This window comes from Vicia villosa, linkage group LG7, assembly GCF_029867415.1.
Source record: "Vicia villosa cultivar HV-30 ecotype Madison, WI linkage group LG7, Vvil1.0, whole genome shotgun sequence".
In the NCBI taxonomy this organism is placed as follows: Eukaryota; Viridiplantae; Streptophyta; class Magnoliopsida; order Fabales; family Fabaceae; genus Vicia; species Vicia villosa.
In genome coordinates this window covers 77,366,886-77,438,974 of record NC_081186.1, presented here as the reverse complement: position 1 = coordinate 77,438,974, position 72,089 = coordinate 77,366,886, and the positions used below count along the sequence as shown (strand labels likewise).

At 34.6% G+C, this 72,089-nt stretch overlaps 5 protein-coding genes, 1 long non-coding RNA gene, 2 other non-coding genes and 2 pseudogenes across 8 annotated transcripts in view; 5 read left to right on the top strand and 5 right to left on the bottom strand.

The window, feature by feature from the left end:
* LOC131619394 (uncharacterized) overlaps positions 1-2,600 on the bottom strand; it is a 3,870-nt pseudogene extending 1,270 nt beyond the window's left edge.
* A 1,786-nt stretch (positions 2,601-4,386) lies between these two features.
* LOC131617528 (helicase required for RNAi-mediated heterochromatin assembly 1-like) lies at positions 4,387-7,960 on the bottom strand. The gene is made up of 7 exons (XM_058888806.1): positions 7,832-7,960; positions 7,199-7,738; positions 5,742-6,977; positions 5,320-5,644; positions 4,964-5,222; positions 4,655-4,888; positions 4,387-4,477 (listed from the first exon to the last, which is right to left on the bottom strand). Exons 1-7 carry the CDS (start codon positions 7,958-7,960, stop codon positions 4,387-4,389), a joined length of 2,814 nt encoding a protein of 937 aa, XP_058744789.1.
* A 5,131-nt stretch (positions 7,961-13,091) lies between these two features.
* Positions 13,092-14,446, top strand: LOC131620915 (uncharacterized). Its single transcript, XM_058892101.1, has 4 exons — positions 13,092-13,292; positions 13,380-13,455; positions 13,874-14,046; positions 14,136-14,446. Exons 1-4 carry the CDS (start codon positions 13,177-13,179, stop codon positions 14,221-14,223), a joined length of 453 nt encoding a protein of 150 aa, XP_058748084.1. The 5' UTR covers positions 13,092-13,176; the 3' UTR covers positions 14,224-14,446.
* A 489-nt stretch (positions 14,447-14,935) lies between these two features.
* LOC131620914 (CASP-like protein 2A2) lies at positions 14,936-16,583 on the bottom strand. Its single transcript, XM_058892100.1, has 3 exons — positions 16,162-16,583; positions 15,467-15,584; positions 14,936-15,364 (listed from the first exon to the last, which is right to left on the bottom strand). Exons 1-3 carry the CDS (start codon positions 16,395-16,397, stop codon positions 15,092-15,094), a joined length of 627 nt encoding a protein of 208 aa, XP_058748083.1. The 5' UTR covers positions 16,398-16,583; the 3' UTR covers positions 14,936-15,091.
* A 23,927-nt stretch (positions 16,584-40,510) lies between these two features.
* On the top strand, positions 40,511-44,605 carry LOC131620913 (ras-related protein RHN1-like; annotated as a pseudogene).
* Positions 44,606-50,623: 6,018 nt separating this feature from the next.
* Positions 50,624-51,804, top strand: LOC131619393 (protein MAIN-LIKE 2-like). Its single transcript, XM_058890496.1, has 3 exons — positions 50,624-50,668; positions 50,753-51,384; positions 51,723-51,804. The coding sequence occupies exons 1-3, from the start codon at positions 50,624-50,626 to the stop codon at positions 51,802-51,804; spliced, it is 759 nt and encodes a 252-aa protein (XP_058746479.1).
* A 2,305-nt stretch (positions 51,805-54,109) lies between these two features.
* LOC131617527 (uncharacterized) lies at positions 54,110-54,790 on the top strand. The gene is made up of 2 exons (XR_009288603.1): positions 54,110-54,419; positions 54,526-54,790. It is a non-coding gene; the product is annotated as an uncharacterized LOC131617527 (long non-coding RNA).
* Positions 54,791-58,677: 3,887 nt separating this feature from the next.
* On the bottom strand, positions 58,678-58,751 carry TRNAI-AAU (transfer RNA isoleucine (anticodon AAU)). The gene has a single exon. It is a non-coding gene; the product is annotated as a tRNA-Ile (tRNA).
* Positions 58,752-62,891: 4,140 nt separating this feature from the next.
* On the top strand, positions 62,892-62,965 carry TRNAI-AAU (transfer RNA isoleucine (anticodon AAU)). The gene has a single exon. It is a non-coding gene; the product is annotated as a tRNA-Ile (tRNA).
* A 6,566-nt stretch (positions 62,966-69,531) lies between these two features.
* The window catches only part of LOC131620912 (phytoene synthase 2, chloroplastic), a 3,682-nt gene continuing 1,124 nt past the window's right edge, over positions 69,532-72,089 (bottom strand). The window contains exons 2-7 of the mRNA XM_058892099.1: positions 71,648-72,089; positions 71,484-71,534; positions 71,030-71,202; positions 70,476-70,711; positions 70,063-70,255; positions 69,532-69,859 (exon numbers count right to left, since the gene is read on the bottom strand). The exon at positions 71,648-72,089 is cut by the window's right edge and continues 247 nt beyond it. Coding sequence (XP_058748082.1) covers positions 69,680-69,859; positions 70,063-70,255; positions 70,476-70,711; positions 71,030-71,202; positions 71,484-71,534; positions 71,648-72,089 — 1,275 coding nt within the window. The 3' untranslated portion in view covers positions 69,532-69,679. The remainder of the gene's footprint in view (positions 69,860-70,062; positions 70,256-70,475; positions 70,712-71,029; positions 71,203-71,483; positions 71,535-71,647) is intronic.

Sequence of the window (72,089 nt, the reverse complement as noted above, 5' to 3'; positions counted from 1 at the left end):
ATAAAATTAGACATGCATTTGACAAACAAAAATTTTCTATATCACGTCTCTTATAAATACAAGGTAAAGAAATCGAGGTAGATAGCAAACTTAGAATGCTTAGTATCTCATCCCTTTTGTCGCTTAACGGTCCAAAGCAATCAGACACAAAATTTTCTTCAAAGTCAAAAATAGTTGGCTTTAATATGGCCTGACTCAGGGAATTTTCAAAAGACTCGAACAGATTAGGAGCTTGTAACATGGCTTTGAGAGTTTCAAGGGAAACAAAAGATTTTGGTAAATGAGTGTATAAGGCGCGATTGAAGACCTCAAGGATATCTCTTAAATTCTCAAATACCATCTTTACAAATTTTTCCAGTGACATCACACATGCATTCTTGTCGTCTTCATCCAATTCATATATCTGTGCAATCTCTTTCCATGCCTTCTGCACATATCTCTGGAATGTCATAGGATAAGCATCCCTATTTTTTCCCTTTGCCAATTCATCTAAGGATAAATCATCTTTCTCTGAGAAAAGCTGTTCTTTATAGCCCTCAAGAATCTTGGTAAGCTGTGTATATAACGTTCGCGAGCAAAACCTGAGTTCCTCTCTTATTTCCATGACTCTTTTCTTTTCAACTGACGAATCCATGTATTTCTGCTGAACAAATTCCTCCATTGTCACGATGCTTTTCTTTTTATCTTGCTCAACCATTTGGTTTATCCCTGCAATACCTTTCCATGCCTCATTCCCCATATTTTTCTTGTATGCACGATAAGCACGGTATGCACATATCTCTAATAAATACTGCTCTTGAGGATCCCTAAGCAACCGTTTCATTAATTCCAAGATTTGCCTCCATCCAGTACTGGGATTGAAGCATTTCATTAGACTATTAACCCGGTTATCAAGAAAAACAATTTCAAGACCCGGGTAAGAATCCAATTTCATTCTCTTACTATTGCCAAAAAGCAAAATTTCACCAAAACCATAGGTATCATACTCAAGTGAATCCATTACTAAACTATGCAACCGAATTGCCACCTGCAAAACTGCAGTATTAGTTGGAGCACAAGTCAATGTTCTGGTTTTCAATTTGAGCAGTGAAAACAATAAGCATGCAACCGTTTTTGTTTTCCCCGTTCCCGGTGGTCCCCATATTATTTTGACATCAGAATGATGACAGTTTGTCATATCAATACTGCTCAAAACAGCATCTTGTTGAGATTCATTAAGATTTTGAGAACTTATTATCACGTCTTCCTTGATGAATGGAGCATGACTATCTGTTTCTGATAGACATTTTTGACAGTTCTGTCCACTCTGAAATACAAAGCAAGCATTTAACAGGTTACATTCATAATCTTATTTTGAATTCAAAAGTCAAAGTGGAATTGACCAAATGTGAAAATTGCACTGCACAGAAATATATTACACAGAGAAACTCATTCATAATAAACAGTAGTGATTCTTACATTTGGATCAGGCTGCAATACTTTTTCAATAATACTTCCATGCGTCTCAGAGTTCAAGGCTTTCCAAATCCGAACATTTGTCGTCATGTTCATAAGGTAAACTGCATACAACTTCTGCGTTTGATTATCCCTCGTGTCAAATTCAAAATCTGTGTTAATGCATTTGGATGAAATTACTAGGATTTCCTCGTCAGATTCCAATTTTGGGTCAGATTCCAATTTTGGACCAAGAACAAAAGCAATATGATAGGGACTCTTAGGAGTGTTCAACTTCAAGTCATCTACACTCTTAGGCCTAATGTCTGTGAACAAAATGAGATCCCCATACTCAGGTTCATACTTTCCAACATCTTTTTCAAACTTTATGTTATATACCAACGGTTTGGGAAGATTGAATAGCTTGCTGTCTCTTTTCAGTTTCAAGATTTCACAGAAAGGCGCTCGACCAACACCTGACAGACTTGAAGATAAATCACTGTGTGTTTCCTCTAGCAATAGAGGAATAAAGGCTTTCTTGTACTCTGTGGGTGAATCAAATGTCTCTGGAATTTTATTCACCTGAGAGAAAACCAGTATTCATTTCAATATAACATGATACTAACAATTAACAAAAAACTCAGCATATGCAATTAAATAACTTTATACTATTAATTCTGAATTATGCAACGACATAAGATAGTAAAGAAAACGTTTTGGATTTAAAACTATATTACCTTGTACTTGTAAAGATTTTCGTTGAAAACGTCTTGTAGAGTCCATGAGAATACGTTATTTAAAAGCCCGACAATTTCATTTGTTTCTTTTTCAGTTGCATTATTAGAGCATCTCCAATGGTAGTATTTTCCTTTGAGTTCTCCAGCTGGACATCAATATAATAATTAAATATTGAAATAATTTTCCATGTCATAGTAGAGTTGCATTGCAATGCAACTATTAAAAAATTGTGGTACCCAATCAAATTAATTTATGAGGTAAAGTTGTGGGACCCTTTAGAATTACACCAATAAAATAAAAATTAAATAAATTATTTTAAGATGATATGGCTGGTGGGACCCATAAAGAACTCAAAAATGGGTTGCACCATTGGAGATGGTCTTAGTCTTCTCCATCATTTGCTCCTTAAATACTCCTAAAGCAACCATTAAGAAAAGCAAAATCAGTATCAAAACACAAAGACATAGACCTAGACAGAATGAACTAGTTTAAGTTGTTGTTGAAGTAGCTGAGCTTAATGTGAAATAAGTGAAAAAACAACTTCATGTAGAAATAATGTGGAACATAAATAAAACAAGAAAAATGACTAAAAGAAAAAGTACTTACTTTATTATTATTATCAGTCTTAAACAATGGTGAGAAGTTAGCTTCATGCAATGTTGGATAGTTTTAGTGATAAGTGAATGAGAGTGAAATTTATTTGTATAGCTGATGAAAGTGGTGTTTTCCATTCAATTAGAGGGATGGCAATTGAAACGGCACATAATTAGTGTGCTTCCATAGGAAATTACATTATGCATGATTCGCATGGTTTTCTCGAGTTCTGTAACAGCTTTTCGTTTCCATATGTATGAATTGACTTAATGTAGTACTTGTTTTCAAGGTTTGTAGTAGTGGATAATAATAAAATTAATATAATCCTTTCAAATGCTAACAAGTATACATGATAATGAATTTAATATAAAAATGTTTCTTTAAAGTTTAAATCATGAATTCAATTTTCTAAAATTTTAAAAGTTAGGTTTTGCAAATCGAAATATCTACTTTTATATCAGTATTATTAAAAATCAAAGTGATATTAGATCTTGATGATTATTATCAATAAAAGAATCATTTATAAATAATTTAATACTAGTAATGTTAATATATTCTTAAATTAACTCAATATTTAACTTATGTTTGGTAAGACATGTTTTCGAGCTTATAGCTTATGTCTTATATTTTATAGTTCATATTATAATTTAGACTCGTTTGGTAACGGTCTTTTCATCACGAGCTTATAGCTTATTTTACTAACTTATAGCTTATTTTCCAGACGCTATTTCAAATAGCGTTTTAGCTTATGTCTTATAGCTTATTATTTTTTCTTCCTTTTTTATCCTTATTATTTTAATTGATATCCATTTTTAACCTTTATAATTTATTTTAATTTAAAATAAAATAATTATACATTAAATATCTTTTATGTCATTTTACATTTATAAGTTAATTGAACCGCTAATTTTACCAAACAGTTCAATTAGCTTATAAGCTATCAGTCTCAACGATCCGCTATAACCTATAAGTCATCAGTTATCAGCCATCAGTTATAAGCTATAAGGTATCAGCTAGCTTATCTGTCAACCGTCATTTTTACCAATCAGACCTTAATGTATTAACTTAGGTCATCTGGTATGTCTTAGTTGAGTTAAATGAGGGCAAATTATTGGTTAAATTATTGATATTTATAAATTAATATCTAATTTTTATTAATAGATTTAATTTGTATTTTAAATGAAATCTACGAAATTAATTTGCATTTAGTTATATTTCTTAATTAATGTTAAATTCGTTTTTCTAATAATTAAAATTGATTCTTTGTCCTACTCCAAGGTGTTTGTTACCACTTAAAAATAGTTCAGAATCGGGAATGAAAATCATTCAAAAAGATGTATTAATCATATGATCTTTTACATTTTATAGATCAGTGTTTGTGTGTTTCTGAAAATGTTCACAAAGTTTGAATTGTATTGGAGAAATATCTAAAATATGAAAACATTTGGAATTATAAAAAAACATTCATTCTTCTACTTGTCAAATGTTTTCATAGTAAACATCAAGAAAAGGACTTATGTTTCAAATATGTTACATAATTGCCAAAACTAAATAGCAACACAAATGTCTGTTCCTTGTGCACGTGATTGAAACTTAGAAAACAGTCCATGATATTGTTATTCATAACAATGATTCAATGTCTTCTCTTAGGGACCGAACACCTCGCAATTGATTCGCCAGCGTAATACTTGGCACCCTAGGTTTCCTTACCCTGCCAAACAAAAAAATTGCAAATTACATTAATGATTGTTGATCTTAATTGAATATTTGAAGTAGCAGCAATTTGTACTAACAGCAATTTCAGTATTTTCATGAATATTTGAAGAGATTTGGTTCAATTGAGTAATTATTTTACATGAATATCTGAAGAGATATCAATTCTAATTACCTAGAGGAAGTAGAATCTGTCTCTGGGTTTTCACACAGACTGAGTTTCTTAAATTTCGACTCAGATTCTCCAACTATTTCAAGCTCAAAAACGATATCCTCAATAACACGAGCCAATTTCGGGTCTTCTCCAGCTTCATGATAACAATTTCTTCTCTTAGCAACAATTAACTTGCTCCAAATAGAGTCACTATTGGCTAAAGTAGAAGCATTTCCTAATATCCAAAGACAATATCTGCGCATACAAAAAAACTTAGTTTGGTCTGCACTCTGCACAACAACATGAAAACTTGTGAAATAAGTTACATACCTGGCTCTTGTCATAGCCACATTTGTTCTTTGTCTATTAGAAAGAAAACCTACTTTTCCACTCCCATTCGATCTCACCGTAGACATTATAATAATATCTTCCTCACCCCCTTGAAAACCGTCGATCGAGCGAACACTCACAGAAAAATCGGTATCAGAAACAGAAGTGTACTGCTTAATTTTGTCCTGGATTGCATAGACTTGAGCGTTATATGGAGAGATAACTCCAATGCTAACTTTGTTTAGTGTCCTCTTAAACTCTGTAAAACCAAAAACATGCACATATTAATTATTGCATATTAAAGTTTCGTGTTACACATGTTAGACAAAATAAACAAAAATCGTAAAGAGAATAACCTTTTTTAAGGTTTTTAATCATCTCAGAAATGACAGCAACCTCAACCATGTTCATCAAGCTGTGGCCACGGCCAGATTTCTCCTTACCCTTAGCGATATTAATAAAAGAATACGATGAATATAATTCTCCTTCAAGGAAACTCTTATTGTAGCTTTCTTCCATGACAAAAGGGGCATCAGAAATCTTTTGATCATAGAACTCTTTGCATGGAAATAAGCTTATGTTTGGATGCATTCGATACTGAATATTAAGCATATGCTTCTTGTATCCTAACAGCACCAGTCTCTCGAACATACTTCTTCCAAACCCACAACTATCAGCAATCTAAAAAGTTAACAATTTCAAACACATTATAAAACATTACTTAAATAATGACGAAAAGATTCACGGTTCAAAAAAACTAAATTCAATAACCAGGTACCTTGCTCTTCACCAGTGCTGGAAGTTGCTTCTCATCACCTATAAGAATGCAATGCTGAAGACCCGGTAGCTGTAAGGGGATTGTTGATTCACACTCTTTCAACTGAGCCGCTTCGTCAATTACTAGAAACTTCACCTGAGTCATTCCTTCGGTGTACAGTTTAATAGAACTAGAAACTGTACACAAAATTAGACATGCATTGGACAAGCAAAACTTTTCTATTTGATTTCTCCCATTGAGTTCAGGAAGAAGAATAGATCTTGAAAGCAAACTGAGTATTTTCAAGAACTCGTCTATTTCAGAGTTAGATCGAAGAAAGCAAGAAGGAATTCTTTCTTTTTCACTAAGAGTTTGCTTAAACTCTGCTTGAAACAATGAAATTCCAATAGACCTCAATAATTCAAGAGCTCGAAACATCTTTTTCACAGTTGCAAGCGAAATGAAAGACTTCGGCAAATGAGTATATAAGGTTTGTATCAGATACTTGAGCTTCTCACTTAGTTCACGAAATGTCTTCTTTACAAACTGTTCCAATGTCATGAAACTTTCATCTTTTTCTATCTCGTCCGAATATTCATCTGCAATATCCTTCCACAACTTCTGCACATATTCCTCAAATGTCATAATATCATCATCATTCCTACTAATTCGCCTGTACGAGGAGAAAGCGGATAAAACATGACTATGGTTTTCCCTGACAAAATCCTCAAGGGACTTATGATCACTCTCTGACAAATATTGATTTTTAGGATCCTGGAGAAACTGGGACATGGACTCCAGCGTACGCCTCCATCCGGTTAAAGGAGCAAAGCACTGCATGAGGTTTTTCACGCGATAATCAAGAAAGATATCTCCTAGACCTGGATAACAATCAACTTTCATTCTTTTACCATTTCCAAACAGCACAATGTCGCCTAAACCATATGAATCATACTCAAGGGATCCCATAACTAAAGTAAGCAACCGAGTTGCGACTTGCAAAATCGCAGTATTTGTTGGTGCACATGTCAGTGTTCTGGTATTCAACTTGAGTAGAGAAAACAAGAGGCATGCAACAGTCTTTGTTTTCCCAGTTCCTGGAGGACCCCAAATAAGTTTGGTATTAGCATGACAACAGTTTAACATACCAACACAGCTTGAAACAGCCTCCTCCTGTGATTCATTCAGATTTTGAGAACGAATTATGTCTTCTTTAGTGTAAGCATATTGACTACAAAACTTGCAGTTTTCTCCACCCTGAAACACAAATCAAACATAAAAAATGTTCAACTCATATAGTCATATCTAACTGCATAAACAAAAACTTCATAGTTCTAAACTACATAGAAACTCAAATTTGTACACAACTGAGTTTGGCTTATTTGAACTTATCTACTAGTATAAGAACAACATTGCATGTTATGATATTAGAAAAAAGAGAGACTAACAAAGAAAACAAATGAAAAAATGATTCTTACATCGTGACAAGGCCGCAACACTTTTTTAATAAGGTCAAGGTGGTCACCGTCTGACTGTGAATTCAAGGCTTTCCAAATACGAACATTTGTTGTCATGTTCATAAGATAAACTGCATACATCTTCTTATCATTATTCCTGAAGTCAGATTCAAACATGCATTTCGATGACAGTATCGAGACTTCACCAGAAAATTCATCTTTTGGCGCGACAACATATCCAACATTATAGGAACATCTTTGTGTATTAAGATCATCTACTCTTTTAGGCTTAATATCAGTGAAAGCAACAAGATCGCCAGCTTCTGGTTCATATTTACCATTAATATCTTGTGAAGTCTTCAACGATAACAGATAGAATAATGCTTTTGGAAGCTTAAATTGCTTCCTATCCCTTTCGATTTTCAAAACTTCACAAAAAGGAGCATTAGACACTCCTTGCATGTTTGAGTATAAATCTGAATGTGTTTCCTCCAGCAATGGTTGAATGAAGGAGTTTTTGTAATCATCAGATGAACTAAACGTGTCAGGAATTTTTTTCACCTGAGAAGAAAAATTCATAACCAATGAAAATATTAAGCAGTTCTTTAGAAAAAAATTTCGACCGATACAAACAAAGAGGTAAAAGAAAATAACCTGTTTTTTATAGAGATTTTCATTGAGAATATCTCTGAGAGACCATGAGAATACAATTTCCATAAATCCAAAAGCTGCATTCTCATTTTCATCTTCATTTGCATGATGACTACTATTACTCTTCCACATTCTTTAATAATTTATCACCTCTTTCTCAAGGAAGAAGAACAGATCGCACTAACACCAAGTACAGTTCAAGTTTAAGCCAAGTACTTCATAGAATGATGCTATTATGTGTGTATGTGTGAGTATATATGCGATATAGAATGTGATATTAGTGGAATATGAGAAGTTACCTTCATGCATGGTTAATGTTAGTGGTGTTTAATTCAAGGAATACTAGTAGAACTTGGTAATAAGGTACTTTTATTGGGAATGACAAGATGCATTGTGAAATGATTTTTCGACTTCTACAACTCTTTTATGGCCTTGTAGTTGCTGATCATACATGCACACCCTCTTCAGATTTCACGTATTATGAAAAGTTGTTATTGGATTAAATTTGTAAAAAATGTACTATATTAGTTTTATACTGTATAAGTATAAAAAACAATTTTGTGTTTTTTAATTATAAATTTAATGTGAATGCTTTTATTAAAGAATTCATGATAGTTGGTGTATATATTGAAAATATTTGAAAATGATTTTATTTTAAAGCACTTCATATGTGAAAAGGAGTTTTATAAATAACTACTGAGTGGGGACTATGGGTCGTACGAGTAATATTTAAATTGTTCCGAATAATATTTTGGTTAGAAACGAGTAATAATATCATAATCTATGAATAATATATGCATTATTTGTACACATCTACCATTCTGAGTAATATCGAATTTTAACTATTTTAAGTAATATATTCATTGTTCTGATTAATATTTATACTATTTTGAGTAATCTGTATATTATTTTGAGTAAGCTTTTTCTTCGAATAAAGTCGAAAAGTTAGGATTTAATTATCACCATTGATATTATCTAATGATAGCGTTCAATTTGAAGATATCACAAGCCTCATTTCCAACAACATTCAAAGTGAAGTGCTTAGATAATTGGTGTATTCAACGAAAGTCTTGAAACTTTAAAGTGTGAAAGAGAGAAAATGAGAAAGCTCTTTTCATTGTGTCTCAGTGATCAATGTTCTGTAAGAACACCAGAGCATTTTCATAAAGTAATATGGATAAATCAAATACTAACAAAAACTCTTTTTAAAACCTATATTTCTTAAAGAAAAAAACCTAAAAATAATTTGGACCCTAGTCAGATAAGTTAATAACTTTCAGAATAATTAGGACATATTTTTGAACTTTATAATCTATTGGATCATATACTTAATCGATGAGTGAAAAATGAATGTATAATCGATTGTGATAGTGTTTTAATGAAGGGTAACGTCTCTCTATCAAATATCTCCAAATTGGTCTAAAATAATCAAATATTTAGGTCATTTAATCGATTGGAATAAAGACCCAATCGATTAGACAATTAATTTTATCCATGGGTTATTTCCTTTTTCTGAACAATCCTTTGGATTATAAATAGAGGTCTTCCCTTCCATTTTTCACATCCAAAAACGTTATATTTTTCACATTCCTCAGACACACACTCTCTCAAAAATATTTTCTCCTTCTCTCACATAAATTTGGCCATAGTGATTTAAGAAAGATTTTTGTGTTTAAGTGAGTAAATTGTTTTGGAAATGGTAATATTGTAAATTCACCAAAAGTTATTTTTTATTTCAAGTGAATCTTTCTTCCTTAGGAAGTGTTCGTTTCGCTTTGGAGCTAAACTTGTTAAAAGCTCTTTTGGGAGGATTTAGTATTAAGTTTCAATTTGGTTCGTGAGTCGAGTCACTTAAGGAAAAAAAATTCTAGATTCTCGAAGATAACTAGGAAAAATATTTTTATCGGTTCTTGAGTTAAGCCCGGTGTAAAAGCTCAGTTGGTTCGAGATCAGTCTGGTGTAAAATTTTGGTTTAGTTCGTGGTCAAGCCATTATAAAACCTCAATTTTGTTCGAAGGAAAGCCAGTTCGAAACTCTATCATTAGTTCGAGATAAGTCCGTATAAGATATCAGTTTAGCTGGGAGTCTAACCGCTTAAAGCTTCATTCGGGTTTGGAAACAAGAGAACTCACCTCAACTACCTACATATTAGATAGTTGCAAAAGATCATCTGTTGGATCAAGTGTCAGACGACATTAGAAAAGGTATAAGAACAAGATCCCATATCAACAATTTTTGTAAGAATTATGCTTTCATTTCTCAAATTGAACCTAAGACGAGATTTGATGCCTTACTGGCATCTAAAAACCTTCACGCTCATTCCCTAACACAAGAGCTTGGGGGGATTTTTCCAGGCCGACCATATCTATCTCGATCAGACTACACCTCCATAGATCCGACCATCATAAAGACGAGAGCATCCCATATTCAAATCAAGTATCTGTTAAGCTCTCAAACATTCTGTTGACCACTGGACCCTCAAAGATTTGGAAGCAAGAGATATATACCTCTAACGCATCCAACGCCCCCCCCCCCCCGGCAGCCCATATCGGAAAAGGAGCAATGCAATTATTTCTCTTTCCTACATATACAGGATGACGCCATTTTAGGTAACATGTTTCAAACACAATTTAAATACTCTCTTTTCATTCACATATTAAATTGAGCGTCAGAGTGATAACCTTGCAAGTACACCCTACTCCATCACATCAGAAGCTCTCCTCCACTGCAGCTTCCGCAACTCTACACATTTCTGGTTCCGAAGCGGAATAATAAGCACATTTGACTATTAGACAATCAGAAGATTCCTTAAGTTGGGGAAATCAGAGGCATCTAGTCATGTCAAAAATGTGGTAGTGGATAAGTTCAAATAATTCAATTCAAACAGCCCCTTATACTTAATAAATGTCAAAAATACGCAAAACACATAAGCACCTACTAACCTATTTTACAAGTAATAAATGAAAAACTCTAATTTATTAGTACAACATGATAAAATGTATGTATGAACTTTTTGACAGTGTATTCCCTAAGAACAAGTTAAAAGGAACAAGAAACCACAAAAAATTAGTAAAAAAACACCAAAGCTTGCTAAGCCAAGAACAAGGTATCGCTAAGAAAGCAAAGGCGACAACTTAATACTTCATATTCGAGTAAATTCAAGTTTAAGCAAAAAACCTCACTTAGCACAAGATCAAGTGCGCTAAGCAAGATGTGATAGTTTAAAAGACTTAAGGGCTAAGTTACTTCATGAGCAAGGAAGGGTTTGCTCGGTAAGCGAGCTTGGAGGCGTGCTAAGCAAGAATAGGCTGCAAAGACCACTTGTAGGATGAGTTGGCATAACTTAATGGTAGAAAATGTAGGCACGCTAAGCAAGTTACGAGTTTCACTTAGCGAGAATGACATATTAAAAATCTATAAATAGGGGTTCAAACAATTCAGTTGGAAATAATTTGGTGTAAATTAGTAGGTTTCTTGGTAGGGAGTGAGAGAAGTCTATTGTATACCAAAAACACAATAGGAGAGGAAAATAGAGGAAGATTGAGGGAGAGAGCGTTGTCTAAGGAATCAACAACAAATGGTTTCAACATATTTCTTATGGGGTTTAATTATAAAGTTAAGATCAATAAGCGTAGCTAACTCATCTTTTATTTGGGTTAAATGTAGTCATCCTAATGTGTATGTATCGATTGTGATCGTGACGTTCTATGTAGTTTTTTTTAAGTTTTAATATTGAGAAATTCTTCGTTCGTAACAGTTATTTTGGATTAGCTACCGAAAACATATTTTTATGATATTCAAAAGGTATTGGTCATTACTAGATCCAAATTTTTCATCTATTAGATATGATAAAGTCAAGTCTAAACATAAATTTAGGTTCAATATCTCTGCTAAAGGCTAGACATAGAATTGATGTGTCACTTCCTCTTAGTTATCCTTCTAATTCTCTAACTAAGGCTGAAAAATTATGATCATTTTCGGCTTCTTAGTTAACCATATCTATCAAGATTTTAAAGTCGTTCTCTATAATCAGGTTTATAATTCTATCTTTCCAAACTAGTTCAATCCTATAAAACATTGCCCACATCTCCATAATAAGAACATCACAGTAACCAATTTTTCGCGTTAACTAGTATCCATTGGAGTCCATGAATAAACATTCTCATCCGATCGTGGACATAGTCTTTTTATATGCACCACTACAATTGAATTTAATCCAATTGCTTTTTGAACGAATCTACTGAATACACTCAATCTCTGCTTTCCTTAGTCTGCCCTTAATCTGCACCCAATTACCCTTGTATATCTTCTATCTCCTTTATCAACTACATCTATCTTAATTACACGGACTGTAAAAAAAAATAATGAATTCACACTTATATGACTCTAAAATGAACTTTTCTTTTATCATTTTAATCCTGATTTTAACAAATAACAAAGGTAAAATTAAAAAAAATAAATAAATAAATAAAATGTATGCCAAGTCAGTGTATTTTGTTCTTAACTTAAATTATGTTGATATCTTTGAAAGGGTTTAAAGGTAGTGCACGTAAACTAACTTTACACATACAACCAATCAAAATCCTTACATTTGCCATGTCATATTAATTTTTTAAAATTAAAATTGTACTTTAATTGGATACATGGTTGTGATTGGTTGACAGTGTAAAAATATTTTACACTGTCAGTGCATATCCCTTTTTCTCGGAAAATACTTAGATGGACACAACCATACCACCTGTACTTACACACAACCAATCATATTTTTTTTATTAATTAAAAATTAAAAATTAAATTGTCTCTCTCCTCTTTTATCTCAACCAACTCCATGATGCCAATTAAAAACGAAATTAATATTAAATAAATTTATATTCTCTCTCTTTTCATTGGTTGTGCCCAAAATATTGGATTTAGGTTCGTGTCCATGCAAGTATTTCTCCTTTTTCTCTCTTTGAAATGGGTAAAAACAGTGTTACCTAAATAAAAAATATCTTTGTGATAGGGGAAAAAACACTTACAACAATGTATGTAAGTGTAGGTCCTAAGATTAGAAAGTCATTATGAGAAGAGAAATTAAAAAAATATATATATATATATATATATATATATATATATATATATATATATATATATATATATATATATATATATATATATATATATATATATATATATATATATATATATATATATATATATATATATATATATATATATATATCGAATTACTAATATTATTATAAAATTAAGTTATATATATCTATACACTTGTGGCACAACGAAACAACACATTGCTCATCTCATCGAATCCTTCGTTCTTTCAAAAACAACAAACCCAACATCCGGAAATGGTGGCACTTGTAGATTTGTTGCCAAAAGAATATGGCTTTGTGGCTATTGTTCTTGTTATCTATTGCTTCCTCAATTTCTACATGACCTTTCATGTCGGCAAAGCTCGCAAGAAGTAATTGCTTTTTATTTTGCCTTAATTTTTATGCGGATGCAAATTGTGTGGCTTTGCTTACAAGGTGTTTGTTGAAATTCCCCACAGGTACAAAGTGTTTTATCCAACACTCTATGCTTCTGAATCTGAAAACAAAGATGCCAAGCTCTTCAATTGTGTTCAGGTAATCTCTTTCTCTGGCTCAAGCTGAAAGTGTTTAGGTTTTTGTTTTTTTCATCTATACCTTACATTGTTCATTTGTTGTTATTGAATTCACTAATGAAATGATTATCGGTTAGAATTTACTTAATTTCTGGCCCAACTTCAAATTAACTGCCCCCTTCCACCAGGAACCAGAGGGTTAACAGACACACACAAAAATACTGGTGATACTCATGATTATTTTTTTTTATCAGTGACACCGTGTTTGAATTTTCTTTTGGGAGAACATATATATTGTGACATACTTGATGAATAGAGTTTTTTTTTTTTTGGCTTATTGATGTGTTAAAAATATATATTAAAGGGTATGATATTAAGAGCTTTTTTGGTTGTCTATCTCTTGTATGAATTATGATTATATTGTATTTTGGTGAGTGCAGAGAGGGCACCAAAACTCTCTTGAAACAATGCCTATTTTCTTCACGTTGATGATTTTGGGAGGGCTGAAGCATCCATCCATTTGTGCTGCCCTAGGAGTACTTTACACTGTTGCTAGATTTTTCTACTTCAAAGGCTATTCCTCCGGCGAACCCAAGAACCGTCTTAAACTCGGGTGAGTAAAATTTATAATTAGCTATAATTGTTGTTTTTGTAATTCAAGCCATCATGGATTCATAAGTAACTGAATTTATATGCTAACAGGGGATTGTTTATGCCGGCAATATTGGGGCTTATGGTGTGCACACTTTCATTTGGCTGGAGTCTTGTCAACAAGCCTGCTAGCCACTGATTTGAAGTTTTACCTCTACTATCATACCCTTTTGATAATGAGGTTTGGTGAATTATTAAATAAAGTAAGACCAAGGACTGCAAATAAACAATGTAGGATCAAAATTTGTTGTATTTGATTTTCTTGATAGCCTTTTTATATTACAATAAGGACAAGTTTAGAGTTTCAACTTGTGGTTTTGGATATGGATTACTGTTATTTTATGAACTTGACTATTCTTCAATCAGATAGCTTTACATTGACATTCTTTTGGTTGACTTGGCAATATTGTCATGCGAAAAAATGATATTGTTTTTGTTGAGTTGGCAATGTTGTCATGCGAAAAAATGACGCCAGTTATATTTGTTGAGTTGCCCAATTGGGACATTCGTATCTCATTGCGAATTTGCGACTTAGAAATAGTTTCATAACAGGTCAAAAAAATACAAGTAGTGGTAGTACCATGGCTTATGGTAGTGGTAAAAAATCCTAAGTACAGTAAATTGAAAAAATTATTACTTTCTCAAGCAACATTTGAATTTCAGTAGTTTGTCGAAAATTGTTACTTTATAGTGCAATTTGAATTTCATCTACAAGCAAAACATATGACTAAGAGTAAGAAAAATTACTTTCTCAAAGAATGGAGCTATGATTTGCAATCCAAACATCCTATAGCTTATTAATTAATTATCTACTGCCCTACACATAAACATACACATTGCTTTCAGCATCATACAAAAAAACAAGTTTAGATTATTACACTCAGAGTTACATGACATTACATTCAAAAGCACACTGTTAAAGCTATATTCAGTTTAGAGGCACTTTAAGCCAAAGCACTTGGACATAATTGATGTACTCATTACATTACTAGCAAAATATTTTAAGATCAACCATTGAAAGCAGCAATGTCCTTGTTGGAGTTGTTGACTTGTGATGGTGCATCATATTTGCTAAATAGCCTATAAGAGGAAATAAGTGAAAGCAAAATATAGCAAATCACAGCAACAAATGTGATAGCTAATGATGCTTTGATCCTGTGACAAAATGAACCAAATGATCCACAAACTGAACTCCATGCTGCCGTGGCGAGTCCCTTTTCCGCAAGGTATAGAACCTCTGATAATACAGCTCCAGCAGCCAGGATTATGTAGGTTAACACCTATAGGATATGAAACACAAATGGGAAAAATATTTAATTGTTGAAGTTGTGAAAAGTGATATTTAGTTTATTACATTATAGATTGAGAATAAGTGAGATGACCTGGTCTAGCAAAAAGAAAGCCCAAGCTCTAGGCATGCTTGAAGGGCGGGGCATAGCAACAATGAAAGCTGAGAATAGTGAATATCCTGCACAAATGCCATTGGCATGCACTAAATACCTGCAAAATGCACAAATGCCATTGACACTCATTTTGACGATCACAACATTTTTCGACAATTTATGTTTTCAAATGTATCTACTAACGTTTTCTTTAAATCACTTCTAAGTCAACTAAAAAACCATTCTAAACTCAATTTGATAAGTTATTCGATAATCTTAACTATATTTATGATCTAAACAAGTCGAATTTCATTTCAAAACTACCTTATAATTTCGCTTTCTATTTATACAAATCGAATTTGACCTCAAAACTAATTAATAATTTCACTTTCCATTTATACAAATCGAATTTGACTTCAAAACTAATTTATAATTTCACTTTCTATTTAAGAGTACTACTTTAATTAAAGTACTGTAAATTGTTCAACCAAAGACAAGTGAGTTTTATCAGTCAACAATGCAAAAACCAAAATAATTTTCTTCACAAACCAAAACCTTAACACAAAACAATTGACTGATATACTCATCATGCTTATGCATCAATTTTCGATTTGTAATATAGCAAAACAACTTAAAGCATAAAAAACTATAATTTTAATACACTTGAATAAAAACAAAACTTGATTAATATATACCTGAAAGCACCAAGATCAGAATAAGCAACAGAACCATACTCATTCTCCTCAGAATTCTTAAGCATAATAACAAGAGCTGTCACACACAAACCAATAGTGAACAAACGCAGAAAAGTCTCCACAATCCTTAGGAATGAATCTTTGCATTCCAAATCCTCATCATCATCAACTACTGAATTTCTCATGTCAAAAGAAGATCTTGTAGCTGCTAATTCAACACCGATTCCCTTGTCCATTATTATGATACAACAAATTGGTTACTATATTTTTTTTGAGTGTATAAAATGGGTTTGGTTGGATAATTGGTTGAATTTGATGGTCTACATAAATATGATATGGCTTTGAAAGGAACAAGGCCAACCACTAAGGGATAGCATTAAATGTTCCATTGTGTTGTTAGTGTAAGAGAAGACGTATTTCCAAGGCAACTACCAATCACCTACATAATGATGGTGATGAATAAACATACTCACAATCATGATAATAGACTTGAATTCAATTTCACAATTATAGAGTTGAATTAAATATTTATCATAGTTAAACTATTATAGTTTATCATAGTTTTTTTTTTTTTTGACAAAATATAGTTTATCAGTTAAACTATAATAAAATTGATGTTCTATTTTATTATAGTTTAAGCATGATAAATATTTTCTGAGGTTGTTTTTAATCATATTAGATTTTAGATTAGGTCTAATAGTGTGTCCGGCTTACATATATTCAAAGACTTTGTCGAATAAATTTACAAAATATTAAAATATTACTTTTATTTTGGGCTCAGTTATTAAGCCATTATTTTATTGAAAGATGATAAATGCTCTATCTGTTTCTAACTAAATATTTATTATAGAAGTCTCTCGGTTCCAATTTACATTTTTTAAATGAAATTAAATGCAAAATACTTTTTTTTTTGGTATAGAAAGCAAATTACATTTAATTTATTATACTATTTCTTTGAGAAAGAGAGTAAATTTTTTTTTCTTCAAAATTATTGTTTTTTGTTTTTTTACTAAGTCTAATTTTATTTTATTTTTGTTTATAAATTAATACAAAGGGGTATAAATTTATTTTTGTTATGAATAAATATTGTGGATGTCCATATATATTCTTATCTTTCATCTTCATATTCCTTATTAAATGGTATAGTAAGGTTATGATTTTTCATCTTCCTAATGTCCTATAAATAGATACCACTTTGCAATGTAAAGAGAACTACTTGAAAGATGATAATATAATATTACATTTTCTCTACTCTTTCTCTCCTTCATCTCTCCTCCATCTCTATATTGATTTGGTGAATTTCATAACACGTTATCAGCACGAAGCTCTACCAAACTTGGAAGAAAAAAATTTTGAAGTCCTAAGTGTTAGAGGTAATATTAGGTAATTATTTTATTATTTTTCTTTCTCATTATTCGTGTTGAATTTTGATATTATATCTTATTAGATTATCAATATTCTCTAAATGATTACAAAATAACGTGTTTGTTATATAGTTCCTGAAGAACTTAACAAATATCCATTAAAGATAGTATTAAGTTTGTTATATAGTTCTTGAAAAACATATCAAATATCCTAGAAGGATAATATTGAGTTTGATATATAATTCCTGAAGAACTACAAAATGTGATTGAGTTCATGAAGAACTATTGTGATTGAGTTCCTGAAGAACTACCCACACACAATTTTTTTTTATCACTACGAAGATCAATTGTGATATATAATTCCCGAAGAGTTAAAGTTTTAAAATAAGGATTTATCACATCTTAAAATATTGTATCTATAATATTAGAAGAATTTCATCATGATATTATTGAATCCTAGAAGGATTGCATCTATACTAATAACATATCCCTGAAGGATTGCTCAAAGAAAAAATTTTATTGACCATTGTTTATGGAAATAGTTTGTGATGTGATATTTGTAGAACTAAAGATTATTAAACTAACTCCAAATTATTGTTCAAAGATTGAGTTTAATCGAATATTGTGTTTATCAATAATTGATGAATTCCAGAAGAATTCAACGTTCAATACTTAAGATTATATATTTTTTAGATTATTGTTTATAACAAATTATTTTTATAGTTCCTGAAGAACTTATCCATCCCTGAAGGATTGTGAATCAAATTAATTATATGACGATATAATTTTAGTGATATATTATTGTTTGATTAAATATGTTTAATTTTATAAGGGGTAACTGTTTGATAATTATATGATCATATGTTCATATGAATGTATTTGATTAAAGTGTTTAATAATGAGATACTATTATATTGGTTTTGAATTATACTGGAGGTATTGAATATCTTTGTATTACACAAATGAATTTGGACATAAAATGTATAATAGAAAAGGTATCGATTTTTCCCTCGGGCTTGTACTACACTTATATTATACAATTTAAGCACATGTTATTGTAAACCAGTAGTTTATTTAAATGTGTCGTTGGTAAAACCGGTTGGGTCATCTTGGATATAATATGATGCGAATAATTTGTATTGAAGAACCAGAAGTTTCTTCAATCCATTAAATTTTTGTGTGTTTCTAAAGTTAATTATATGGTTGATACTTATGAGATCATCAATTCTAAATTATATATTTGAAACACCCAAACTATGATATTAAGATATTTATTCGCATTAAGCCAACAGTATACTATATCTTAGTCCTCCCTAATTTATTCTTATACTTCTCATCTAAGTGAATATTTGGATGTGTTGTGTATCTTCCAATTGCTCCAATATAATACATTAAGATGAGTCACGAAAGAATATTGGAAAAATATAATTAATATGACTCTCAATTTTGAGAAAATAATCAAATACTTGATTGCAGCCCAGTAGGCTGATTATCACTTGATAAATTAATTTTCCCAATATTAGGGGGAGGGAAATGAACAGCTGAAATCATGAACAAGAAGTTCAAATGAACAAGTTAAAATAAATTGTTGTCTTGATCCTCGTACAAATCAATATGAACAAAAAGTTCAAAATATTATTCATTTGCAAAGTTTATGAAATAAATTATCAGCTGATAATACTCCACTCAAAGTGGATTCTCCTATTGGATAATATAATATTGCAAATGAGTTGTTGTTGCGCCTGAAGCGTGGTATGAAAGTCGGTTCCAATGTTAAAAGTCCTCTACTAAGAAAAGAAACTAAAGATGACCCAAGTGAGGATATGAAAATGCTAAGAGCACCGTGACCTAATTTAATTTTCAGTTCCAGAAGAACAAATCAAGTACTTGAAATATGAAATAAAGAGATCTCGATAAATTATGTCATGGATGAAATGGAATGGAATCGAAATTGAGATAACCAAATAAAGTCAATATTGACAATATCTTTGTATACAATATAGCGCTAAAAGTGATCAATGATAACGAGGATCATGAGTCAAAGTCTATTAAAGATTGTAGACTAAGTGAGAATTGGCCAAAATAAATATATTCAATTGAAGAAGAATTAAACTCACTTTACAAGTGACTCACTTTTTAACCTGTAGTCTGAACACCTCAAGGTGTGAAACTAATTGGATATAAATGAGTTTTTGTGAAAAAGAAAAATAAGAATGATATGAAGTCTGATTTATTGCTCAATGATTTTCACAAAGACCTAAGATAGATTTTAATAAAAACATATTCACCTGTAGTGGATTCAATCAATTTTTGATTAATTAGTCTTGTAACACATGAAGGACTTAATTTGAACATGATGGATGTAATGACATCTTATTTATATGGTTCACTTAATAGTGACATTTATGTGAAACTCCCTGAAGGGTTCAATATACCAGAGGCACGTAGTTGTGGATCTCGAGAAAACTACTACATAAAGTTGAACAAGTCTCTCTATGGGCTGAAAGAATCTGGATGCATGTGGTATAATCGCCTCAGTGAATATTTACTAAATCACGAATATACTAATAACTCAATTTGTCCTTGTATTTTCATAAAATGATGTGGAAAAATATTTGCAATAATAGTTGTCTATGTGGATGACATAAGTATTATTGGAACTCCTGAAGAGATTCCAAAAGCTATAAATTGCTTAAATAAAGAGTTTTAGATGAAGGACCTAGAAAAGACAAAATATGTCTAGGTTTCTAAATTGAGCATGTGGACAAAAGAATATGTGTACATCAAAAGGCTATATAGAAAAGTGTTGAAATGATTCTATATGAACAAATGTCACATGTTTCCTACTCCAATATGGTTGTTAGATCATTAGATGTGGAGAAAGATCTTTTTAGGCCTCGAGAAAAGGATAAAAATTGCTTGGTCCAGAAGTACCATATCTTAGTTCAATTGGAGTACTAATGCACCTTGATAAATATACACATCATGATATATCATTTGCGGTCAATCTATAAGTAAGATAGAATTATTCACCTATACGAAGAAATTGGAAAGCGGTCAAACATATACTTTGTTATCTTAGAGATGCAGGATACTTGTCAGATTCTCACAATGGTAGATCAGAAAGAGGTTATTTATTTACATGTGATGGTGCAACCATTTCATGGAGATATATGAAACAAATCATGGAAACAACTTCATAAAATCCTGCATAACTATTACCACTACATGAAGTCACTTCGAAGAAGACATTTTAAGCAACGACTACAAAGAATATCGTCTCACATGTAAATGTCTGCGTGAGGGGGAGAAATACATATGTTTTGCACTCTTTTTTTCTTCACCATGGTTTTGTCCCATTGGGTTTTCCTGGTAAGGTTTTTAACGAGGCAATTCACATTCAAGGGATATTGTACTCTTTTTCCTTCACTAGAATTTTTTCCACTGGGTTTTCTCTAGTAAGGTTTTAACGAGGCATATCCTCAATGGACATCCAAGGGGGAGTGTTATGAATAAATATTGTGGATGTCCATATATATTCTTATCTTTCATCTTCATATTCCTTATTAAGTGGTATAGTAAGGTTATGATTTTTCATCTTCCTAATGTCCTATAAATAGATATCACTTTGCAATGTAAAGAGAACTACTTGAAAGATGATAATACAATATTACATTTTCTCTACTCTTTCTCTCCTTCATCTCTCATTCATCTCTATATTGATTTGGTGAATTTCATAACAATTTTTAAATTACTAATGTTTTTTCAATAAACTCTTTAGTAAAACTTTCAAATACTTTGAAATATGAAAATGTCAAAATTAAGTACTAGTAATATAAAGGATGATTAAGGTACAACACTAATACATAAAATAAACATATAAATAAACTACCAACTTTTCTATCTAAAGTGAAGTTTTATTAAAAGATTGAGTCAGTAGTAAGTTTTACTTTTAACTAGATCAAATTGTATAAACTTTATTAAAAGATTGAGTCAGTAGTAAGTTTTACTTTTAATTAGATCAAATTGTATAAGTATAGTAGACATAGGGGTGTTCATTCCGCATATCTCAACTAAATTGGAATCCAAACCAAATCATAGTGTTTGATTTGAGCTTTTATTTAGTTCGGATAAAAACCGAATGAAACCAATGAAATCTGATGTTAATTGGTTCAGACATCAGATTTCCAAAATTCTACCCGTCGACCGGTCTATCCCATCCAACCATAACTAATTTGTATAATTTATATCATGATTATCATGAAAACTAATATAAAGTATTTAACTTCAAGAAAAAAATATGAAATTTCATTTGTGACATTCACAATCTACACGAAAAAACGAAAAAATTAAGGATTTTATATTATTATTGAAATTTAATGGATGTAAATTAGGTATTTTTTAAAAATATTTGTGCACATTTGTTTTTAGTGTATCCGATCAATCCAACTCAAATCAACTTGTTGTTTTTCTATTTGGTTCAATTTGGGCTTTATAGCAAAAGTGTGTAAATCCAATCCAAACCAATCCATATATTTTTGATCAATTTAGATATCGAATTCTCTTAAAATCGAACCAAACCGGCCCACGAACATCCTTAAGCAGAGAGAAGAATAAATTAAAAGATATTTAATTGAAACTGATTCAAATACTATTAATTAGAAAATACGTTTAAAAAGTAATAATTTGTACTAAAAATTAAACATATCACTCCTTTTAAAGAAAACAAAATTACAAGTAGACCATTCAATTTTAAATGGATAAAATATTGAAGAAACCTCAAATCTAGGCAAGAAGGGTTACAAGTATTGGAATGGGCTTATTAACCCAACACAATTAGGTTTCATCAAAGTCGATTGATTTTAGATGGGCATTCTTCTCTAGATGTTGTTGGTGGCTGAGATTTTAATGACTAACAATGAGGTGATCTTTTAATTTTAGTTTGGTGGTAGAAGGGATTTTACCAAAAAACACTCTGACACTCAAGTCAATAACAAACGTAAATGAACGATTTTATGTTAGAATATTGTGTAACTTGTATTGATTAGTTGGTAGTACTCTATTAATATTGAGGTCATATAAGTTCTTAAACCTTTTACCTATTACAATTGCCTTAAAGAAAAGATGTTAGAAAATCCTTTGGAGTATACAATCTCCATGGTCCTATCAATTCTAATCAAGTGGACTTCTATGACATATAGATCTCAAGATTCTAAAGTGCTTAAACATTTCTTATGGATACATGCTCTAGAGGATCAATCGCTAATGAGCTTGATTATCTATTAGATCCTATGGTACTTAGGTGTTTGATCGTCCTCGATCCGGCATGATGTTAGAGCGTGACTATTCCATAGACCCAAGTTCCTTGAGTATTTTTTCATATATGAATAATTATCAATTATCTATATGGACCTTAAAATTATCAATTGTGGTATTTGGGGCACTATCAATTGTTAGGTATTGTTTGAGCTGTAAGGATTAGCTCTTGGTCTAATTCGAAACTCTAACCCTTTGAGTGAAGGCCGGCGAACATGGGTCGTGGCTTGTTTCAACATTCTTTGAGTATGTAGGTCTTTTATGGTAGTGAGTGTGAGTGTGACCTTAACTAGGCCCTTTTATGAAAATTTGGTGGTTGACCGATCATTAAGTTAGGACCGTCAATGTGGAAGTGGTTGTAGATACCTTGGCGTTTGTTTTAAGTAGTGGCATCTTTCCAATTGTCTGACCTTTCTTTATAAGCGACCACAAGGTTAGCATGTGGTGGTCCCTTATGCTACATGAAGATGTTCTCTTTGCTGTAAAATAATTTTTGTTTATTTGGTTTAGTGACTGTGGATGGTTTTAGCCTATAGACCTTCTATTCTCTTTAAAGGGAACAATGAAGTCGTTGTCACTGGTTTTTTAAGAGCTTGACTATGGAGTCATAGAGTCTGAACACGACTCGATGAATCAAAATATAACCTAAGAAACTTTGGGGTTTGTGCACTTCTTGTTTGATGATGGGATATCTTTGTAACTTACCTTTGACCTTTGGCATTTCCCCTATTGCCATGTAGCTATTAGCCTTGATTCTATATGTCAGGTTGATGGGTGCATGAAATGGCTTCCACAAAAGTCAATATGTGATGATTACATCGTGAGAAACGATGCTTCTTGAACCTTTGCATGGAATTTTACCATTGGTTCCTAGCCGACCTTTGAAGTCCTTTTGCGTTTGCTGTTAGATCTGGTCCTTTGGCTTGTTTGGGCATTGGATTTGACCTGTTGGCCTTTTCCAAATAGAACATTTTGCTTTTATTTTAAAAAATGGCTTCCTCCTTCACTGTCCTTTTGTGGCTTTCTTTAGTTCTTTGACCCTTAGACTTCACAAATTATTTGAGTCTCAATGTAATTTTTCAGAAGTTTTGGGGCCCCATCAATGTTTTCTTTCAAGTTTTTTCTTCTTATAAAGTACAATCTATTTCAGTGGTAATATTGTATCTTTTTTACTACTCTTAACTATATTTTGTGTTCATGTGATTAGAGGTGGTACCTCCATTATCGGGTGGTGGAACCTTTATTACTAGGTTATAAAATCTCCCTCTTGGGTAACAATGTTGTCACTCTATGTGATGGAGAAACCTTTCTCATATGGAAATGCCTTAATGTTTTCTCCTTTCATGTCCTTCCACCCCATCCCATTTTTTATTCATTGTGAAGAGATTTCTAGTGGAGTTTTTTATAATGAATACACCATTGCGTGATCCTGCTTTTGAAAGTAGGAAGGGGAGTACTTAGTATACATTTTGCTGCTTCTTAGACTCACACTTTCTTATGTGGACAGGTCAAATATGAATGAGTTCTTACATAAAATCTTAAAAGAACTTGTAATAATTCTTGTATAGAGTGTCTGAGACATCATGTTGACATTATCTATCTTAGGACACCATTTATTTACTTAGAGCATCCAATATGGTACTGTTAGCATAAGATTCTCGATGTGCTGAGTTCGACAAAGAGAATATGATGTTGAGATAATACATTGTTAAAATATGAGGACATTTAGTTATATGTTCGACAAGAGTAGTTTTTCGATCTTGGTGTCGAGTTCGACACACTGGCCCTAGGTTTTAGAGCTTAGCATATTTCCCAAAGTATGGGAGTGATTTTTTTCATAATTCGACAGGTTGATCCATTAAACACGACGACTGAGATAAGATAAAGGGATCAGATTTAGCAACTATTTTTTTTATCTTATCTAGACATTGAAGACACGCAAAAGTAAGTTATAAGGTTGGAAACCACACAGAGGGTTATGTGTCGAACGATGAAGACATAGTGGTTGTATGCAGTTATTTCTATATTAGTATTTATAGTGGTTCTAGCGTTAGGAATCGTGTGGCAATATCATTGTAAAATCTCTATAGAACTCAAAGTACCCAAATCAAGGTGAGAAACGAGTTTGTGAGGATTATGTATGATTCTGCACACCAACTTTTATACATTTAATCAAATCATTTCATTTACTTTTGTTTACTCTTTCTTTAGTTTTTGTCGTTGTTTCCAACATTCTTCATAATAGACTTCGACATAGTCGAAGCTTTTAACACTCTTTTTATTTCAAAAATTATTGTTATATTCTTGACGATCAACATCCAATTCACATTAACATTTGAAAATTATTGTTCTGGAAAATATGCAAAAAATGCCTTATGAGTTTCTAGTTTGATCCTGCAAGTAATTATTTAAAACTAAGTGATTGTTTACCAAAATCACCGATGAACAAATTGGCAAAACCGGTGGGACCCTTTGTACAAAATTTTAAAAATTTTACAAGAGAGTGTTACATTTCTCTTATAATTTTCGTTTTTACATGAAAACACTTTCAATGTCTGAATTTTTATGCGTTTGAGAAATGGTATGACTTTGGTTGAAGTGGCTCCTCCAAAGAAAACTTCCCTTGCCCAGAATAATCCTCCTGACACATAACCATCAGTTACATTGATGGTTGGTACTACAAGGACATCAAACCCCATTGGAACAATTAGCCAATCCTAAGCTCAGTAATGACTTCAACGTATTTACCAGGAGTGGTAGTTTCGTTACTGCTAGTAACGAACACCCTAACTACCCCCAGGGCTACTCAAGTCATTGTAGAGGATCTTACACCCCCTTATGTCCCAATCTTTACAATACCTCTATGTACTAGAGATTATCCACATGTAATGCCAACTACCATGATAGCAGGTTTGCAAAGCCATGCTTTAAAGTTTGCAGATAACACTACGGCGATAGCGTCGCCCCTAAGTCTATATTTGGCGTCAGAATCTTTCATAAGTATCCCTGGTCGAATGGCACAACCACAATGAGGGATTGGATATGTACCTCAAAGTATGGAAACACTAAATACAAATTCTCTTGTATCCATGAGGCAACAAATAGATGAAAGTATCCACGAGATGGTGAACATGCTCACACAACAAAAAGGCACCTTGTTCAAACCATTGATTCATAACATAATCCATAGTTACCAGCAATTTTCGCATCAGATAGATAAAATTGTTGACTTCTTTGGTGTGCCCCAAGCCCCAGTTATGTCAGTTCCTAATAATATGATGCTAGTCGAGCTATTAAAAGCATCGGATGGAAAGAATCATTTCGAAACCAAAAAGCATTTGATGGGAAGAATCATGTCGAAATTAAAAATGATAAGTTTGTTGCAAAGACTTATACATTCAATGTAACTAAGTGCGAAGAAATATTTGACCCTTTAGTTGTCGATGGACAAATTATAGTCCCAAGAGCTTAAAAACACCACCTTTAGAGCAACGAAAGAAAGGAGGGTTTTGTAAATTCTAAAATTTTCTTGGTTATTAAACTTCCCAATATGTTCTTTTTAGGGATCTGGTACAAGGAACACTGAAGGAAGGAAGGTTGAAGTTTGACGATAAAGCTAAGACTCCAATGCAAGTGGATGCTGACCCCATGCAGATTGTGGAGGCCAATTACGCTGAACTAGTAAAATGCTTGGTTGTGGAGGCTACTGAAGGCCCACGCGTGACCATGGAAGTAGTATCTAAGTTGGAATACTCCGAAAAAGTTAAAGTGGTATATCCACTTGCTAAAGAGGAACTGAACGATTTCCTTAACAGATGTAAGTTGAAGAACTCTAAAGTGATGTTGTGCCCGAGATGCAACACAGTTTTTGACAAGAAGGCCACTAAGGGCCTTCGAAAACATCAAGCCCCAACCTTTAAAGAGAGGCATATGGTCTGACAAAGGGAAAATTTCTCCTTTAACAAGAGAGGTATCACATATTTGACACAAAATTAAGCTTCAGGTCGAAGGGGAGATCGAGGAAAGACTTATACCCCCCGACAGGTGTGCCTGTCGCAGAATGGGTTCACCCACGAAATAAAGATAACATCAACCAATAAATTGGAAGGCAGTAAGGTTAGGGGAAGGTCCGTCTTATCAAGATAACTCCCAAGTGTCCAAAAAATACTCCTACAATCCTAATTACATGGGAAAAGACTCCATGACAAGGATACAATAGAGGAGATATCAAAGATAAAAGGAAACAGCCAGAGAGGTTGTAATCTCTAACACCAGCAACAAGGTGCGAGAACCAAGGGGTGAAATGGCCAGAAGGCCAGTAAAAGAGACAATATTACCCTCTCTGCCACTCATGAAAGTATAAGTAGGAGATGAACACGAGGAGATGGTTACTAATAATTTCTCAACGTCAGAAGGCGACCTCAATGCTTTATGTAATGTCGTATCAGTATCGCCTATTAAATATGACATAGGCACACAGGTGACCAATACGAAGTAAGAATATCCCTCTGAAAAATATGGCTGGACATAAGCCAATATGCTATTATGTAATGAATGATGGTTATGTAGAAGAACAAAATGCCATCTTTGAAAATCCTAATATGGAGATGATGAGTCATTTGAAGTCCTTTTTTATAAAGGCGTAAGTTGACAATGTCGGTGTCAACAAGGTTTTGGTCGATAGTGGTGTTGCAGTCAATTTAATGCTCCATTTCCTGCTCAAAAGGATAGGGAAATTCAACACCGACTTAAGGCCTCATAATATGGTAATATGGTCATGTCCAATTATGTGGGAAAATAAGTCATTATTTGAGAGCAATTCAAGCAGACCTGGTTGTTGGGATCATAGTAATACCAACTTTGTTTATGGTCATCTCATCTAAGGTCAACTATAAATTGTTGTTGGGAAGAGAGTGGATCCATGGGATTGGTGCGGTTCCTTCATCTTTTCATCAAAGGATTTCAATATGGAGAGAAGATGGCATAATCGAGAACATAGAGGCTGGCCAAATTTATTAAATGGAAAAAGTGAACCATGTTACCAAGAAAAACTTTGATAAGAACTTGGCGAATATTATTCCATGTCCATCAGTAGATCCGGTGTATATACTACAATAGAATGTTTTTTTATCTTTCAATTTCCACCTTACTCACAACTTTATATGGGAGCGGGAAGTGATGGGTGTCATACCCTAAAATTTACCCGACACCACTCGCATTCTTTAATTTACTAAAAGTGTTAAAATTAAGGGCTATGGGGTTTAACATATCTATTGATAAACCTGACCTCTTATAAAACCTTTTATTAAATGGAGATATGTAATTAGCAGGTATTTAGGTCCATTCGCTTGGTCCAATCTATCTCATTCTAAGGGTTTTTTTATTTATTTGTTATCATTCTTTTTATTTTACTATAGTATAGTTTTTACTCATTTTTATTATCATTTATATTTTTTATTATTAGGATTATTAGTTTAACATTATTAGTGTTATTATTATAAAAAAAAAAAGTGTTTAGTCATTGTATCTAGTTTTAGGATCTTAGTTTTTAGTTTTTTAGAAGTAAAAACAAATAAAAAATATCAGTATTTCTTTTATAGAAAAAACAAGAAAAGAGCCAACTTTAAAAATATATGAACCGAGCAAGAGGAGATTGAAGGAAAAAAGGAAGTTTTGGATGATGATTTCCATTCAAAATATTTGGCATTCAAAGCAAGATTTTTATCCAAATATGTTAACCTAATGCAGTACCTATAAGTATCTAAATTAATTCAGAGGCAAGAGGGGGGTTTTTATTTTCGGCTGCAGCTTGAGAGGCTTAACCGAATTCATAAAAAAACTGAGGAATAGTCAAAAATCGTGGAGGGTGATGGGAGTTTGTTTCGAGGAAGTTTGAGTATTCCAATCGACCCTTGGGTGCTTCCTGGAGCCATTACAATCATCTTCCTCGATCCAAACACGCAGAGACAACCTCTGTGTTCGCGCTTTACGTCTCAAATTTTCTCCAAATTGGTTTCATTCATTCTTTTGTTATAAACCTATTTCAATTGTGTATTAACGTTGGTAATGATGTTGGAAGTGTTCCTGGACCGTTTAATTTGATTTTAGATGCAGGTACAAGGACATGCCATGGCTGGGGTTATGAAGCTTTAATTTGGGGCTGCATAATTAGATACCAAATTAGTCTAAATCATTTGCATTTTCATGCTCAGGGGATAGGATTTGGTATATCTGGATGATTAATTGGGATTTGTTTGCATTGTGTGATGAATTTGACATTGGCATACCTATAGCAACGTACAAAAACTGTGGGTAAAAGTTGTTCATATTCTGGAAAAAAACCAACGAAAGAGGAAGATACAGTAGTGCATCTGCTTTTTTTGCTTTTGAATTTTGGCTCGTCTTTTTTTTGTATTTTATGGTTTGCTGTCTTAGTTTTAATAACATATGAGCGCAGCGCAGTTGGTTCTACACTGAGGCCTGTATCCAAAGGGTTGCGAGTTCGATTCTCAGCAACCTCACTTTATTTTCTTCATCAATTTTCTGGCTTGTACGCGTGGGTTTGTCTGCGATCTGAGTAACCAGCAATGCTCATTAATCTGTTAGCTATACTGATCAAATCTATTGATCACCGCATCTAACAGTGCCATATTAAAGCAGGGTTGTACGCCCAAAACCACATCTAAAACACTAAACCACGATACTACGGATTTACATCCTTTCAAACACTGCGATGTTCACAACTACGATAAGGTAATTCAAAATACCTTCGAACTTCGCATTTCAAAACAACTTCAAAACAACTTCAAACACCTCTATAATCAAATTCAATTCTAAGGCGTACAACCATGTGCCCGAACTACGTAGACTCTGATCCTCCATAAGGAGGTACGTAGGCACTTGGTAACAAGGCGAGTCCCCCTCCCTAAAATTTCAATTTTTCCCCTATTCAATTCCTTAGCCATAAACCTTTATCTTTGAATGTTAGCCTTTAGGAAATGGTTGAGGGTGCCTAACACCTTCCCTCGACCTGAATATAGTATCTTACCCCGATCTCTTAATTGCATAGGTTTCCTATTCGCCTTGGTAGAATAGGTGGCGACTCTAAAAGCTTAATTTTTAGGGCAGGTTGCTACAATGGGGGAGCAACAACTGGAAGAAGGAAAAGTTTCCCTTATTGGATGGGGGATGATGATGCTTACTATGTCTGATTTAAGTGATTGGACTAAAATTACGGCCTATGTGGCTAAAAACCAAGTAAAAGTAGCTCAAGAGGTCGAATTACAACATAAAATGGCTATCGAAGTCAACATTATCAACGTTATTGATCACCCTTCGGGGACATCGGAGAGCCAGAGGCTCGATTGGATATTTGACGACGAGGCTTTGGGATTCAAGAAAGACCCAATAACTTTGACTGAGAAGATCCATGCCCAAGATCCGCTGGAAAAAGTTGGCCTAGGAAATGAATCAATCATAAGGCCCACTTATATAATTTACAAGGTTGATCCAAGCCTGAAAAGCCAAGTGATCCAGTTGTTGAAGAAGTACAAAGACTATTTCGTGTGGGACTACAATGAAATGCATGGGCTCAATCGAGATCTGATGGAGTTGAAACTACCAATTCAATATGGTAAGAAACCAATGAAGCAGTTACCAAGGAGGTTTGCCCCATAGATTTGTCAAAGATCAAGGAAGAGATTGAAATACTTCTGAGGAGAAAGTTCATTAGAACGGCCAGGTATGTAGAATGAATTTCTAATATAGTTCCCGACATTAAGAAAAATGGGACACTTAGGGTTGGAATCAATTTTAGAGATCTAAATAAAGCTTCCCTTAAGGATGAGTACCCAATGCATGTCGCAGAGATGCTTGTCGACTCAGCAGCAGGTTATGAATGTTGTTTAAGCATATTAGACATCTATTTTAGGTCTAACGAAGTCTTCATTGCATAAGATGATATGCCAAGACGTTTAGATGTCCTGGGGCCCTAGGAATATACGAGTTAGTGCTAATGCCTTTCGGATTAAAAAATGCTGGTGCAACCTACCAGAGAGCAATGAATTTAATATTTCATGATTTCATTGAGACCTTCATGTAGGTCTATATTGATGACATTGTCGTCAAATCCTCATCCATAAAAGGTCACTTAGACGACTCTATTAAAATGTGCTTTTTGTGTTGATGCAAGCGACTTCCTAGGTTTTGTGGTTCATAAGAATGGAATAGAGATAAGTCATAATAAAACCAAATTTATACTAGAGACGAAGCCCCCCATCGACTAAGAAATAATTTCAGTCGTTACTGGGAAAAATCAATTTCCTTAGGAGGTTCATTTCAAACCTAAGTGGCAAAATTTCGAAAGAGAAATCAATTTAATGTAATCGTGCATTAAAACAGGCATCTCGTCGATAAATGAGATTATTGGTAGAGACGGTGAAGGAGGTCGTTTGCTAATACAAGCTCCTTTGAAAACACTTTTATGATATTTTGAAGTTGAAGAGTCCGAAAAAAGTTTGTCAACGTATTCAAAATAGGAAGGATACCTAATCGGTGAATCGTCACTCAGTGTTGGTTTGACCTTCTTAGAAGCACCTTTAGTTTTTAGTGGTTAAGCTATCGAAACCTACATTCTCAACTCATTTGGCTTCGTGAAAAATAAAATTATGTCGTGCTCGAGATATGCTGCTGACCAACTGAGAATATAGATTTTTGTCTTTTAATATGTGATCCAAGACTGTGGTGTGTTAGACGCTGGCCTAAGGATCTAGAGGGGGGGTGAATAGATCCAACACAGTTTTTCCGGGATTTTTACAGACTATAGCGAAAGCGGTTCTGAATCGACTTGCGTTTATTCCGGACCGCTATTGCAAAGGGTTATATGTGTTACAAAACCACAAGATATTCGAAATTCCGGATAAGTAGATATGCTATCGAATCAATACGTGTCACAACTGAATATCAATTAACTTCTAGATTGACAACCTTTGATTTACAATGTAGTAAGGTGGATTAAGCAAATAGACAAACACTTGGTGACAATATTCAAATTGATGCTAATTCAAGATGTGGTGAATTGTGATGTTTATGCAGAACTTTTAATTCACAATTTTAACACTTGAATCATTGATCAATTTAGCAATTATACCAATTATGAGCAGAATAAAAAGAAAAAGATAAAAGCGATAAGAACACGATATTTGTTTAGGCAGTTCGTCGACCGTCCTCGCTACGACTACGTCTGCCCCCAATTCCAAATTGAAATTGGGTAATCTTTCATTAATGTTGAAAGAGTATATACAAAGAAGATAACAAAGCGATAAACGATAAACCAATTATGTCGATCCTTTGAATCTTCTTCCCCCTTAATCTTGACCAAGATCAAGGTTATCCAAGAGCTTCACTTTGATTCCCTTCTGCAGTGTCTTGATTCCTTGAACTCCCCGTTCCTCAATCGTTACACTCAGCCGAATCCTCAATGAACGCCTCTTGATAAAAACCCCCAAGAACCACCCGTCGTGGAGGACAAAACCCGCAGATTTTATTCACCAACAAACCCCACAAACCTTCACCCACTAGGAATCTTCAATTCCGTTCCATGGACGTTATCGAACTCATCACTAACCCGCAACGCAAGAATGATTATGTGTAATTGTGTTGGAGATGATGAAGAACGAAGATGAGAAGCATTTGTGTATCTTTCAGTCGTTGGTATCTTTGAATAATGAACCTTGGACAATATATATGATAGCTTAACAGTTGGAGATGAGAGAAACAGAATTTTTGGCATTCTTGATCAGTTAGGTCGACCTCTTGTAGTGCTTAGGTCGACCTAGCAGAGCTTGCAGAATTTTGCTCCCAGTTAGGTCGACCTGTTTAAGGAGTAGGTCGACCAGAATCCTCTCAAAATGCATTCTGGGGACATTTTCACAGATTAGTTCGACCTAGTTGTTGTGTAGGTCGACCTAACAGGCTGGTATGTAAAATTCATCACTTTAGGTCGACCTAAATGATGTGTGAGTCGACCTAGCAGGAGTATATGAATTTTTCTCCATTTTAGGTCGACCTGGGTTGACAGTAGGTCGACCTAACTGCTGGTTTTCTGCATTCTTCTTGATCTGCTTGTGTTGAGTCGACCTAAAGTATAATAGATCAACCTGTACTTGTCATGAGTGATCAATGCTTGCTTTTCTTTGAGTTTTCTGCTTCCGCCTTGTTGTTTGAATGCTCATTTGAGTTTGCCATAAATCAAAAACATCTTTGAGTGTAATCTTGTATTCACATGCTCCCCCTTTTTGATGATGGCAAACCATTAGTCGAAGCTTTGGTGGTAAGTGATAAAGACTCAACAAAGCTCCCCCGTACATCCAGCATCTATCTCTCAACAAGTCAATCTCTCAACACAGCTCCCCCGTACACTCAGCATCTATCTCCCCCTTTGTCAACATCAAAAAGAGATACAACGAAAATAGAAGAGTAACGAGAGAACCATAGATAAAATGCTAGCATTCATAAAAGGTAGTCAGTTATAGCATGAGAGTCAAATGAGCAAGAGCGATATATGTATGAAGTCACTATAAGCATGTTAATTGATAGCATATTATAGTATCAATAATATTTTTGGAAGTGAACAACAATAACGTTACCGCTTTCTCAACTTTAATGGCAGCCTTTAATCAATGTGGAATGACGCCTGGCTAGATGATGAACTACCTTTACGCTAAGAAAAATGTTAGCAAGAGAGAACATATATATATATATATAAAAAGTAAAGGAATAATATTAAGAGAGAACAAACGTAATTAGCCCAAATTAGAGATATCGAGTATCCCTAATTCCCTACGAATGTTGAAGTATTGCTCCGTTGCTAGAGGTTTGGTGAATATGTCAGCTAGTTGCTTCTTGCTTTCTACATGTTCAAATGTAACGTCTCCTTTTTCTACATGATCTCGTAGAAAGTGATGTCTTATTTCAATATGCTAGGTACGTGAGTGTAAGACAGGATTTTTACTCAAGTTTATGGCACTTGTGTTATCGCACATGATAGGTATGCGATCAAGCTTAATACCAAAGTCAAGAAGTTTTTGCTTGAGCCATAATATTTGTGCACAGCAGCTTCCAGCAGCTACATATTTTGCCTCAGCAGTAGATAATTCTTGCTATGCCAACTTATCAATGAATTTGAGAATAGATGACACGTTCCACTTGTGCTTTTTCTATCGGATTTGCAGCCAGCAAAATCTGAATCTGAGAATCCTACCAAATGACACTCATTTCCCTTTGGATACCATAGGCCATATGTAGTAGTTCCACGTAAGTATCGCAGAATTCTTTTGACGGCTTTCAAGTGAGATTCTTTTGGACAAGATTGATATCTTGCACACATACACACACTAAACATGATGTCTGGTCTTGAGGCAGTAAGATACAATAGTGAACCTATCATACCTCGGTATAATTTTACGTCAACCTCTTTACCTTTCTCATCTTTGTCTAGATTAGTATTTGTTGCCATAGGTGTGTCAATTTCTTTTGCTTCACTCATTCCAAATCTTTTGAGCAGCTCCGTACAGTATTTAGTTCGATTCACAAACGTTCCATGACTGAGTTGCTTGATTTGTAGGCCAAGGAAGAAATTTAGCTCACCCATGAGACTCATCTCAAATTCACTCTGCATAAGCTTAGAAAAATCTTTGACAAGTTTTGCATTAGTCGACCCAAATATAATGTCATCTACATAAATTTGGACTAAGAGAATATCTTTATCTTTTCTTTTAATAAAGAGAGTAGTGTCAACTTTACCCCTAGAGACCCTTGACTGAGGAGAAACTTGCTCAAACGTTCGTACCAAGCCCGAGGGGCTTGTTTAAGACCGTATAGAGCACGTTTCAGCTTATAGACATGAGTTGGGTACATGTAATTCTCAAAGCCGGGTGGCTGAGCAACATAGACTTCTTCATTTATATAGCCATTTAGAAAGGCACTTTTAACATCCATTTGGAATAGTTTGAAGTCTTTAGAACAAGCATAAGCAAGTAAGAGACGAATAGCTTCGAGACGTGCTACAGGAGCGTATGTCTCTTCATAATCAATACCTTCCTCTTGATTATAACCTTGGGCAACTAACCTAGCTTTGTTTCTAGTAATAACGCCGTTTTCATCAAGTTTGTTACGAAAAAACCCATCTAGTGCCTATTACTTGATGATCTCCCGGATGAGGGACTAAGTCCCAAACATCATTCCGTTTAAATTGGTTTAATTCTTCTTGCATGGCCATTAGCCAAAGCTCATCAAGTAATGCATCCTTAGCGTTTTTCGGCTCAACTTGTGAAACAAAAGCGAAATGATGACAGAAGTTACTTATCTTTGAGCGTGTTGTAACGCCCCTTGAGATGTCTCCTATTATATTGTCAATTGGATGGTCTTTCACGTTTGTCCAGGCCTTGGGAAGTTCTTCATTGTTTGAGATGCTTTCTTTTTCATTTTCATTGTGAGACTCATCTTTCTCTTTCTCAGCATCTTTCTTTTCAACACTTTCATCCTCATCTTCCTTATCCTTGACAATGTCTTCAGTGGATGGACCTGCACCATTAAATGAAAGACCTTTCTCGACATATTTTGCATAAAATTCATCAAAAGAAACGTGTACTGACTCTTCTACTATAAGTAATCTTTTATTATATATTCGATATGCTTTGCTAGATTGAGAGTAACCAAGGAATATGCCCTCATCAGCTTTAGCATGTAGATGTTGTTTACTCTTAAGCCCTTAAACATAATGTCTCTTTTCTTAGTATGTTCTATTGTGCAGCCAGAATTTGTAAACATTACTTTAAAATCTTTGTCACACAATTGACTTATACTTAAAAGATTATGTTTAAGACCTTCTACTAGCAGCACATCAGTTATAGTAGTGGTAGAAGGGTTACCTACACTTCCTTTACCAAGTATGGCTCCCCGATTGTTATCTCCATAGGTGACATACCCCTTTTTCTTTGCTTGAAGCTCAACGAAAAGAGATAGGTCTCCAGTCATGTGTCTTGAACATCCCTATCAAGGGACCATAACCTTTCGGCAATGTCAAGACACTTTTTCCTGCAAGATTAATTTAAAGAGGGAGGTCCCCAATTTTCATTGGGTCCTTGGTAGTGAGTACACAATTTGTTGCACTTAGGCAACCATTGAAATACTCCTTTAGGAACTAAAATTCTCCTAAATTTGCATTTTTCAATGGTATGTCCCTTTTTGCAACAATAATGACAGGTAATATGATGAGAATATGGAGTTTTGCTAGTTGATACTTTTGGTACAAAAGTGTATTTACTATATAAAGGAGTATACGATCTTTTGCCTTTGTCGGAATGTTTTGCTCCATTTTTCTTTAGATATTTGTTGTATCTTCGCACAAACAGTCCCATTTCCTCATCATCGGAGTCTTCGTCATCACTTGTGTCACTATCCTTTGGCTCTCGTTTTGAGGTCTTTGAGCTCGAAGCTTTTAGAGCTATTGACTTCTTCTCTACCTCTTTCTCCATGTTCTTTTCTTTCTTTGTCCTTTTCTCATGCATGTTAAGGCATTTAAGGTGTTGTTCATGTTCCTCTAGTTTACCAAATAAAGTTGTGATGTCTAAAGTGTTTAGATCATTTGCTTCCTTTATTGCTGTAACTTGGGTTGCCATTCCCTGTTCAAACATCTTAAGATTTTGTTAGTAGCAACTGCATTGGAAACAGGTCTATCAAGAGAATTTAATCGATTTTTCAGGTGAACGAATCTTTTCTGCATGCTTTCGATGGTTTCACCATCTTCCATGTGAAAAAGTTCGAACTCTTGAGTTAGCGTATTGATCCTAGCTAGTTTGACATCATCCGTTCCCTCGTGGGCAACTTGCAATGTGTCCCACATAGCTTTAGCTGATCTACAATGGGAAACGCGATAGTATTCATCAACTCCTAGAGCTGAGATTAGAATGTTTCTCGCTTTCCAATCGTATGCATATTTCTTTTCATCTTCAGCATTCCAAGTATCTTCTGGTTTTGGAACAACTGCACCAGCTGCATTTGTCATGGTGATCTGGAATGGACCATTGACAATAGCTGTCCAGATGTTCCTATCAATTGCATTGATATGGACACACATACAATCCTTCCAATAGCCGTAGTTTTCGCCGTTGAAAACTGGAGCTCTATTATGAGCCCCTTTAGGTCCGGAAGCCATCTTTCCAATAAGTGTTTCACGTAGCACGGAATAAACCAGAGCTCTGATACCACTTGTTAGACGCTGGCCTAAGGATCTAGAGGGGGGGTGAATAGATCCAACACAGTTTTTCCGGGATTTTTACAGACTATAGCGAAAGCGGTTCTGAATCGACTTGCGTCTATTCCGGACCGCTATTGCAAAGGGTTATATGTGTTACAAAACCACAAGATATTCGAAATTCCGGATAAGTAGATATGCTATCGAATCAATACGTGTCACAACTGAATATCAATTAACTTCTAGATTGACAACCTTTGATTTACAATGCAGTAAGGTGGATTAAGCAAATAGACAAACACTTGGTGACAATATTCAAATTGATGCTAATTCAAGATGTGGTGAATTGTGATGTTTATGCAGAACTTTTAATTCACAATTTTAACACTTGAATCATTGATCAATTTAGCAATTATACCAATTATGAGCAGAATAAAAAGAAAAAGATAAAAGCGATAAGAACACGATATTTGTTTAGGCAGTTCGTCGACCGTCCTCGCTACGACTACGTCTGCCCCCAATTCCAAATTGAAATTGGGTAATCTTTCATTAATGTTGAAAGAGTATATACAAAGAAGATAACAAAGCGATAAACGATAAACCAATTATGTCGATCCTTTGAATCTTCTTCCCCCTTAATCTTGACCAAGATCAAGGTTATCCAAGAGCTTCACTTTGATTCCCTTCTGCAGTGTCTTGATTCCTTGAACTCCCCGTTCCTCAATCGTTACACTCAGCCGAATCCTCAATGAACGCCTCTTGATAAAAACCCCCAAGAACCACCCGTCGTGGAGGACAAAACCCGCAGATTTTATTCACCAACAAACCCCACAAACCTTCACCCACTAGGAATCTTCAATTCTGTTCCATGGACGTTATCAAACTCATCACTAACCCGCAACGCAAGAATGATTATGTGTAATTGTGTTGGAGATGATGAAGAACGAAGATGAGAAGCATTTGTGTATCTTTCAGTCGTTGGTATCTTTGAATAATGAACCTTGGACAATATATATGATAGCTTAACAGTTGGAGATGAGAGAAACAGAATTTTTGGCATTCTTGATCAGTTAGGTCGACCTCTTGTAGTGCTTAGGTCGACCTAGCAGAGCTTGCAGAATTTTGCTCCCAGTTAGGTCGACCTGTTTAAGGAGTAGGTCGACCAGAATCCTCTCAAAATGCATTCTGGGGACATTTTCACAGATTAGGTCGACCTAGTTGTTGTGTAGGTCGACCTAACAGGCTGGTATGTAAAATTCATCACTTTAGGTCGACCTAAATGATGTGTGAGTCGACCTAGCAGGAGTATATGAATTTTTCTCCATTTTAGGTCGACCTGGGTTGACAGTAGGTCGACCTAACTGCTGGTTTTCTGCATTCTTCTTGATCTGCTTGTGTTGAGTCGACCTAAAGTATAATAGATCAACCTGTACTTGTCATGAGTGATCAATGCTTGCTTTTCTTTGAGTTTTCTGCTTCCGCCTTGTTGTTTGAATGCTCATTTGAGTTTGCCATAAATCAAAAACATCTTTGAGTGTAATCTTGTATTCACATGGTGCTACGACTAAATGATGTATGTATCTCATTATGCTGATTTTGGATCATTTGGTTCACAAAGTCTTAGGGCCAGTTTGTTTCAGCTTTAAAAAATGGATTTTTCTTTGTATTTTTGAAAATAGATTTTTCAAAACCGTTTTTCAAAATATTACAAGTTTTTTATATTTGTTTTTTCTGAAATGAAACACTAATTTTGACATCCTATAACATAAACACACATTATTGAAGATCAAAATTTAGTCAAAATCGCAATTTTTTCAAAAAGTTGTATTTCAAAAATGATTTTTATGAAAATCTATTTGAAATAGCTTCAAAATTAAGTGATTTTTTGAAATTTTGATATCCAATGTTTTTTTCCCATAAATAAATGAAATACCTAAAATTACATTTTAAGAACAACTATTCAAACAAAATTTTCATTTGAAGCTTTTATAAAAAGTTTCCTTGTAAAATTTTTTTTCACAAAATTATGTAACACTATAAAAATCATTTTTAAAAAAAAGGCCAAAACAAACGAGCCCTTAATCTCTACATAAATCATCCTTACTATTTCTCAACCAATTCTTCAGTGTAACATGGGTAGACTCAACTCGGTTAGTTGTTGTATTTCTAAGGTGTTTAACTTGATCAGTCTAAGCAGAAACAATCTTCTCCTTCACCTAGTCCAAAATTGTACTTTCAACATATTTCAACAAATCTGGACATTTCTCACAATCCTTCCTGAAATGTATAACAAAATCGAGTAACTTTCAGCGTGTCTTCTTTGTCCTTCAAAATTGTCCAACACACTTCTAAAGCCCAAGTAACATTTTCCTCCTTTTCGCTCTCCAGAAATGCAAACCCGACAGAATAAGTCTTTCAAATAGAGGTAACACCAATAATTTCCAATAGTGGAAGTCTGTACTTGTTGGCCTTATACGCTGAATTAATGATCAACACAATATGAAACTTGTTGAACAACTCGATGGAATATGTCTCGAACGATTACTCCATCCTTGAATGCTCAGTACCTAAATACATAATTGTTATCATCTATAAGTTTCAATAGTTGTTGCATTTTAGTTCTATCTCCTCCCCTCAACGCTTGTTAAGGGCCCGAATATTATACACTTGTTTGATATTTGAGATATTTTCGGTCTTTTATGTTTTAAAGTTGCAAGTATATTTTTCGGTTGCACCATATTCAATGTCAGGTCTGAAACAATTTCCTTCTCTTCTAGCACGAGATGCAATTGGATGACCTACTAACTTTTCACACACGTCATTGTTATGTAAATCACATATCACATTAAATCTCTATTTGTTATTTGACAAAAGATAACCACGCAACTTTAAGGGACACTCACATTTTCTTGAACCAGTGTCATCCCGTTTGAATTTTCGGATAGGAGTTCTATACTTCTCACTTCTTTCGTATCTCATTGTCACAAATGCATCTCTTCTATCTCAAACCAATATCAGACTTTTTGATTACAACACAAAAATCCAATTTGATAAACTGAGTGCGAATCCATTAAAACATAATGACGAAATTCAAATTCTTATCCATTTGTAAATTGATTGCCAACTTACGGAGCGAACAAGGAATGAAAAGTACTTTAAGAATGTATATTGCAAGTAATATTTTCAATAATGATTAAATTATAAATTACTTTAGATGTAATGTAACTGGATATATAATAGAGTAAGTAGGAAAAAAAAACTAAATCAAAAGAGAAAACAATTTGTTAAATAGTTCCTTTTAAAAATCATCCAATAAATATTAGCCAGGTTGATTTTATTTTAATCTTTTTAATGATTCGTGTGTTTTCCGTGAAAGCTGAGTGGAATCTGTCTCTAACAATAAAACACTAGAAAATAAAAAGAAAAGCGCGTTTGCACGCAAAGCTAAAAGCTATAACAATACAACTTGTAGAAGGACTCTGTTTTCGGCGTCTTCTTCTTCATCTCAATTTCTTCATCTCGAAGTTTCTTCCATTCCGATCGCTCCAATTTCACTTCAATGGCCACGATCGGACACAGCAACCTCAACGCCAAATTGGTATCGATCAATTATTGAATTTTTTTTGTTCTATTTAGTTTTTTAGTTTTAATTTGTTTTGGTTCATTCAATTTCAGGTTCTGCTTGGGGATATGGGTGCTGGAAAATCAAGCCTTGTCTTGCGTTTTGTCAAGGGTCAATTCCTTGAGTTTCAGGTTGTTTTCCCTTTTTGTTTATCTTCTCAATTTAATTAGGTTCTGTACGATTCAAATTTGTTTGAAGATTTTTCATGGGGTTTTCAGGTTTAACACGAAAATCGTTTTTTTTTTCATGCATGGTTTTTTTGTGCCCTCTTTCCTCTTGATTTATGTTTTTTTAATGAATTGAAACTGGGGTTTTCCTGTTACGATTTTATAATGAATTGTTTTAACTCTTTATATATTTGATCTGAATATAATTATAAATTTATAATATCTTATAGCATCTATTAATCTATTAGAATGTATAGTTTTAGTGGGCTGAATAGATTAGTCATTACTCATTAGTCTGATTAAACACTTTCCTTCAGAGTTCAATTTGGATATTTCTTTCTAGTTATCAAACATTGATTTGGGTTTTGATTTACTACTTATCAAACATTCATTTGGATGTTGATTTCACCTAACCAAGTGAATAGGCTCAAGTGGTTAATGAGCTCTGTTTTAGGAGAAATCGTCTGAGAGAACCCGAGTTCGAATTCTGACTGGGACAATTGTTGGCCAGACTTTACTTACCTCTCAGCCGAACTTCGTATTACCAGGGCCCTGTTCCCTGGGAATTATAGAGTTAAGGCAGAAAAAAGAATCACTTAGAGTACCACAACTTGTGGGGAAAAGATGGGTGTCCAAGAGTTATTCTTCTGTATATGGGTAGTGTGGGCACATCAATGGTTTTGGGTTCTGACAGTTGTTATTTATTGCCAAATCTTCTTTAAACATATAGACTTGCGAGCACTTTGTTGCTGAATTTATTTTGTCTATTGTGAATCAGGAATCAACAATAGGGGCAGCATTTTTCTCCCAGACGTTGGCAGTAAATGACGCCACGGTGAAATTTGAGATTTGGGACACGGCAGGACAAGAGAGATACCATAGTTTGGCTCCCATGTACTATAGAGGCGCTGCTGCTGCTATCATTGTCTACGACATTACTAACTTGGTATGATATCTTTCTCTTTGCTGTGTATATTAATATTAAAATGTGTAATAAATGATGGATCATCAAATTGTTAATTGGTGCAAAATGTTAGAAATTGAGTAAAAGGAAAGAGAAGATCAGTTCTGCTAGTTGTCTCCTTTCGTTAGTATGCGCATTCATCTGTCTTTCTTTAGGGTCCAGATTTAAGAGACTGTGTTTGAAGTTTTTTTTAAAATTGTTTACATTTAGTTTATTACTGTGGTTTTATGTGATTATTTCTCTTGTTTACAGGATTCATTTACACGGGCGAAGAAATGGGTCCAAGAGCTTCAGAAACAAGGTATATACTGATTGGTTATGAAATTTTCTTATTCTTACATTTTTGTTTTTCTGGAGTGAAAATGAAAACTATAGATTGTAAAAAGGAAAACCAAACTATTCATTATCTGTTTACAAATTTTTGGTGCAAACTATATGTAAAGCAATCTTGAGCATATTATTAAATATTCCTTTTGTGAAATTCATTTTCTTCTATTTTACATGAACTTGACAGTTAGAACTTAGGAACAACTTTCATAAGTTCAATGAAACTATAAAGTCATATTTTATACCAAATAAATAGAAGATCATAGACATGGTTAACAATACAAGGCATGATGTGAGAGTGATGAATACATGGGAGACTTGCTAACAATTAAGATTCTATCCGCAAAAACCCCTATTGAACTTTGAGTTAATTAAAACTAACCCATGATATTCACTGGTTTATTATAAAGCGATATATTTTTTCTTGCACCTGTTACAAAAGGACTCGGCTCTCAATGACTTACTTTCTATATAAAGAGATAATTGATCAAGCAAGTGCTGTGAGTAAGAAATAGAGGACTTTCTTTGAAGTATCACATAAAATATGATATATTGATGAAAAAAATATCAAATATGATGTATTTTTTTATTCCTTACCTCATTAAATACATGGTATGTGACCGCTGTAGTTAAATGATTAGATCTCAAATAATGCACTCATTCTGCTTTTGTTTCAGGGAATCCTAACATGGTTGTGGCTTTTGCCGGTAACAAAGCTGACTTGGAAGATAAGAGGAAAGTGACAGCTGAAGTAAGTTTTATTGTGTTTTCAAATTTTCCATTATGGCATGATAAGAATTGTAGCTGCTTTAACTATATTGGTAATTAGCTGCAACAGTGGTGAAGCGCAACTTTTTTAGGATAAATTTTCAAATATCACACTGCTGGTTACATTTGTTAATTTTTACGTTTCAACTTTTTTGGCATGGTATTTGATGTTAGTTCGGTCATTGTTTTAAGAATTGGACCACAGATCAAACTAGTGAGATCTCAGAGTCATGGTTCAATTAATTCACCCATCGTTGAACTGGATGGTAAACAGATAAATTATTGAAAAGTATAAAAAATAAATACAAAAGTGAAAACCGGCTTACCCGATTCAGTTTCGGGTCGATTTGATTCAATAAGACTAGAATAACCGAGATTAAACCAACCAGTGACCCGACTGGTTCAGTCCAATTTCTAAAACATTCAATAGCTTTATGTGTGGAAACCTTTTCTTATCTTAACTAGCATCTACAAACAAGCGTCGTAAATGAACTTGACATAAACTCAACTTCAAAATGTTTATCTTCAGTAAGTCTGACCTTAGCTTGTTCATAAAATAATTTTACAGAGCTTATTGTTCAGGGTCCTAAATCCTAGTACTCCATTTCCAACACAGAAGATAATTTAAAGTATAATCTACTGCTAAAAGCATTTTTCGTTCTGATGTAATGATTATCAGTCTATTTGTATTCAAACGGTTGCATATCTTAGATATCCAATATGCCAGTGACATTTTTTGGAACCACCGACTTATCAGCCCGTGACTCTTGTCTCTTGTCTCTTGTACAATGCAGGAAGCGCGTGTATATGCTGAGGAAAATGGTCTGTTTTTCATTGAGGCCTCTGCAAAAACTGCAGCCAATGTTAATGAAATATTTTATGAAATAGGTGAGTCCTATCCTACTACATTATGACCCTAAGGTACTTTGCAGGCCTAGATATTTTTGTTGTCTGCACTACTGATTAGATAAACTTGCAAAAAGGAAATATGAACAAAATGAATATTATTATTCCTAGTCTGGTATTGTGGTATCAAAGTTTAACATCGGGAGCTGAACCTTTAACTGCACCAGATGAATGTTTTTTTTCTTCTTCCTGTTTTATCAACATATATTGTTTTCTTTTGAGTCTCTACGTATAAGATCAAAGAAGGGTATGAATGATATTTGACCATAAATCATTCACGAGCAAACATTGCAGTTGATGAATTTGTTAGATCTGTAACATGTTTTTCCTGTTTTTACAATAGTAGACTGCATAACAAAACATAATTAGAGAAATATACTGTTTTCATGTCTATATTCTCTTGTTTGTGCTTTTTGATTGTGTTTTTTAGAGATATGCTGAGATATTCTAACATAGACTACATTGTTTGACTTGCAATTGCTCCCATAAACAGCCAAGAGGTTACCAAGGGCACAGCCCGCACAACCAGCAGGAATGGTTCTTGTTGATAGACCCGCCGAAGGATCCAGAGCTGCTTCATGTTGTTCATAATTATTTTCTGTTTGATCCACCTTAGTTAAAATTGTTTTCTGTGTTTCTGTGTATACTATACGCACTTTGAATCTTCGATTATGCAAAGCTCCAACAAGTTTATGGGCTGCAGATTACATAATGTAACTGGTTGGTCTGAATTATATCTCTTGGATGTTGAGGTTTCTCTGTTGATTGATCTGTATATAGGACCAAGTGCTTGAAAGTTGAAAGTCAAGCTCGTTTTTAAATTTTTCAAACATTCATTTTAATAAACACAAAATGTGGAGAACCTTCTAACATATTATAAGCTATATCTTTAATGATACCAGCGTTCTTTGAAAATAAGAAAATTTCTTTGATGTATTTCATGAAAAAAAAATTAAAATAACCAGGTTTAATAAATAAAATACAGAAAAAACCACCTTTTCAGGGTATTTACCAAACTGTCTAGGTTTGGGACATGCGCCAAATGAAATGGCGCATGCATGTCACACAAGCCAAACCATTTGGCGCATAAGAAGGAAAAATTAGGGCAAGAATGTGGAAGCCATTTGAAATGGCGCATATGGCCATGGAGTAACACATAGGCGCCAAACCATTTGGCTCCTATGTGTGGGCCATTTTTTTTTTTCAAAATTAACCCGTTTCGGGTATTTTCGCGTACCGTTTTCGATTTCGGTTTATTATTTTCGTCAAAACGTCTAATAAATCAAGTCTGTAAAATCTTATTAACCCTAAATAATGTAATGTATGCGTCATCGATATCGGTTTTTTATTAAAGCTCTATTTATTAACGAAAGACCGATGAACGGTTACAAGAGGTGAACGGTTACAAGAGGTGGTAAGCGAAACTGAAACATTGCATTAAAAAAAATACAGATTATACTAAACTTGCGACGATGTCGAGCCACGATTAGGGCATCTCTTTATGTTGTGCCCAACCTGACGGCAAATGCTGCATTTTCGTTCCATTTTGTCGCGGACGTCCATTTCGGTCCTAATCCGTGTACTATTGGGACGCCCTTTTTTCTTTCGCCGCATTGCGTCGTTGTGCCAAACTACCTCTCCATCATACTCAGGCCAGTAATCCTCCTTGGCCACCACAGGAAACGCAACACTGTAAACTCTGAGCAACGTCTGAGTCTTGTAAATCGGAGACAGTAGTGATATAGCGTCGCGGTGGGCATACGCACATGCAGCTATGACGTGTGAGCAAGGCATACGAAAAGCTTGAAACCTTCCACAGTCGCACCAATCTTCGTCAAGCAGAACCCTATATTGTTGCCTTGGCAGCCCTTCATTGTGGTCAATTGTCTCGCGCACACTGAACGTGCGATTGAATCGGTCGAAAGAAGTCACTTGATGAGTGTTCGCTTTTGCCGCTTGCTGTTGCACAAATTTCATGCAACTATCGCTTAATAGTTGACCAGCTTGTCTAACATCACCCCATCTCCTGCCTCTTGTTGAGAAGAGTGAAGCCATCCTAAAGTATGTGGCTTCCACCAGTGCTGTGATTGGAAGGTTACGGATGCCTTTGAAAACGCCATTCATGGATTCCACGAGATTAGTTGTCATATGGCCCCATCGCACGCCATTGTCGTAAGCCCTTGTCCATTTGTCCCTGGAAAGATTATCTACCCAAGTACCTGCCTCTGGATTTGTCATTACAATCTCACTCCGATAATGCTGGAATGTGGGTTGGGTCAACGCATAACCAGCATTGACTAGGGCCTTTCTTAGATGTCTGTCCTTGATCTCCCGCATGAAGTTTTGGGCGATGTGGCGAATACAATATACGTGTTTTGAAGGGGGGTCATGCCATCCGTTCGCTGGATTGTTGTAAGCACTCTCTATGGAAGCGTGCCTATCAGAGATTAAACATATGTCAGGCTGGGGAGCAACATGTTCCCGGAGGTTCCTTAGAAAGAAACTCCAAGCCGCTGCAGTTTCACCTTCTACGATAGCAAATGCCACTGGAAATATGTTGCTGTTACCGTCTTGTGCAACCGCCATGAGCATGGTTCCTTTGTATTTGCCGTATAACCATGTCCCATCAATTTGAAGTATGGGTTTACAGTGTGCAAAACCTCGGACGCAAGGTTTGAACGCCCAAAAAAGCCGATGGAATATTCCGTTTCCCTGGACAGGGTTTCCATCCGGGGCATGCGCGGGCAGTGTCTCTAGAATCGTAACAGTTCCAGGTGCGTAACTGTGTAGCGCATTGAGGTATCGGGGAAGAATTTTGTATGACTCCTCCCAGTTGCCGTAGACTGTCTCAATTGCCTTTGTTTTTGCAACCCACGCCTTTCTGTAAGATGGAGTGTAGTTGAAGGTTGTGACGATGTGGGATATTATATTTTTAACCTTCAGAGACGGATCAGAGCTTATGAGAGGCAAGATCTCCTGGCACATAAGATCGGCACTGAGTTTTGTATGATCCTGGGAATTGTTAGGGTTGACACACGTGTGTTTCTGCGTAATCGACCCTATTTTCCATGCATTACTTCTCTTCCTATAAGAGGCCAACAGTCTGAACCCGCACTCTGGATTTTTACAAGTGATTACATACCGTTCCAGGTTTGAACGGTCTACTTCAAAATCAACGTTGTTCGCCATGTGCCATTTTTTAATTCTTCTTAGACATGCCTCCTTAGACGGAAACTTGTCTCCTTCCTTTAATTCTTCGTCGTTTTGGATGTAGGGCGTGAAGAAGATGTCAGATGATGGTTCGTCACCTTGGAGGTTCAAGTTACCCATATGTGCTGGAGGTGCGTAGGCATGAGCTGGAGGCACCAAGGTTTGCTGCTCGTCGTCGGATTCCTCGTTGACCATGTCGTCAAATTCGGTTTCCAGATCGTCTTCTTCCTCGTCAATGACGTCAACCTCGTCTTGCTCGTTGACTGGTGGGTCAATAACCTGTGACTGGACAACATTAGTTTCTTGTGTCTCAGCCTGAAGAGTGACGTACAGCTCGATGGAATCCAACCCACAGTATTCGTGGGTGGTGAACATATCTTGCAAGTCTTCGTCATTGGCAATCTCCATTTCGTAAAACTTGACGGTGTTGTCTTCATTGAAATTGGGACATTGGTAAAAAACGCTTGCAATAGGACCCATTGCAATCTTAGAGTACAGTCGTTGAATGAAGTACGAAAATGTTGCTCTTTTGCTCAACAACAATGGTACAACCTGAGTGTTTCTCATCACAAAACCGGCTATCTCATGAGAGTAGGTCTCACCGTTTAGATGGGCATGGACAAGATACTGGGTTGATGAAGTCATTTTTGGAGGGGAAAGTGTGCGGGTGTTGTAATCTCAGGTCAGATAGGGTAAAATTGTTGGTGTGAGTTGTAATGTTCAGTATATGTTGGATGTCTTATAAATTGAGGTTCATATGTCCTTGCACAATCTCAATACATAGACACGCTGATCTATGTCCTGTACCCCATCACGCGTCTGAAATGATTCCTGTAACGATTCCCCTAGGCAGAGCATGCATGTAACCCTATCTGGCAGCTAGTTATGCAATAATTATTTATATATATAGCTATATATATATATATATATATATATATATATATATATATATATATATATTTATATATATATATATATATAAACAAATAAATAAATAAATATATACATATATATATATATATATAAATAAATATATATATATATATATATATATATATATATATGTAAATAAATAAATATATATATATATAAATACATAAATAAATATATATATATATATATATATATATATATATAAATAAATAAATAAAAATATATATAGATATAAATATATATCTTTATTTTTATATATATATATATATTTATATATATATATATATATATATATATATATATAATTACATATATATATATATATATAATTATATATAAATATATATTAATATATATATATATATATATATATATATATATATATATATATATATATATATATATATATAAATATAGATATATATATATATATGGTGGTTCTTACAGACCCACTAGTATAGGTCTGCCACTATCTTCCGAATTGATTATAAAAGACAGGCACACTGATCTAGGTCTGCAACAGGATTCCGTATTGACTATAAAAGACAGACACACTGATCTATGCCTGCCACCAGATTCCGAATTGATTAAAAAAGGACAGTCACACTGATCTAGGTCTGTTCATATATATTTTATTTAATAAACAAATAAATTTGTAATTAATAATTATTTGTATTTTAATAATATATTTTACTAATTATAATTATAGTTAATAATTACGTATATAAATTATCAATTATATGTATGTTAATTATTGTACCCGTCCACTAGGTTAAATATTGTCCAGACGAAAACAACTAACACAACGACCACATTTTTTTTAATTCCATGACCATGCGTTGACAACACAAAACCATCGGTAAATCACGATGTTACGTTGCAGATTACAAAAGACGAGAAAAGAACACAGAACAAATAGTACTCTTTGCAACATATAAAACAACCGTTAATCTAAACTACTCTAGTGTCACTGCAATAACAAGGGGATCTTCAACGCCTCGGTTAACTTCTCCACTGTGTGTCCAAAACATTAGATCCACGTCCACATCGTCTCTCACACGATCCCAATAATACATGTAGGTGCCTTCAGGGTTATTATCGGTCAACGTAATGTATGGACACCGGTATTCTAGCTGTTTAACTTTTCTGGTTGGCCCATCGAGCTGACGAAACCCAGTGTTGATGGCTCTAACAACTCTCTGGAAATTCCAGTGAGGGTTGAGGCAAACCCGCATGTGACTACCTTCCTCATAGAAGACCACCGCCCAAACAGAGTTCATTTTTAAGTGTTTACACTATGACTGAAAGAAGGGTTGGGACTTCAACTCCACACAGACACTGCTATTTATAGCGGGTGGAAGGCAGAGGGAAATTTTATTGTTAATTATTAATAACTTTATTAAAATATCATTTCATTGAAATATGTTAACAACATTTAATTGAAAGGTACAGATATGCTAAGAGCATTTAATTGAACGATATAGAAGTTACTGAAATGATATAGAAATAGTAGCGCCTAGGATATAACAACGGTTAAAACAATGTCTTCTCTGTCCTCCATCATTAGAGTACATTGGATGTCGTCTTCCATAGTCTCCCACCAACGCTGCCTTTCGAGAAAAACACCTCCCCTTGTTCGAAGTCTCTTGATAGATCGGATTTGTTCGCCTGGAACGAACTCCCCGTCCAGAAACCTGAGGATGTTTCTCTTAAGCTGCTCCATGGTTTGGATATTCCAGAACATCACTTGCATGGGAGGTTTGACTGCCGAGAAGATAACGTAGCCGTTCCTTCTACGAACGTCCGGTTGATAATTCAGACGCCTAACAGGAGGTGGAGGCTCAGAAGTCCGGTGCGAACCATCTGGCCTTATTCGAGTTCTCATTTTTCAGTGTGGGTACTAGTGCGCCCGAAACCCTAATTTATAAAGGCATAGACGTCTTGCCGTTGCCTCATTTTCTCATTAGGGTTCCTTCTGGGAAGACCAAGAACGTAACAGTACCAAAACCCTAACTCATAAACGGAAACCCTAATTTTGAAAAAAAAAATGCTCCTTCTAATGCGCCATTTGAATTGGCGCATTAGTGTGTTTTATTTACAGGAAGTCGCCAAATGGAATGGCGCCTTAGAAGAAAATTTTAAAAAAAATGCCAATTGATTTGGCGCATGCCTTGTTGGTGTGGACCACCACCTGGCCCCACATGGTCCCCACATGCATGTGCTGCAACGAATCCAGGAGTTACTGTAAACCAGCATGGAGTTACTGTTAACAAGCATGCGACTGTAAAAATTTCTGCTAAGATTCCTGATCAGATTCCTGCCAGGATTCCTCCTACTCCTGCATGCATGCTACCCGAGCTGTCACATAGACCTGAGCTGCATGCATCTAACCAAGCCTTGTCACCGATACTTTGACTGCATGCATGCCAACACATCCTGCAGAAGCAACACCAAACAATTATGGCTGTGTTGACATGTCAAGCATGCATGATGTTACCGTTTTTCCCTCATCAATATATAAAGCACTTGGAATTCTGCAGATACATCACCATTGTAACTCATCTACTCTTAGAACAATCCTTTTGCAATCAGCTTACAAATTTTCAGCCTTCAACCATGTCTCTCCTAACCATGGGCGAAACACACAGAGGAACCCCCCAGAACATCGCTACCTATGTAAGTGTATTAGTGTTACTTTAAAATCACGCCTTGCTAACTGATAAACTAACTGATTTTTTTGGGCATTCTTACTCTTTTCAGAACGTTCAACGCTTTCGCACTCGTAGTAAACATACCATTGCCCCGGACGAACGCATCATACCATACCTGAACATTGCTGGTTTCGGTCCGATTAGCAGGATTGCCGAGTCTTCAATTGACCACAAGTTTGTTCTTGCTTTGCTAGAACGTTGGAGGCCAGAAACACACACCTTCCATCTTCCGACAGGGGAGTGCACCATCACCCTTGAAGACGTCCATATGCTACTCGGCCTTCCTGTTGATGGTAAGGCAATTAATGGTTGTGTTATGCAGGCGAATAGCTTATGCCAAGAGGCAATTGGAATAGACTTGATAGAAGGAGCCGTTGGTGCTAGGGGGCAAGGTGTTAACCTAAAGAGGTTAAAGGAGCATTATAAAAAGTTTCGCTTGGATGATGAGTCTACCCAAGAGACCATATTGCAGAAAACTAGGTGTTATGTATTGTTGCTTATTGGAAACGTTTTGTTCCCGGATAGCACAGGTAACACGGTTAACTTTATGTATCTTCGTTTGCTAATGGATTTTAGTAGAGTTGGTTTGTACAGCTGGGGGTCTGCGGTACTGGCTACCTTGTACCAGTCACTATGCAAAAACGCGGTTGCTGAGTCCTGCACATTCTACGGATGCGCCCTGTTGGTGCAGGTGTGGGGGTGGTGGAGGATGCCCATACTGGCCCCGGTTAACAACGGTAGTTGGGACTTTCCGTATGCCTTGAGGTAAGTTTGTAGTATACCATTTTCTCTTTACACAATCTACTCCATTCTAACTAAATCATTATATTTTTTTGGTAGATATTGTGTGAAAAAAATGGACTTCACACGTAATCCTCGATCAAACATAACAATGTACCGATCTGTAATTGATCACCTTGGTCCCCATCAGGTATTATCTCTAATTCTTTTCTTCTGTTTTATAAGTATTTTCCGTAAATATTTTTTCCCTAAGTAATGTATAAATCTCATGCATGCAGTTCATATGGCGACCGTATCTCGAGTGCGAGTATGAGCCTAGAGCGCAGGATGCAGAAATCTGGACGACAAAGTGCTGCTTAATCCGGTACAACATAATAGAAATGCATCACAGCGACCGGGTAATGCTTCAGTTTGGGATGCGTCAACGGATACCCGACCCTCCTGTTGACTTGGGAGTGTGGCACCTAAAAAGAGTGAACCATCAATGGACACACCAACACTGGAAGGATTTTGCACCCGAACATCGCCAAATGTGGAAGAACCGTCGCCAGTATGTCCTGAACTTCCCCGTTAGTGACCACGAAATGAAACCATCTCCTGAATACATGAATTGGTATCGTACAGCCACAACCCCAAACTTGTTTCTTGCAGATCCGTTCTATTTAATTGATCCCCGTGCACAAAACTACTTCTTGCCACAACAACAACAACCAGAAGAAGAACCACAACAACAACAACAACAACAACAACATGAACAACAACAACTCCGACAACAACATCGACTTCAGCAACGACAACAAGAAAGCCTGCATCACCGCCAACAACAACTACTACAACAACAAAGACAACAACAACTCCAGGAACAACAACAACTCCAGCAACAACAACAAAACATTTTCAGCACTCCATCCCGTTCCGCACGCAACATCCGCCAATCAACTATGTTCCAATCACAATCTCAACCATTACAAGGGTATGAAGACCGCCATCCTTCCTCTGACCAATATCAAACCCACTCGCAACCATTCGGATTTTCATCATTTGCTGGGTCTTCGAGGGGATTCGGCCAAAACCTAACCCCTGGTACATCTAGCCTTCATCTTAGTCCCGACGATGGGCCTTATGGCGAATCCTCTTACCGTGGCGCACCCTCCGGCTTCGCAACGCCTTCAAACCAATTCGGATTTAATCAAGGTAGTTCTAGTGCTGTTGGATGCTATGAACCCGAAGTCTTTTCTCATCCAACACCACCGCCACGACTAAACACATTTGAGGGAATGGGTTCCCGACTTTACAACAGCGGTTTTCCGGATAATTATGGGGGCGTCGACGAGTTCATAGACAGCGATCCACGCGAAATCCCAGTACCAGCCCCCGTCACACAAACCCAACAAGAAGCACAAAGGGGCAGGGGTAGGGCTAGGGCAAGAGGCGGTGTCAATATTCGCGGCGGAAACAACGATCGCGGTAAACGTCCCATTATAAGACCAAATTGCGGAACGGGTGGCTATCTTGGTGATGGCCGTCATTGATCATTTTGCTGTACTTTTCATTAGTCTTCTGTGTCGTTTCTGAATTTGATTGTAACCGATGTTTAGCTTTTAAATTATATTGTAATCGATGTTCAGTTTTTAAAAAATATTGTAATCGACGTTTAGTTTTTAATTTATATTGCAATCGATGTTACACTTTTGATAGTCGTTTTCTACATTACATTTTAAAGCCGAAAAAATTATTCTACTAATTTTTTTAAGTAACCTTCATAACAAATAAAAAAATATTATATAAAATTATCATTTTCCCAATTTAAATGAATTAAAAAAAAATTGAAAAAAAAAAATAAAAAAAAAAGGCCCTAGAACTATGGCGCCAAATGGTTTGGCTTCTAGGGCAAAACCCTAGACTTATGAGCCATTCCATTTGGCGCATGCAATGGGAATTTTAGGGCAAGCCATTTCATTTGGCGCATGCACCCAAAATAAACACCTATGCGCCATTTCATTTGGCGCATTCAGTGTTCTGGTATGCCAAACCTAGACAGATTGGTAAATACCCCGAAAACATGGTTTTTTTCGTATTTTTTTTATGAAACCTGGATATTTAAATTTTTTTTTCGTATTTCATAACTTACTCTTTAAATTATTGGTTTGGTTGTTGTTCATAATTCTCTCAATTATCCCCAATAAAAAATATCTTATTGAAAAGTAGTAACCAAGTTACATGTGAATGTATCAATCATTGATTTTTTGTCAGCAAAAAAAAAAAATTGATTTATTTATCATTTGCTAAATTATTAAGTTTATCTTCTAAGGAATAATTTACTCGTTCTTCAGAATTTAAATTAAACGACCAATTTTTGGCCTAGGCGTAGTAGTTTTCATTTGATACCTCCTTGTATTGAACATCTGTTGATTATTAATGATATGAATTAAGTTTGCTTTTGTCAAAAAAAAAAATTAATCGACCAATTTAAAAGGTTTAATATTTAGCCCGTCAGTGCCACCATAATATATGATATAGTTCAATAATTTTTTTTAACTGTTTAATTTATAAATATCAATAATTTATTTAATATTAATATATAAATATAAATAAATCCTATAGTCATGAATTGAATTCTAAATCAATATTTTACTTATTATCTTACTCAATTTCATGGATTAAATTTATCATAAAAGCAATATTTTAGTTATGATCGTATTCCATTTCATGGATTAATTTATCATAAAAGCAAGTGACATAATTTCAAAAGTTTATGTAAAATTTTTCAAATGTATAAATATAGTATGTTATATATATAAAATAAAAGAATGAGAAGAGATATTTTCCTTTCAAAGTTAAGTGTTAGGTTGGAGAACCGGAATCATAAGCTATAAGTATAAAGTGAGTAGAAGAAAAGAAATAAAAGAAGAAGAAATAATGAAGATCTTTGGCAAATCAGTGCATCCAAGCCAAATTATACTTTTCGCCTCTGGGTATATCTATATTCTATCAATATCATCATTCATCTTATGTTATGTTACGCATTCATTCAATTGTAACAATTCCAATTCAAATTATTCTGTCGAGTTGTGCTAACAGGTTACTGTTCTTGGCATCAACAACTTATGATGTTCATAGATCAATCAAGAACAATCAAACACCACCTTCCGAGGAACAGCTCAAGGCTCTTGAAGAATACATCAAATCGGTTCGTCGTTCACCTTAATATCCGTGGCACATGTTACACCACGTCATTCCTATCTCCACACAACAACTATTCCTCCTTAAATATAATGTCATAGTTGCATAAATAAAATTATTTTTATGTTTTTAATATGAAATTTAATTATTTTGGTTTGATTAATATTGTGTATGAGTATGAATCTCTCATGTCATTATGTTTCGGTTTATATTTATGATATTAATTAGTTATATCATTGTAATTATTAAGATTAGTTTTATAAAATTGTTGTTATCTCTTTTTCAATTATAAAATTTAAATTTTCATTGTATGAAATAGTATGATATGATACGCATAATCTAATAGAGGTGATATTTCTATTAAGGTTTTTTTTTTCTTGGTCAAGCGGTCCAATAATTCCGACTAAATACGAAGTTGCAAGGTTAATCAATCGAGGAATGATATATTTTTGAAGTGATGTCCTGCATTAGAGCAATGTATCGCTCTCATATATACGATATATCTTCGAAATGATGTCTTTTATTAGAGCAGTGTATCACTCTCATATCTACGATATATTCTCGAAGTGATGTCCTGCATTAGAGCAGTGTATCACTCTCATATATATGATTGATATCCATTCAATAGCATTTTGTAGTGCATGGTTCCTGCCCCAAACCCATTGGTAGGGGTGGGAATAAGTTAGACTAAGCTAGGCCTTATAAGGTCTGAACCTGACCTACGATAAACTTTCAAAGCCTAAGTCAGGCCTATGGCATACTATTGGCTCTTTTTACAGCCTGGCCTGACCTTTTTGAAAATCTGGCAAGCCTAAAAAGCCTATTTAAAATTCTTTATCTCATTAATGTTTTCAATTAATTCATATTACTTAAGAAGCATTATAAGTCGGCCTATATATGAACATTTAGGCCGACCTATTTTGATTTTTTCTAATATGTATGCATATATAGATCAATCTATTTAACATTTTTTATCTAATATATATGCATATATAGGCCAGCCTATTTAGACTGTTTTTAATATATATGAAAATATAGGTCGGCCTACAAGGCTTTATAAACAATGATAATTGTTTTGATTGGTGTTAACCTCTGCCACCATTAACAATGATAGCCTCAAAAGCAAACTGATCCACGGTTCATCAAAGACATTGTTCTTGCACCTAATGTTTGATCATTATTCTATATGCTTCAAGACACTGCTGCACTGGTGCTCGCTCTCTCATTTGAAGAACACCTCGCCTCTAGAAATAAGTTTTATGATTATAGTAATTTCTCCATTTACTACATCTCGCCAGCTCCTAACCTCTAAATTGATCATACATTGATCTTTTTAGCTCATATCGTCATTTAACAATAGTTTCAAGGTCAAACATCACAACAAATTCCCATCTCTTCCGCAGTTGCGATTGTTAGAATTGGATATGTCTTACAACCTCCAACGACTCAAAGTCACACTCAGAATGCAAGGCGCAAACGAGACTGTTCACCCATTCTCAAAGGGGAAACGAGCACGACACCACTCATCATGCTTCATCTCATCACTGAAAGAATACATTCACCAAGTACATTATCGGCTACAAGATCCTTAAGTCTCTATAGAAATCACTGAAGCTGGACAATTATAACTGGACTGGGGACCTAACAAAAAAGTTAAGAACATGAAAATTATTCTTGAGTATCATCGTGCTAGGCCTTCGGTGAAACACAAACAATTTGTATTGAATCTCAAGGGAACCACTATGATGTGGTTAAAAACCTTGAAGGAGAGTTCCATTGACTCTTGGAGAAAACTATGTGATGAGTTCACAGTGTTATTCGCAACGCAAAAAAGATAGTCATTTTCTATGGGATCCACCGGAAAAAGAAGGATAAACTTAGATAGTACATTGACATATTTTCAAAGGTAATTGTTAAAGTAGGAGGATGAAATGACGACTCAAATGTTGAATCTTCGAGAAAGGGTCGAGGACGAATTATATGTTTTGAAGAAAAACTAGGGTTGAAAGGTGTGGAGAGCATGAGTGACATCCTCACTCGAACCCAAACTTCCATCATTGTTTATTTACAAGAGTAGGGCTCTAAATGCCTTTTATGAATTTAAGGTAGCCACCCTAAAATATTTAAAAGTTGCTCCTTCTTGGATTCATCCAGGGTTATGCACATATATAAGGAAGGATCTTCCAACTGTGTTCCGAGCACAAGTCTTGGAAGCTCTCTATTAAATTATTCTTCAATCTCTTCCATCAGAGGCGTACCTACCCGTATAACTTTTCTAAATAGGGGCTCATATATTATCAATCGGTCCACCAGTGGTTCAACCCGTTCACTTCGGATTGGGGCAATCTTTTAGGACGTTTCATATTGGTCAAGCCCATCACCCTTACATCTCATCCTATTTTTTTGCTATATTCGTGCCAATTTTACCCGCTTTATAATTGAATCCATCATCCCCGTAAAAGTTGAAGAACAACTCACCCCCTATAAGGAAAGACAATTCACATGTGATCAGAAAAGAGCTAGACTTCTTATACAGGAAGAGATACTTTTCCTCCCTCACTAGCAAGACGATCGCAATCGGGGATTTTCACCCCTAGTGAACTTGTACTTCGAATGGCTAGTGTAAGAGGAAGAAATACTGGAGAAGGTAAGCTCGCACCAAACCAAGAAGAACCATATGAGATTTGAGCTAGTATGGTTAAAAGGAGCCTACACCATTAAGACTTTCCACGGAGAACTCATCCCAAGAACGTGGAGTGTTGCCAAGTTGAAATGATATTACAACTTAGCGCTTAGTCTATTAGGAGGCATTAAACTTTGATCCTAATCAATTAGAAAGACATTTAATCATTAGGTAGTGTGTAATACCTTCGTAATTGATTAAATATGTTAGAATCAATTAAGCGCTTTCATGGAATGATTTTAAGAGAATTTAACAAAAGATAAGAGGTTTGAAAACACTTTTTGTGTGTTTGTGCATTGCCTTGGTACCTCAAGACTTTTACTCTTGTTACTCTTCAATCAAACTAATAAAGACTAGGAAAAACCCTAAGAGAAGGACCATACGAGCTTTCCCATTTTCACACCTTCAAGCTTTAAGATCACAACTTCAAGTCTTCACATTCCTTTGCTTGATTCAACAACTTTTAGCACCGAACTTGATATCTTTGACTGATGAGGCTTGAGATATTTTTTTTCTTTGATTAGATGTCGCCATCAGGAACCATTGGAAAGAGTCATCATGATCAAAACCTCTTTGACACCAACGGGATTCACCGCTGCCGTGCGTTCAATAGAAACTAGCTAATACCTTAATCACCACAAATACTTTTATATTTCACTTCAGAAAATCATAGTCTATGTTTGTTTTGTCGGTGTTTCACCGCTGCCGTGCGTTCAATAGAAGCTTGAAAGTGTAGCTTTGACACCAACGTGCCTTGGGACGCGATAAATTTATGTTATGCAAGAGACAAAATAAAAGCAAAGACTCAATAAATCATTATTAAGAATTTGAAGAATTGAATGGACTAAATATTTTATTAAAATTAAATAGATGAAAAATATATTAATCTAAATATTAATTAAGAGAATGTTTTAAAAACAATTTAAATAAATCTGGTCATTATAAATACCTAGATATTTTTGCAGGTACAAATAAATCGGTGGTTAATTGTGATTTCTACATTGTAATAGTAATTAAGAAAATATTTAAAAAAGAATATTAAATAAATATAGTAGTATGTTATATAAATTATGAGTGGTTATTTATTTTTTAGGAGGAACAAATCACAAGTTGCGCTTATGTAAAACATTGGTGGTATAAAATGTTATAAAAAAATGTCACTCACTCATTAATTAATTGTCAAATAAATAGATTTAGAATTTTAGAAATGGAAATTGAACACCAACATTTAATCCATTCACTTTGATGAGGGTTAAAAGAATATCACTGAGTCATTAAATAAGTAACGCGTGCGTGTTGTATTTCGGTGGGAAAAAAATTAACGTCAACAGATGCAAAGAGTAAAAAATGCAAAAATTGAAAATCTCTGGCCCATGCAGGTCTCGAACCTGCGACCTTCGCGTTATTAGCACGACGCTCTAACCAACTGAGCTAATGGGCCAGTTGTGTTAGAGCGTGTAATTTGTATTTATTTACTATTAAGATATTCAGCTCACTACATACATAACATGTTATATCTCTATTGCTTTCATGCACTGGTGGTAGTTTGTATCCTTTTTCGCTAAATCAAAGTCAAAATTCATTAAGTTCTCAATCTTTAATTCTTTCTTTTTCTTTAAATCTGCTATTGACATATTCATAGTAAAAAGTTGGTAAATTCCAATTGACTTTAATCATATATATTTGGGTTGTAGATTTGTGTAGTTATAAATTATAAGAGGAATCTCCATTCTAACTTCACACTTATACCTCTCATTTCAATAAAAGTTGCAAAATGTTTTCAATTTATTTTTATAAATATTCATTTTTTAAATAAAATATTTGAAATATATTTTTATTGGACATTTAAAATTCAAACTATTTTATGCCTAAAACAATTGATTTGATAATTTTGAGATTTTATTGAAATTTTATGCTTTGAGACTAGGCATGGAAAAAGACCATATCCAAAACGATTTGAGAATTTCTCGAATAATTTCCTTTCTTCGAATTTAAAATTCGAATCTGTCTCGAGTTGAGCTCCAGTATCTTCGCCCTGCCACCACCCATGTAGTGAAATCAACAAATTTAATAGAGAATATTCATTTTTTACAACATCAAATTACATTACAAATATTATTTATAAAATAAAAATTAGAACTACTAAAATGCAAAGACAACTGCAACCACATCATGTAAGCCTAATCTTTTATAATAATTGTCATGTATTTCCTTATCTGTACATGTAAGCCTAATAAGAAATGTATTGAAGTGATTTCTCTTTTCTAAAATAGTAAAACTACTCTCTAATAATTTAGAGAAATAACAGTATGTGCATATATGTTTTATAAGGAAGTCCAATATAATAGACTTTATATATGTTTTATAAGGAAGTCCAATATAATAGGCTTTACACATAAAAGGTTCATTTACTGGAATCCAATAGGGATAAGGATACTGATCCAAAGAAGGTTGAGTCCAATATTGTAACATATGTTGGATCATTTACTGGAGTATTAGTGCCAAGGAAGAAGTTTGTGTCATAGATGAAGTCCTTTAAGAAAAATCATGCTCAGTTACATGACTCTGACTCAGATACTGATGAACATTGGGTCAATTTCATTGACTCAAGTGGAAGGATTAGATAGTTGTTTTATTTTCTATTAAAAAAACAATTTTTTAATTTGTTTCCATTGCTAGTGTGTTTACATTTTTCTTTGTACATTTACTCTATTTTTGTCAATTTTTGGCTAAAAAGGGGAGTAAAATGTTAGTATTTTGTTTGTTTTTTAGGAGCAGAGTGTTGCATGTCACATGTCTTGACATGTTAATGCATAATAGGATTGTACTAATGCTTAGGATAGAGTAGTCTATTGTGGTTGCTTGTTGTATGCAATTATTCAGGGGGTCTGATAGGCTGTCATGCTTATTGGTGCGATACTACTGGCGCTGCTTTTGCTGCTACTATTGATGTAGTTGTGTGTAAGATGTCTTTCCCGATGTTCTAATATCCAACCTCTTGAGGTGTATGGAGAACCTTGGTTATTGTGCTGATGAGTTATGTGTGAGGCTTCTACTGCAAGTGCCTTTGTTATGTGATTTTGGATATCTCAGGTTGGACTTTCTAGTGATTTGGGTTTTCCTCTCGAGGGGGAGAAATGGTTGGTTTTTTCTTGTGCTTTGGGTTTTCCCTCTGAGGAGGAGAAATGGTTTTGTGTGACAGGGGGTAGTTGTACATGTCTGATCTGAAACTGTAGTGTATTTCTGATATATTTATATGATTGCAGTTTGTACAAAGTTTACATGTTTTTATGTAGCTTGTGTTTTTGCTAGTGGTTTTATTCCTCTCTCCAGATTTATTGTGCTTTCGTTGTTTTAGCTAAAATTTTCCAAAGGGGGAGATTGTTAGTACTATGGTTTTAGGATTGACAGCAATTTTGCTAAAACATGGTTCACAACAAATGTTCTGACAAATGTTTTGACATGCTGTACCAAAACTTCATTATAAGCTGTTTTAATTCTTGATAGATTTAAATTGATTCTGTTAAATTTCTTTTGGATATGTCTCACTTATTTTTGCAGGCCAAGAAGATTTAATCTGGAACAAGTGATTTGATCTCCAACTATACATAAGTTTCTAAAATTGGATATTGAGACAATTAAGGAAACTCAATGTTTTGTTCCAAGATTTAGGGAGATTTTTCTGCATAATTGGTGCAGCTCTCTGCTTGTGGATCAAATATTATTTGGTTGAAGATTTCAAAGTCCATGGACTACTGAGTAGTATTTAAAGAGAAACCTAATGTAATCAAGCTTTCACAATTGTAAAATTAGGGGAAGTATAAAGTCTTAGGTTTTGAGAGTCTATTATGTTTTCGTAAGTCACCCATGTATCTTTTGGTACAATGAGGTAGACTGATTGTTACTTGATTGTTTATCAAGTTATTGTTCTCACTCTTGACACTTTTAAGCATAGAGTTGTGTATTTTTTATTGTTCTTAGTTAAAGCTTTAAACTAAGTATTGTATTTGAAGTGTAATTTTCTATAGGGTTGGTTTGACTGTCACTGGGTTGTGACTGGTTTCTTTGGTTATTGTCACAGGTTGTGACTGTTTTATCACTGATGTGAATGATTGTAGGAAGTGAGAGGGGCATCTCATATCTATAGGATTATAGGTAGAAGTTTCACAAGGTAGTGATTAGGCGGGAAGTTGTAAACTGGGATGGTTTAGGCTTTGAACTAATACTATCATAGTGAAGTCTTTCTACTAGAACATTTAAAACCTTAGCTCTCCTTTCGGATACCTCTCTAACTATGCTTCGTACTTAAGTCTTTTTCTGATTTTCCTCATTTTTCATTCGAACAATCAAATTAAGACAATGAGAATTTGTGATGATCATCATATGCACAAGACTAATCAAGAATTCTTTTTTATTCGGGCACCAAATGAGCAGCATTTGCTATTTTTATTTACCGATGAAAATTTTCAAACTTTGCAATTATACATTGTCCTTATTTGGATGACGTTTGGGAATCAACCTCCTTTGGGCTGAATAAAGGGGTGATGGTTACCCAACTTAGCGGGCGGGTTGCCTTTTACCGCCTTTTAATTATCTAGTGCCAACTTTATATTTTTTTATCAACTAATCATACATGCATGTGAATCTATATTATGCCAGACTGTATAGAAAAACTACTTAAGGAGTACTTCTCAGGATTCAAGCACTATGGTACAAATCTACACGTTAGACTCGTATCTCTTTTTAGGAAACCAAGGGTGTTCAAACAAATCTCCTTTTTGTCACATTATTCTGAACCTCTTACCCTCAAGCAACCATCCCTTCATCTCTATATACTATTCCCGATCACTTTTATGATCAAAAGCTCTTATGAAAAACAAAACAAAAAACGATCAAATTTGGAAAGAATTCAATTTATGGTTTCACATCATACCAATAACATAAAAATAAAAATGCAAAGAGTAAACCCTCCCCCAAACTTGAACTAAACATTGGCCTCAATGTGTCAACACAAGCCTGATAGAGGTAACTCACAGAGGATAGTAAATTATTCGAGAAATTCTCAAATCGTTTTGGATATGGTCTTTTTCCATGCCTAGTCTCAAAGCATAAAATTTCAATAAAATCTCAAAATTATCAAATCAATTGTTTTAGGCATAAAATAGTTTGAATTTTAAATGTCCAATAAAAATATATTTCAAATATTTTATTTAAAAAATGAATATTTATAAAAATAAATTGAAAACATTTTGCAACTTTTATTGAAATGAGAGGTATAAGTGTGAAGTTAGAATGGAGATTCCTCTTATAATTTATAACTACACAAATCTACAACCCAAATATATATGATTAAAGTCAATTGGAATTTACCAACTTTTTACTATGAATATGTCAATAGCAGATTTAAAGAAAAAGAAAGAATTAAAGATTGAGAACTTAATGAATTTTGACTTTGATTTAGCGAAAAAGGATACAAACTACCACCAGTGCATGAAAGCAATAGAGATATAACATGTTATGTATGTAGTGAGCTGAATATCTTAATAGTAAATAAATACAAATTACACGCTCTAACACAACTGGCCCATTAGCTCAGTTGGTTAGAGCGTCGTGCTAATAACGCGAAGGTCGCAGGTTCGAGACCTGCATGGGCCAGAGATTTTCAATTTTTGCATTTTTTACTCTTTGCATCTGTTGACGTTAATTTTTTTCCCACCGAAATACAACACGCACGCGTTACTTATTTAATGACTCAGTGATATTCTTTTAACCCTCATCAAAGTGAATGGATTAAATGTTGGTGTTCAATTTCCATTTCTAAAATTCTAAATCTATTTATTTGACAATTAATTAATGAGTGAGTGACATTTTTTTATAACATTTTATACCACCAATGTTTTACATAAGCGCAACTTGTGATTTGTTCCTCCTAAAAAATAAATAACCACTCATAATTTATATAACATACTACTATATTTATTTAATATTCTTTTTTAAATATTTTCTTAATTACTATTACAATGTAGAAATCACAATTAACCACCGATTTATTTGTACCTGCAAAAATATCTAGGTATTTATAATGACCAGATTTATTTAAATTGTTTTTAAAACATTCTCTTAATTAATATTTAGATTAATATATTTTTCATCTATTTAATTTTAATAAAAATATTTAGTCCATTCAATTCTTCAAATTCTTAATAATGATTTATTGAGTCTTTTCTTTTATTTTGTCTCTTGCATAATATAAATTTATCGCGTCCCAAGGCACGTTGGTGTTAAAGCTACACTTTCAAGCTTCTATTGAACGCACGGCAGCGGTGAAACACCGACAAAACAAACATACACTATGATTTTCTGAAGTGAAATATAAAAGTATTTGTGGTGATTAAGGTATTAGCTAGTTTCTATTGAACGCACGGCAGCGGTGAATCCCGTTGGTGTCAAAGAGGTTTTGATCATGATGACTCTTTCCAATGGTTCCTGATGGCGACATCTAATCAAAGAAAAAAATATCTCAAGCCTCATCAGTCAAAGATATCAAGTTCGGTGCTAAAAGTTGTTGAATCAAGCAAAGGAATGTGAAGACTTGAAGTTGTGATCTTAAAGCTTGAAGGTGTGAAAATGGGAAAGCTCGTATGGTCCTTCTCTTAGGGTTTTTCCTAGTCTTTATTAGTTTGATTGTAAGAGTAACAAGAGTAAAAGTCTTGAGGTACCAAGGCAATGCACAAACACACAAAAAGTGTTTTCAAACCTCTTATCTTTTGTTAAATTCTCTTAAAATCATTCCATGAAACCGCTTAATTGATTCTAACATATTTAATCAATTACGGAGGTATTACACACTATCTAATGATTAAATGTCTTTCTAATTGATTAGGATTAAAGTTTAATGCCTCCTAATAGACTAAGTGCTAAGTTGTAATATCATTTCAACTTGGCAGCACTCCACGTTCTTGGGATGAGTTCTCCGTGGAAAGTCTTAATGGTGTAGGCTCCTTTTAACCATACTAGCTCAAATCTCATATGGTTCTTCTTGGTTTGGTGCGAGCTTACCTTCTCCAGTATTTCTTCCTCTTACACTAGCCATTCGAAGTACAAGTTCACTGGGGTGAAAATCCCCGATTGCGATCATCTTGCTAGTGAGGGAGGAAACGTATCTCTTCCTGTATAAGAAGTCTAGCTCTTTTCTGATCACATGTGAATTGTCTTTCCTTATAGGGGGTGAGTTGTTCTTCAACTTTTACGGGGATGATGGATTCAATTATAAAGCGGGTAAAATTGGCACAAATATAGCAAAAAAATAGGATGAGATGTAAGGGTGATGGGCTTCACCAATATGAAACGTCCTAAAAGATTGCCCCAATCCGAAGTGAACGGGTTGAACCACTGGTGGACCGATTGATAATATATGAGCCCCAATCCGAAGTAAACGGGTTGAACCACTGGTGGACCGATTGATAATATATGAGCCCCTATTTAGAAAAGTTATACGGGTAGGTACGCCTCTGATGGAAGAGATTGAAGAATAATTTAATAGAGAGCTTCCAAGACTTGTGCTCGGAACACAGTTGGAAGATCCTTCCTTATATATGTGCATAACCATGGATGAATCCAAGAAGGAGCAACTTTTAAATATTTTAGGGTGGCTACCTTAAATTCATAAAAAGGCATTCAGAGCCCTACTCTTGTAAATAAACACTGATGGAACTGGACCATGCAATCCTTAAAAGAACTGCACGTCTTCTTCTTTCTTGGCATTAGCTACACATGTGGCTAATGCTACGCTCAATTCCTAGGGCTCTCATGCAAGTGGAGTAAGGGTCTCTGGTGGATATCATAGGCCTCTCAGATAGGACTGCGTAGCAGTTCCTCAAATTGTCATCTCTAAACTGGATTTCCATGTCATCAAAATTCGGCATCCTAAAAATGGTTAGAGTAAGCTATGTAGAATGATGATACCTGGATGCAAGAAATCACACAAGTTAGTCTGGTAAGTAGAAAGAATACATCGCAATAAAGAAAAATGAATAAAGCCAAACATAATTTCTTCTGAAAAGCAAACTAGAAAACACCATTTTTCTTTTGTGTTGTTGTATCACTTTGGAGATAGAAAGCCCATTCAGTTGATTCTTGAAGAAGGTAGGGCATTCTGCCTTAGCAAGTCCAAAGCCTTCACATATATTGCACCAGATGCTTTCATTTCAGATCCAACTTTACTTGATCATTAAGAATCTTATTGATGCCATGACTGATGTTCTTAACATCTGGCATGGATCTTCTATTCACTTTCCCATAACCTGATAGAAATGCACGACGTCATTAAAATAACCCTTCATCACAAGTTATCTTCATCTTGATCAGCCTTTCTCCTGAACTCTCTTCTCCCAAAACATGTGGATGTGCCTTTATGAGTGGACTTGAGAATCTCCCAAGTATCTTTGGCCACAACACATGTGATAATCAGTCTGAACAAGTTCTCATCAACTCCATTGATTATGGCTTTGACAATTTCACAATTACAAGGAACCAATTCATATACTTCCCTTCTGTATCCAGGACCAGGATTCTCCCATCCTGATAAACTTCAAGTTTCTCCAGTCCAATGATTTGTAGAATGCTATCATTCTAGCTTTCCCATTGACATATAGTACCAGAAAATTATCTACCTAAAGCTCACCCAATAAACAGACCAGGGTGCCTGCTCTGATGCCAATTAAAATTTTTGGCACTACTCCTGATGTCCCAACATCAATAAGATCATGATGTCAAGACAAATTTTACAACATATTTGAACAAACAAAATAGAACAGAATAAATCAAACCAGACTGTAATTATGCAGACAGAAGTTACAAATTGATACACATCACTCTAACACACGTTAAGACAAATGTCTAAACATAAACCACAATATCAGGACAAATGTCTTGACATCATCTACTGAAAGAACATATTTTACCAACCAAAAATCATGCAGGATGGTAAATAATACAGTCAATTGTTAACCCAATTCGGTGCAACATCACCTACTTTGGGGGCTACCAAGTCAGGAAGGAAATCCACTATAATAGTATTAGTTAAAAGCCTAAACAGTCCTAGTTTACAACTTGTCTCCTAATCACTACCCCATGCAACTTCTACCTAGAAATCAACATCTAGATATGAGAAATCTCATCTCACTTCCAACTACCGCGGTGATAAACTTGCAGCCACAAACCTAGTGGCTAGAATCAAAAGAATCCAATAGAAAGATTACACTTTCAAATACACATTACTTAGTTTTTATTAAAATCTTCAACCAGAACAATACTCTACTCTATGCTTAAAAGCTTTAAGAGTGAGAACAATAACTTGACAAACAGTCAAGTAATAATCAGTCTACAACATGGTATCAAAAGATACGTGGGTGACTTAAAACACAAGAGACTTTCAAAACCTAATACTTCTAACCTTTCCCTAATTTTACAATTGTGAAAACTTGGTTACATTAGGTCTAGGGTTCTCTTTAAATACTCTTCAACAATCCATGGGCTTCGAAATCTTTACTCAAATATTACTTGATCCACAAGTTAAGAGCTGCAACAATTATGCAAAGAAGTCTCTTTGAATCTTGGAACAAATCTTTTCCTAAATTGTCTCAGTCATCCAATTTTAAAAACTTTAATTCAGTTGGAGATTCGATTCACTTGTTCCAGATTAAATCTTCTTAACTTGCGCAAATCATTGAGATATATCCAAAAGAGATATCATAAAATCAAATCAAATCTGTCAAGATTTAAAATAGTTTGTACTGATGTTCTGGTTCAGCATGTCACAACATATGTCAGACCATCTTTCTCCAATGCAATCTTCACATCTTGCTTAGCATATGTCATGAACCATGTTTTAGCAAAATTTTTGTCAATCTTAAAATCATGGTACTAACAAATTTAACCAAGCACTTTATTTTTTAAGAGATAATTTGATGTATGTCTTTTTTGTTGAGCTCTACTGCATGTTTAATTATTTTTATTGAAAGACTATGACATGAAGAGTATGTGAAACACCATAATTGAGAGTAATATTATTTATCTTTTTATATTAAAGAGTCGGGATTTAAGGTGTAACACATGCTACTTTTGCATCGACTCATTCATGCGTCGACACATGCGGCTAGTTACTAAGATTTAGGTTCTCTAGCACCTCACTGTCGTTGGGCCCAGAGCCTTCAGTCCACATACTGACTTGAATAAAATCTCTAGCACATTCCCTCTTTTGAAAATTGATTTATACCTCATATTCCGACAAGATAGGAAGGGCATATGAACCTCGGCGTGAGTTGTTCTTCAACCAACATTTGATATAAGGGTGTCTAAAGACCCAGAAGAAGAAGTTTTTCCCTCTGAGGAAGTCTCGCACACTCATTCTAACCCAGAATTGTTAGATATGGATATAATATTTGGTCCTACATGATCTCTATTATGGGAAGGATGATAAGAACCATGGGATGATCAAGATGAAGTTTCCATTTCCGAGCCACTCACTAAATCGACAATACTATCACTCATCTTAGCTAAGGGAACCAGAAATAATGAAAGTAAAGCTTGAGGTAGAAGGGTACCTAATAAGAGGAGATTGATGAAGTAGGAAGAATGAAAAAGGAAAAAGGTTTGAACGAAGCTCCGAATCTCTTCTAGTGGTATTGTCAGGAAGAAGGAACGAAGAGGTTTCTTTGGAAAAAGTAACTAAAAGCTTGAAAGCGAAAAGGTTGCAAAAACTTTCAAATTTTCAACTCTTTCTATTTATAAGCGATGACAGCTAAAAGATCAAGACCAACTATGAATAAAGACCACAAGATCAACGACTAGATTTCTACTCATGGATACACGTAAACTCAAGTACTCTATAAATTGCACCATATCCTAGTTGGTCACGTCACTGCACGTGTCAGTAATGTGTAACGAAGCGTTTTGTCAACGGGATCGCATCAAATGTGCATGTTCCACATTACTTCTTTAGAAAATTGATCCCAAGTGATTCAATTCTATTTCACACTAGACTACGACGTAGAGGCTGATAAATGATTCTTAAGGTTTCCTTCGGCTCCTATAGTGTCCAGCAAAGTTTTGGGGCAACTGTTCTAGACTAGCCAAAGCCCAAATTGACCAAGGCTCAATCCATCTCAAGCCCGCTCTACTCGATCCAATATATAAAAATAGTTCACATGTTATGAGAAGGTACACAATCTCCAATCTTCAATTTCACTATACTCATCTTGAATCTTGAACTAACTTGCGCTTTTGAGTGATAACCATGCAGATCTATCATGCGTCGTTGTAAAGGAGATCAGAGTCACCGTTCAAGATCAACAGTTATCCAACTTTCATTATTTATAGTTCCTTCACGGAGCTTGAGCATTCATTTTTGGTTCTCAAACGAAACATTATTCTTAAATATTACTTTAAGTATATCTTAGCCATCTGAGTGGCACAATCAATTATGGTAAGACTAGACAATATAGGATTAGAAATGAAAATATTAGAGTGTTGGGGCATCACCTATAATAGATAAAATGGTGGAAAATAGGATTGGATGGTTTAAACATGTAGAGAAAATAACGATAGATTCTGTTGTAAGGAGACAAGTGGAGATAAATCAAATAATTAGAGGGAGAGGAAGACCTAGAAAGCGCATAAGACAAGTTATTAAGAAAGATCTCAAAATTAACAATTTGAATAAAACATATTTATAAATAGAACATTATGACGCAAGTTGATCCATCTAACTGACCTTACTAAATGAGATAAAGTTTGGTTGTTGCTATTATTAGTTGTTGTGTATCCAAGTGTCACAATCTTAAGTAAGAAATTTCTAGAAACTACACAAAATAATAAGTAATAAATTTAAATATAAATAAATAAATATTATTATAACTCTATCAATATTTAACTCCAACAATGCCAATAAATTGCAGACTTTAGGCTATGATATGGTGAAACCCTCAAAGTGAAAAGAGTCCAGACTTTCTTTAAGGCTAGTGGTGGAAGAAATTGTTAATGAAGAATTTCACATTCTCACTCAGCTAGACAATAAAGAAGTCATAAGAGAATATATGATGATGGTTATTTTTGAGAACAAAGCTAATCAAATTTTTAAAGTTCCACTATTTTCATTACCTCCACCATTCAAATCTCTGAGAGAATGACCAATAGACAACTATTTTTATACGTGAAACACATAAGAAAACAAAAGCAAAATTGCAAACACCAATATTGACTACAATTAGTGGTAATGGATAATGAGTACAAGTCTTATTTCATCATATACAAATTGTGTTACCCCTTTCTGTGTTTGTCATTTCCATTTTTCTAAAATAACTACAGGATCTATGCCTTCATTTCATGAGATACCTTTCTTGCTGGAGGAACCATAGATCTAGCATATGCAAGTGGTAAAGAAAGAAACTTCTTGGTTTTGCTCACATAAGCTCTCTTAGTAAAATTGTTGTAATCATTAGCTTCTATTTCGTCCAATATCTGCCTATACAATAGCAATGCCGCCCACACCTACAACATCCACATCACTCTTTCTGTCAGATACTAAAATGTCAGTTAACGGTAAGAGTTTGACATGATAATCTCAAGGAATGGAGTTAAAACTCTCTTGGAGACAGTTGTAAAATGGCTACTAGTATCATATATATCGTAAAACAATAAAATTTCAGCCGTTAAGAAGGTTTTGGATAATGATATCTGATTGAGTTTCTTACCGGCCATCTGCTAGCTTCATTAAGCTCCATCACTCCTTTTTCCGCCTCGTCAAAAAACATTCTTGCTCTTTTGATTTGGCTCTTCATGAAACTCCTCCACTTGTCCGTCACCTTACCAGCAAATATATCGTCATCTGAAAGCCCTGCCAGAGCCAACTCCTCTTGTGGTAGATACACTCTTCCTCTCCCTGCACTGTTGGAAAATTAAACATGTCATAAGAATGCTGAATCCAAAATGAAATGCAGGGTCATTGTTTTCATCTGTTAGAGATCCAATATCACAGTGCAACTTGCGTATTGATTTAAAGTACTCTATTTTGTATACATAACAAACTTCACAGTCTAAAAGTATTTATTTTTTCATAAAATTTATGATACGAATTGAATATAAACATTGATAGTTCTGAACTTACTCCTCTCCAACATCTCTGAGTATGTTGGTTAGCTGATTTGCAATTCCTAAGGCCAAGGCAGCATTGTACACACTCTCAGTTGTGGCTTGCGAATGCGTTGAAATTCCCATGACTGGAACACTCATTAAACCAACAGTTCCAGCAACATAGTAACAGTAAAGATATAGTTCATCAAAGGTTTTGTATCTTGATTTCTTTAAATCCATTCTCATTCCTTCTATCATATCTTTAAATGGCTGCATCAATACAAACAAAAGATTAACACATATCTAATAATCATTTTAAAAAAATAATTCTATAAAGAACTTTGATTTGAGAAAAAGGATTCTATTTAGGACTTAATATTACAGGTTTTTCAGCCCGGTCTCATAAAGTCATTCATGAATCATAGATGATTATTGCAGTAACAGTAGAGTTTAGAAAGTTGAAGTCAGGTTCATCAAAGACTAATTACTAATAATCCATATTTTTCATCATAGAGCATGTTTTTAAAAACAACATTAACAATGGTTTTCATGTCGATATCTAGTTTGGTGAACAAAACTTATCAATACCTGGATATCAACAGGAAATTTGGCAACTGTATCTGATAAAGCAGCATCAAGCATATCAAACGGACGCCCTTGGAAAAGCTCTTCCAATCTTGATTCCCACCTATCCATAGCAGCTGCTGTTATATGCGATGCATTAGGGCCATCAACAAGTTCATCTGTCCTCCTACACCATACTGAAAAGGCAGTGATATCAGACACTGATTTCTGAATTTTAGAGTACTCATTCAAAACTCCATGTATATAAGTCATTTTAAATATCAATGGAAAGAAAAGATTTTCAAGTTTGCAGTTCCTTTTGCAAAAAAAGGCCTAAATTTTTTTTATCCATTTAACATTTGTGTTAGATGCTTCTCAATTCAAAAACAGTTTGATAATTATCAAAATCATAACGAAAATTACAATTGGCTACAGATACAGAGAAAGATATCCAGACGAAACGAGCATAATTACTCACCATATATCGCCCAGATAGCTCTTCGCCTTTCGGAAGTCATTAGAAGAGTCCCTGAGAGATAAAACTCCATGTAAATAAATTGGACTCAAATCATGTCATAAAACCCAAAGAACTAAATCTAAAGTTAACATCCTCACTTGAAGGAAAGATAATAGAAAGCTAACCCAAGTAAAACGTTTTAGCATATTCTGCACAAATTTCTCCACAGCGATCATAGGCTTCACTCAACAAGCTCGAATTCCCAGGCAAAACAATTTCAGGTTTCACCTCAAGTTCCCCGGTAGAGCTCAGCTTCCTCTTAACCAAAGATGCCTGCTTCAGCACCACATCATAGACCTTCTGCTCAGACGAAACGGCTACTTCTCCTACTGCTGTACTTGCGAGCACATTCGTTAATAAAGGAGAGTTACTAGCACTCTCTAAACCAGACTGACCAACACATGCATACTTCATATCTGTACTCAAAGAACAAAACTTCCATCTCTTTTTCAAATCACTCTTTTTTGCTCTAACTGACACAAAGTCCCTACACAAGAACCTTGACGAATCTACGAGCTTCACAACCCCAAAAGAATCATGTAAACCAGTCGAATTGGATACCTCTAA

Excerpts from the sequence above, each read along its gene's own strand:
- LOC131619393 (XM_058890496.1), top strand. The coding sequence starts at position 50,624 with ATGGGCGAAACACACAGAGGAACCCCCCAGAACATCGCTACCTAT. Across the intron at positions 50,669-50,752 it reads CCCAGAACATCGCTACCTAT|AACGTTCAACGCTTTCGCAC; the intron begins GTAAGTGTATTA and ends TACTCTTTTCAG. Across the intron at positions 51,385-51,722 it reads ACATTCTACGGATGCGCCCT|TTCATATGGCGACCGTATCT; the intron begins GTTGGTGCAGGT and ends TCATGCATGCAG.
- LOC131617528 (XM_058888806.1), bottom strand. The coding sequence starts at position 7,960 with ATGTGGAAGAGTAATAGTAGTCATCATGCAAATGAAGATGAAAATGAG. Across the intron at positions 5,645-5,741 it reads CAGCACTGGTGAAGAGCAAG|ATTGCTGATAGTTGTGGGTT; the intron begins GTACCTGGTTAT and ends TTAACTTTTTAG. Across the intron at positions 5,223-5,319 it reads GATTAAAAACCTTAAAAAAG|AGTTTAAGAGGACACTAAAC; the intron begins GTTATTCTCTTT and ends TTGGTTTTACAG.
- LOC131620915 (XM_058892101.1), top strand. The coding sequence starts at position 13,177 with ATGGTGGCACTTGTAGATTTGTTGCCAAAAGAATATGGCTTTGTGGCT. Across the intron at positions 13,293-13,379 it reads GTCGGCAAAGCTCGCAAGAA|GTACAAAGTGTTTTATCCAA; the intron begins GTAATTGCTTTT and ends AATTCCCCACAG. Across the intron at positions 13,456-13,873 it reads AGCTCTTCAATTGTGTTCAG|AGAGGGCACCAAAACTCTCT; the intron begins GTAATCTCTTTC and ends TGGTGAGTGCAG.
- LOC131620914 (XM_058892100.1), bottom strand. The coding sequence starts at position 16,397 with ATGGACAAGGGAATCGGTGTTGAATTAGCAGCTACAAGATCTTCTTTT. Across the intron at positions 15,585-16,161 it reads TCTGATCTTGGTGCTTTCAG|GTATTTAGTGCATGCCAATG; the intron begins GTATATATTAAT and ends TGCATTTTGCAG. Across the intron at positions 15,365-15,466 it reads CTTTCTTTTTGCTAGACCAG|GTGTTAACCTACATAATCCT; the intron begins GTCATCTCACTT and ends CATATCCTATAG.